A 72,089-nucleotide genomic window follows, 5' to 3' on the forward strand; every position below is an offset into this window, starting at 1 on the left:
TACTTTCATAGACTGATGTACAAGGACCCCCAGATCCCGTTGTACTTCCCCTTTTCCCAACTTGCCGCCATTTAGATAGTGATCAGCCTTCCTGTTTTTGCTACCAAAGTACATAACCTCACATTTAGCCGCATTAAAATTCATCTGGCATGCCGCATTAAACTTCATCTGCCCACTCCCCCAACTTGCCCAATTCATCCTGCATTATCATAGCATCCTCCTCACAGTTCACACTGCCACCCAGCTTTGTGTCATTGTCATCCGTGTGGCATCACAAGCTTCACAATGTAGACGAAGGAATTACATGTAACATTGCCAAATTTGCGGATGACACTAAACTGGGTGGCAGTGTGATCTGCAAGAAGGATGCTATGAGGCTGCAGGGTTACCTGGATCGGTTGAGTGGGTGGGCAGTTGCATGGAAGATGCAGTATAATGTGGATACATGTGAGAATAACCACTTTGGTGGCAAGAAGACGTCAGATAATTATCTGAATGGCCTCAGATTAGGAAAAAGGGCGGTGCAACGAGACCTGGGTATGCTTTTACATCAGTCACTGAAAGTAAGCATGCTGGTATAGAAGGCAGTGAGGAAGGCTAATGGCATTTTGGCCTTCATAGCGAGAAGATTTGGCTATTGGAGCAAGGAGGTCGTACTGCAGTTGTACAGGGCCCCACTGAGACCACACCTGGAGTATTGTGTGCAGTTTTGTTCTCCTAATTTCAGGAAGGACTTTCCTGATAATGGGGGAGTGCAGCGTAGGTTCACCGGGTTAATTCCCGGGATAGCGGAACTGGCATATGATAAAGTATTTTATCGACTTGGCTTATATTCACTGAAATTTGGAAGGATGAGAGGATATCTCAAATTTCAATGTACCTTAATTGGTACATGTGACAAAAACTGCCCTTGGCCTTGAAACCTTGATCTTATAGAAACTTAAAGTTCTTATGGGTTTGGACAGGCTGGCTGTAGGGAAAATATTCCCTATGTTGGGGGTCCGGAACCAGGATTCTCAGTTTAAGAATAAGGGGTAGGCCATATAGCAGTTAGATGAGGAAAAACGCATTCACTCAGAGAGTTGTGATTCTGTGGATTTAGTAGATCCAGTGGAGGCCAATTCACTGGATGTATTCAACAAAGATCGACGTCTCGTGGCGAACGGGATGACGGGACATGGGGGAGAAAGAAGAAACGGGGTACTAATTTTGGATCATCAAACACGATCATATTGAATGGCGGTGTTGGCTCGAAGGACCGAATGGCCTTCTCCTGCACCTGTTCTCTATGTTTCTAATCCTTGACATTTTCGCCATCTTTTACCATATTATACGCCTTCCCTTTTGCTTTTAGTCTGTCGCGCGTTCAATCCTGACTCCGGGTGCTGTCTGATGGGCGTTTGCACGTTCTCGCCTTGACCGCGTGGGGTTTCTATGACCTCTCGTCCTCGTTTCCCCTCCTCTGGAGAAGAGACTCTCTGCGTTTACCCAATCTAGTACTCTCATGATTTTATATAGCTCTATAAGGCCACACCTCATCCCCCTGCGCTACAAGGGATAGTCCCAGCCTTCTCAACCTCTTCCTAAAGCACAGACCCCCTATTGCTGGCAACATGCTCGTAAATATTCCCTGTGTCCTTTCCAACAATGCATCATGTTTCTTATAACATAATGTCTAGAACTGAATACAGTGCTAAAATGCGGCCTGACCAACGTCTTATACAAATGTAACATAACATCCCAACTCAATACTCGGACCTATAAAGGCGACTGTACCAAAAGCAATTTTCGATACCTTCATGTATACATGTCTTCAAGTGACTGAAGAGAAGATGCCGAGAGGTTATTTCTTCTGGATGGAATTCTAGACGTGGACAAATAATCTTCCGATATGTACTTGAGAACTTTGGGTTTGAATGAACAGAAATGTACTTGCATAGACTTTACGACATTGGATTGTTGTTTAGTTAAAGCCATAAATAATCAATATGACCCCAATACATTGTTGGATACTGATGTAACCATCAGGATTTGGAGCTGGATATTTTCAGGTAGGCCTGATGTTTCATTTATTACCAATCATTTGAATATTTGTTGATAGCGGACACGCCACGGCGTTCACGAGCTGCTCCCTGAACTTGGACTGAGTCACCACGTATATAAATGTGCTCGTGCAATAATTTATGTTGAGGAGCATAATCCCGACTACACCCAATGTGTACAGAGAATAGTTTTGCACGGATGGGACTGCACCGTAACAGAAATAATACAAAAAATGTACAACGTTCGTCAACCACAAGAGTATGAAGCTGCCAGATATGGAGAACAGCAGAACACTAGATCTTCTCCTGCTCTCTATTTCAGGATCAGTACAATCATCCCCCTTGTTGTGCCGCTTCAACGCCTTACGAACTTGACTAGCGACTAAAATGTGTCTAACAATCAGAGCATTGAGCAACAAGATGACAACAAACGGAATAAATGGTGTTAGCACTATGGCAAACCAGTCGAGTCCCTCCCACCCGGGATCAGTGAAGTAGCTCGGTTTTCTTACACAAAACCACGGCACGTGCCGCTCCATTAAAAAGTAGAACGGCACGTTCTTGAAGCAGATCAGACTGGCAGTGATCGACAACACCGTCGCCGCTGTGTTCTTGGTGCAGAATCTTGTGCTCAGCCTCCGCCAACAAATGGCCACAAAGCGATCGAAGGTGAACGCGACGATGAACCAGACGGAGCAGTCGGTGGCAGCGCGGACCAAGACATAGATAGTGCTGCACACAGGGGTAATGTTAAGAACACTCCAGGGGAAAAAATAGAACGCGATTTTCCTCAGAAGTACTTGGGCGATAATGTTCAGTAGATCCGCCGCTGCCATGGCCACCAGATAAAGGGTGGTGCAGGCGGAGAGACCGCACTTTCCCCGCGACAGGATCACAATTGCCACGAAATTCACTGTGGAAAGAGAAAGGAAAAGGAGGCGGGAGCTTAATAAATAACCATTCTACTTATTGAACGCACACGGGAATTCAGAAAGAATACCAAAATATTCCTGAATTGACCAAATATGTGGAGCCTCACTCTTATCCTCCATTCATTAGGGTTCTGTCTAATCTCTACCGCACGTGTCTCCAAGCCCACAATAACCCGGTCAGAGCGTCATAGAGCCATAGAGTGATACAGCGTGAAAAGAGACCATTCGGCCCAACATTTCCACACCAGCTGACATTTCGCTGCTGCACTAGTCCCACCTGCCGGCGTTTAGTCCATATCTCGGCAAATTTGACCTATCGATATACGTGCCTTATGCCCCTTTTCCACTTAGGAAATCCAAACGGAAACATCGGGAGAATTTGCGCCCCACCAAAGGTTTCCGTGCGGTTCCCGGAGGTTGCAAGTGGTTGCCGGAGGTTGCAAGTAGTGGAAGCAGGTAGGGAGACGGGCAAAAATCTCCGGGAACCGCACGGAACATTGGGTGGGGCGGAAAGTCTCCAGATATTTACGTTCACGTTTCCTAAGTGGGACAGGGGCATAACTGTTTCTTAAACGTTTGGATAGTCCCACCCTCAACCACCTCCCATAGCAGCGTGTCCCATCCACCCGCCACACTTTGTGTGAAAACTTTACCCTTCAGATTCCAATCTTATCCCCTTCATCTTGTGCCTATTTTCGGTTCCTTGATTCTTTTAATCCGGGCAAGAGACTGTGTGCATCTACCAATCTATTCTTCTCATAATTTCATACAACTGTATAATATCACCTTTCATCCTCCAGTGCTCCAAGGAATAGAGTCCCAGCCTATTCAACCGCTCCCTATTGCTCAGACCCTCCAGTCCTGGAAACATCCTCGCAAAGCAATCCTCGTAAACCCGGCATTTTGTTTAAATGATCGAACTCCTCTTTAAATGCTTCTAGTGCTCCAGCCGGGCAACTACCTGGAGCAACTAATCTCAGGGTTTCAATTCTATAGGCGAGAATCTTCCCTTCAGTTTTAAATACCCGACCGTCCACTTGCCCCCTTCGCACTGGATACGTCCATTGATGGGAGTGGTGGTGGTGGTGGTGGGGGGGGGGGGGGGTTGTACATATACCGCGTGTTCAAATAACATCTCCATCAGTCTTCCAAACTGGAAAGAATTTAGTTGTAATTTCATTATCCGTGAATGATACGACATCCGTCTTCAACACGGAATCTACTCGACCTCCAATGCTAATAACATTTATTTTGCTTCCTCGTCCATCTAATTCCCCATGTTAATATTAATTGAACACCGTTTCGCCCACTTATTCATTCCATCTACTGTATATAAAACTGAAAGCTCACAATATCCATATTTCATTATGCATCACATTTATGTTCGTGTCATAAAATCATTGCTTCACGTGATGCGGCAAAATTAGGCCATTCAACCCATCATATCTACTCCGTCATTCAATCATGGCTGATCTCCATCTCCCTCCTATCCCCAATATCAAGCGTTCTCCCCATAACCCCTGACTCGTGTACTAATCAAGTATCTACCTATCTATCTTGCAAAGAATTCAAAGAATCCATCTGACACCTGTACCAATCAAGAATCTATCTTTCTCTGGCAAATAATTCCAAAGATTCACCAATCTATGACTGAATAAATTCCTCTGCATCTCCTTCCTTAAAGTCTGAGGTTAATTCTCCCACTTGTGGAAAATTCCTCTCCACATCCATTCTATGCAAACCTTTCACTATCCTGTCATTAACAAGCATAGTTGGTTTACACATGCCCCACTCTTTAATTTAATGTTGTTGAAAGTAGGTCATTAGGACGGAACACCACAAGGTATGGGAGCAGAATTAGAAAACTCAGCCCGAGTCTATTCCTTTATGCTATCATGGCTGATCTGTGCTTTCGTCACATGCCATATGCCTGCCTTCTTGTCATTACGTTTGGCGCCATTCTTAATCAAGATCATATCCATCTCCGCCATTAAATAAAATCTAAATCAGCCACTACATCCTCAAAGCTTTCAAACGTTCCTCATCCGTTACTGCAATCCTCATTTGCATCATTCTCGTAAACCTCCTCTGGGCTTTCTCCAAAGCTAACATATCGTTCCTCAGGTATGTGGTCGTAAGCTGCTCACAATATTCCCAATGTGTCCTCACCAGCGCGTTTTAAAGCATCATAATTATACACTTGCTTTGCTGTTCTGAGGGCAAAATAAACGTTACCTGCTACATTGTTCTTGCATGCTCAAAGTTCCACGTAGTCCCTGAAACTGAAGATTCTACGAATATCGGACACTGGACCGTCTATCGTTTTGGTTCCTAATTTGAGGAAGGACATTCTTGTGATTGAGGCAATGGAGCGTAGGTTCACGAGATGTATCACTGGGATGGCGGACCTGTCATATGAGGAATGATTGAAAAGACTAGGCTTGTATTCACTGGAGTCTAGAAAGGTGAGGGGACATCTTATATAAACATATAAAATTATTAAATAACCGGACAGAATGCAGGAAAAACGTTCCCAATGTTGGTCGAGTCCAGAATCAGGGGCCACACTCCTAGAATAAAGGGGGGGGGGGTGGACATTTAAGACTGAGGTGAGAAAACACTTTTTCACCCAGAGAGTTGTGATTTTGTGGAATTCCCTGCCACAGAGGGCAGTGGCGGCCAAGTCACTGGATGGATTTAACAGAGAGTTGGATAGAGCTCTAGGGGCTAGTGGGGTCAAGGGATATGGGGAGAAGGCTGGCACGGGTTATTGATAGGGGACGATCAGCAATGATCACAATGAAGGGCGGTGCTGGCTCGAAGGGCCGAATGGCCTTCTACTGCGCCTATTTTCTATGTTTCTATGTTTCTATTGCAAGCGCAGACAAAATTGTCCGCGCATCACTGATTTTACTACCCTAATTTGCAAAACCGTTTCCATTGAATATAGAATTACAAATAAAATTATCCTTGAAATTAAATAATCTACCAGTACTAACCCCAATATTGAACAATCCTGCATTACTCCATCTCTAGTCGACACAACATATAAACAATGGGATAGACTGGGGATTAGGAAAGTAGGAGATATGTATGAATTGGGCAAATTGTTATCATTTCACCAATTAAAATCAAAATTTAAACTGAGTGATAATCAATATTTTAAATATATACAGATATGTGACTTTATGAAGAAATATATACATATATTTCAAACTATATTTTTAGACCCTTTAGAAGAAGCAATGAATATTAAGGCTGATTCAAAAAAACTAAAATCATATTTTTTAATAGTACTAGACCAAGTTCAGACCCGTTGGGTCTGTTCCCCTAACGTGCGGTAGTGGGGGTAGGCGGCATGCAGCGTCACACACTGACTACCCCCCCCCCCCCCGCACTCACGCTAATTACCCCCCTTGATATTATATTAATATTATTAATTTGCTCCTTTTACCCCATAACCACCCTATCTACTGACGCATAGCCCCCAACGCAGTCACATCTAGAAAGGTTGGGGGGGGGGGCAGGCGGAGGTGGAGAGTGAGGCCAGAGGGAGAAGGGGCAGAGAACAGAGGGAAGGAGCGGGGGAAAAGGATAGGGGGATGGAGGAGAGGTGGGGGAGAAGGTGGAGAGATCGAGAGAAAGAGGAGGATAGGGGAGATCTCTATTCTCTCTCTGCTCTCTTCGATAGAGTCTCCTCTCTCTACTTCTTCTCGCGCTCTCTCTCTCTCCTCTCTCTCTATCTTCGCTCTTCCTCTCTCTCTCTCTTCTCGCTTTTGTAGTGATTGCCTTTTTAATTAAACCAAACAGCCATTTGCAGGCAGTTGCTTTTTACTTCAAACTAACTATATTTTCATTTTCAAACCTAAATTAAGGGTATCACACAGTTGCCTGTAGACCATTTGGTTTCAGTCATTCAGATGACCAGAAGACTAATTGACAGAGCTCCAGCTTGCAGATACTAATTGAGGCACACCACTTCCTGGTTTTATAGTCCCTTCCCCTGCCTCCAGCGGGGGCAGCAGACAGAATGGGGAATTTGTAAAAACATTAATATCTCTGTCATATTTCATCGACGGGAAAAATCCTCGGCACACATACGGCGGAGGGGGGCTCTGAGCTAGGTCGCCAAAATGACGGCCGTTGGTGGCGGCGTTCTCTCTGAAACCGCCGCACAGATCGCCAAAAACAGAGTTATAGTAATATAGATATTACATAGAGAATTACCCTCAACAGAGGCACTAAGAGAAGATTGGGAACATGAACTAATGATAAAGATCCCGAAAGATAGATGGGAAAAGTATCTGATGAACACACATATATGTTCCATTAATGCAAGACATAATTTAATTCAATTTAAATTATTACATAGGCTATATTATTCAAAAACGAGGTTGAATAAATTCTACCCAAACGTCTCTCCCAGGTGCGATAAATGTTTGTTTCAAAATGCCAATATAGCACATTCATTTGTAGGATGTACAAAGTTGAATAATTTTTGGAGCGATATATACGATATATTTACAAAGCTCTTCAAGTCCTAATTCGGAATGGATTATATTTGGAATAGTAGTATAAAATAAAAGTAGAATAGAAGATATCAATTTAAACAAAAACCAAAAAGTATTCTTTAATTATGGGTTAATAATTGGAAAGACATTGATACTTAAATTTTGGAAAAATACAGCTATTAAAATGTGGATTAGGAATATGACGGACATAGCATACCTTGAAGAAATGAGACTCCGCCTAATAGATAAATATGACCAATTCTTAAGTTGGTCTCCTTTCATAAGCTTTTTGGCATCATGTGATGCAGCAGTACCGTAAGGATTACTGATTTCAGGTCAGGTCCTGGATAGATTTACGTCTCCGAACAAAGATTTGAAAATTTCTTTTTAAAGGGTATTTTCTCCTAATTCTAATTTCTACATTTTCTTTTCTTATTTACGCACTTCACGTTTTTGTATTTTCTACTATCTATTTTTCCTCTTTTTCTTCTCTCTATATTTAGTTTGTTTTACTTCCTTTTCAAAAACATAAAACTATATGTTGTCCATAGAATGTATTACGTTATGACATAGTTGGCACCTAAAATTAGGTACCACTGTATTATTTTGTACTGTATTAACTTCTAATAAAATAAACAAAAACAAACAAAAAATAATAATTGGCATTACGGCGTCAATTCTTCGAGATCATTGCTTCCCTGCTGGAAGATGCTTCAGTCAACCGTGTAAGAATCACTCCACGTTGATTTTTTTCTTGAGCTAGTGAATTGAGAAAGGTTAATTCAAAATAAAATCCTGAGAAGCGACTATTAAAGAGTCAGAGATTCATAATGTTGTCCAACACGGTAGCACGTCTTCTGCCCATCTAGCATACATTCACCATATTGAACATAGACAAAACATGCTGTAGTGACTCAGCGGGACAGGCAACTTCTCAGGAAAGAAGGATTGCGTGACGATTCGTGTCGAGACTCTTCTTCAGACTGATTCGGGGATAGGGAGATATTGAGATAAGGAAATTGTAAGATGTATAAACGAGACAAGGAGGGTGGAGATCAAGGAACATATACAATAGATCATTATTATGTAGGGAAAGTTAACAACAAAGGAAATACAGAAAACCTGTAAACGAGGACAGTCAGGCTAGTCAGAGCACTGGGAACAAGTGAGTGATCGAGAGAGCGGCTACTTGAAGATAGGCAAGTCAAGACCAAGTTACATTGTGCACTAGTCCCATGTACCTGCATTTGACCCGCAGCCGACGATAACTTTGCGATTCGTATATTAAATATATTTGAGAAGTCGAAATGGTATCCATCAATATTTCCTGAAATTCATTTAGTATACGAATACACCACCAAATGAAAAAGGAGCTGCTGAAGACTCTCTTAAACCTCTCACTTTAAGCCGACGGCACAGTTTTAGCACAATCTGCCGTTGAAAAAAAGACTGTGGCCGTCCAATAGGGCAGTACAGTATCGCAGCTGGAAGAGTTGCCGCCCCGACATTGCCAGTGGGATGTCAGTGTGAAGTTTACACGATCTATCCGTGACCATGGGGGATTACTTTGGTTTCTCCGGCGCTCAACCACACAGCAAAGAGGAATAGATGGGCCTGGCGAAGCTGGCCATCCGCGGGTAACTGCGCCAGGCACGAGAAGGCTCCAGTGTTCAAAAAGGAACTGCAGATGCTGGAATATCGAAGGTACACAAAATTGCTGGGGAAATTCAGCGGGTGCAGCAGCATCTATGGAGCGAAGGAAATAGGCGACGTTTCGGGCCGAAACCCTTCTTCAGCCCACCGAGGCCCACCGAGTCTGCAACGACCAGCGATCCCCGCACATTAACAATATCATACACGTACCCGGGCAAATTTAGAGATATACCAAACCAATCAACCTGCAAACCGGTAAGTCTTTGGAGTGTGGGAGGAAACCGAAGATATCGGAGAAATCCCAAGCGGTTACGGAGAGAACGTACAAATTCCGTATAGACAATACCCGTGGTCTGGATCGAACCCGGGACTCCGGCGCTGCAAGCGCTGTAAAGCAGGAACTGTACCGCTGCGCCACCGTGCTGCCCCGATACTTGTAATGTGGTAATGCGTTTATTTGTATAGTGTAGTTTATTGTAAATACATGATTACATTTATAATTGGTAAAACATATATATAGACATGCAGATTTGTCAGTTAATGGTCATCTTTAACATTGCTCTTTTTGTGTGTAAGGAGTGGTTGAAAACGTGGCATAACATGAAACTAGTGTAAACCGGTGACAATGGCAGGCGTGGTCTCCTTGGATGAAGGGCCCACTTCCAGGCTGTATCTCTTCTTCTTCATGCGAATGAAATCTAAACCAAAGGAATAGTTAGATCTCAAGCCGGGTGTTGAGCAGCCAGGTTGTTGGCTCTGCGTCAATGTCTTCCATACCATGAGCTCCATTTGGTGGGTGGTAGAGCGGGCATCCAGATATGACATGCTTGGCTGTCTGTTGTTCTGCTCCGCGTTCACAGGCAGGGTTCTGGTGGAGGGAGCCGCCATCTCCACATGCTGACGTTGAAACGCCCAACTCCAGTACCGAGTCTGTTGAGCTTCACACATGCTCCCCTGGGGAGGTCAGACACTGGACAGCTTTTATCTGGTGAAGAAATGTAGCTGTGTAATGTAGATGAGGTTGCCTTCCACTCCTGTGACCACTTGGTGGCTAACCAGTGTGCTTTTGTCCCAGTTCGTTGGATGGATGCTATGAGTTGTTTTCCATGTGGTGCAAAGGGGTGACGGGACGTCAGTCGAGGTGGCCTCTGCTGTCTGCTGATAGCCTGATGGAGGAGATGATCTGGGTGATGACACGGCAAGAAAGTGCTAGGGTTGCTGCTTGCCTTCGTATCCCTGCAGGCGGAATGCCTGCAAGTACAGGGAGCTGCTCGACTGGAGTAGATTGACGACACCCAGTAATGGTTCACCGGGTACTGTCCAGACTCGTGTCTACCAGGGTTACATGTCTACCTCTACTCCATACGGGTGGGCAGTGCTCAGCTGAAGCATACACAATAGCTAAGGCAGAGGTTCCTGTTCCTGCCAGGCGTAGAATGAGGCCGCTACGTGCCATGGACTTGGCGCGAAGACCAGCCAGGTGTGGACGAAATGTAGGCGACCTGTCCAGCTTTACACCGAGGTAAGTGGGTGTTTGTTGGAAGTCCAAGCGCCTGTTGTTAACGAAGACAGCTAGCTCTCGCTTACCTTCCTAGTTGTTTAGATGGAATGCTGTTGAAGCCGTTTTGCCTTCGCTCATCTTTAGACGCCAATGTTGCAGGTATACTGCCAAAGTCCCCATGGCTTGACTCAAGGAGCTTTCCATTGTCTTCAACTCTTTGTGTCTCACCAGGATGGCTGAATCGTCAGCATACTTATATTTTCCAGCGATGGTCTCTGGGAGGTCATGGATATACACGTTGAAAAACAGCGGAGCCAAGATTGGTCCCTGTAGGACGCCATTGTTCAGTCTCTGCTGTCCATCACTGGTCTTAAGCACAAAGCAGCGGTTTGATATCATCTCCATTGTGTAGCGTGCCATGCGTCTGTCTGGGAGCACCCGAAGTACCTTTGCAGTTAGTCCCGGGTGCCACACGGTGTCAAGGGCAGCTGTCAGATCTATAAGAACAGCTGCTGACTTCTCATTTGCCTCAAGGCAGTCCTCGATGTCTTGAGTGAGGAGGGTTACCTGGTCTGCAGTAGATCGACCCTAGCGGAAACTAAGCTGTTCGTGGGGTAGTTGAGGGTCTACGATGGGGTTGATACGCCAGCCGATCAGCCTCTCAAGGAGTGTGTATGGGATGCGCAGGAGCGAGATGGGCCAGTAGCTTTACCGATCATACTTTGGCTTGTTCGGCTTCGGGAGAGCGATGACTTGCACGACGTCAGATCTTTGGTATTTAACATTTCTCCATAGAGGACGACCGTTACTGTCGGATCCAGTTGGTAGCAACGTCTCAAGGTGTAGAAATTCCGGGTGTATGTTGCAGATCCGGGGGATGTCCTTCTTTCATAGAAACATAGAAAATAGGTGCAGGAGGAGGCCATTCGGCCCTTCAAGTCTGCACCGCCATTTCTTGTGATCATGGCTGATCATCCACATTCTCGCAATTCTCTGCGTGAAAAAGTGTTACCTCATCTCCGTTATAAATGGCTTACCCCTTATTCTTAATCTGTGGCCCCTGCTTCTGGACTCCTCCAGCATCGGGAAGATGTTGCCTGCCTCTAGTGTGTCTAAACCCTTAATAAACTTACATATTTCTATAAGGTCCCCTCTCGTCCACCCAGTTTATACCAGCCCAGCCGCTCCATTCTCTCATCATATGACAGTCCCGCAATCGCGTGAATTAACCTTGCACTCCCTCAATAGCAAGAATGTCCTTCCTCAAATTAGGGACCAAAACTGCACACAATACTCCGGGTGTGGTCTCACTAGGGCCCTGTACAACTGCAGAAGGACCTCTTTGCTCCTAAACGGAGCTCCTCCTATTATGAAGGCCAACATGCCATTTGTTTCCTTCACTGCCTGCTGCACATTTATTGACTGATGAACAAGGACCATTTAGATAATAATCTGCATCTGAACACTCACCCAACCTGTCCAAGTCACCCTGCATTCTCATAGCATCCGCCTCATAGTTCACACTGCCACCCAACTGTGTGTCGTCTGCAAATTGGCTAATGTTACTTTGAATCCCTTCACCTAAATCATTGTACTGTCACAGTCTGCCCTCTCCTCATTCTCGCCACTTCACCTCCCAGTACTTTTCCACCGGTCCCTCATTCTCCTCGCCTACCTGCCTGCCACTCCTCTCTCATCAGCCCAACTCTCCTCACCTGTTGCACTCAGTTGCCTCTGATCACCAATTAACCCGGTATATAGACTCTCCTCACCGTTCACACATTGCCATATTGTTCTCAGCATTCATGCAAGACTCTACCGCGATTTCCCGACTGACTACACGGATTCGAACCTGCCTGCCTCTGACCATTCCGTCCTGTCGTCTTCCCGGATATCACCTCAGCCTTCTGTCCCCGACCACGGCCTTCGTCCCGTACCTCCTGGGTTCTGTCTGCCTCTCTCCTGGGCTGTTTGGTGTATCCCTGCAACGGCTCCTCGACTTCCTGCCTGGCTTCGACTCTCCTTTCGTCTGTCCCTCGCTGGTTTGTTTGCATCGGGTGTTGGATCTCCTGGTTACCGGACCTTCCGCTACCCCGACTACGTATCCTGCCTGCCCCTCTTCGGAACCCTCGCTCAATCCTGAGCCTCTGTGTGAGTACGGTGTACCCATTCGCTGTGTTACAGTATCGTAATAAAGTTCATGACCAATTATACCTGCCTGATTCTGTGCTGCTATTGGGTCCAAGCTATAACCGTTACATGTACATAGATGCGGTCCTCGCACCGAGCCTTGTGATACCCCACCAGTCATTGCCTGTCATTCTGAAAGGGACCCGTTAATCAATACACTTTGTTTCATGTCTGCCAACCAATTTTCTATCCATGTCAGCACTCCACCCCCAATACCATGTGCACTAATTTTGCCCACTAATCTCTTATGTGGGACATTATCAAGTGCTTTCTGAAAGTCCAGGTATACTATATCCACTGCCACTCCCTTGTCCATTTTCCTAGTTACATCCTCAAAAAGTTCCTGAACATCAGTCATGCATGATTTCCCCTTCCCACGGTACGAGTTCATTCTAAGAGCTCTCCCGAGTTTAAAAAAATCGAGCTCGTGGTAAGCACGGAGAATGAACGTAGTGGGAACCATATTTATTGGCCAAATACATTCTTGCATGTTGTTACTGTACCTGCTTCAATTATGACCGCTCGAATTGTGTTCCATATACTCATAAAATCCGTCTGTTTGCACGGTCGAACGGGATGAAACGCTTGGCTAAATGGAAAGGGGGCGTGTGTGAATAAATATATTATACGGAGTATCAATAGGCACAGAGAGGGTGGTTTCACTCCATTTCGAGTTACAATAGATCTGTAACAATAGATCATCTGGACATGTTTGTATAGAAACCTGAAAAAAGAAGGGAGCAGAAAGATATAATAATTCGTTCATTAATATGATTTATGAAAGGAAAATCATGCTCGACTAATTGGATTTTTTTGAGGTGTGACAATTAAAATGGATGAAGGGGAGCCAGTGGATGTAGTGTATGTAGACTTTCTGAAAGCCTTTGATAAGATCCCGCACGGGAGACTGGTGACTAAAATTAGAGCACATGGTATTGGGGTAGGGTGTTGACGTGAATAGAACATTGGTTGGCAGACAGGAAGCAAAGAGGAGGCGAGAACGGGTCCTTTTCATGAATTGCATGCAGTGGCGAGTGGAGTGCCGCAAGGCTCGGTGTTGGGGCAGCAACTGTTTACCATATATATTAATGACTTGGAAGAGGGAATTAGGAGCAACACTAGCAGGTTTGCGGATGACACAAAGCTGGGTGGCAGTGTAAATTGTGAAGCGGTTGTTAAGTGGTTGCAGTGTGACCTGAGCAGGTTGAGTGCGTGGGCAGATGTGTGGCAGACGCAGTATAATTTAGATAAATGTGAGATTATCCACTTTGGCGGCAAAAGCAAGGGGGAAGATTATTATCTCAATATAACCATATAACCATATAACATATAACAATTACAGCACGGAAACAGGCCATCTCGGCCCTACAAGTCCGCGCCGAACAATTTTTTCCCCTTAGTCCCACCTGCCTGCACTCATACCATAACCCTCCATTCCCTTCTCATCCATATGCCTATCCAATTTATTCTTAAATGATACCATCTAACCTGCCGCCACCACTTCCACTGGAAGTTCATTCCACACCGCTACCACTCTCTGAGTAAAGAAGTTCCCCCTCATGTTACCCCTAAACTTCTGTCCCTTAATTCTGAAGTCATGTCCTCTTGTTTGAATCTTCCCTATTCTCAAAGGGAAAAGCTTGATCACATCAACTCTGTCTATCCCTCTCATCATTTTAAAGACCTCTATCAAGTCCCCCCTTAACCTTCTGCGCTCCAGAGAATAAAGACCTAACTTATTCAACCTATCTCTGTAACTTAGTTGTTGAAACCCAGGCAACATTCTAGTAAATCTCCTCTGTACTCTCTCTATTTTGTTGACATCCTTCCTATAATTGGGCGACCAAAATTGTACACCATACTCCAGATTTGGTCTCACCAATGCCTTGTACAATTTTAACATTACATCCCAGCTTCTATACTCAATGCTCTGATTTATAAAGGCTAGCATCCCAAAAGCTTTCTTTACCACCCTATCTATATGAGATTCCACCTTCAAGGAACTATGCACGGTTATTCCCAGATCCCTCTGTTCAACTGTATTCTTCAATTCCCTACCATTTATCATGTACGTCCTATTTTGATTTGTCCTGCCAAGGTGTAACACCTCACATTTATCAGCATTAAACTCCATCTGCCATCTTTCAGCCCATTTTTCCAAATGGCCTAAATCACTCTGTAGACTTTGGAAATCCTCTTCATTATCCACAACACCCCCTATCTTGGTATCATCTGCATACTTATTAATCCAATTTACCACCCCTTCATCCAGTACATGACAAACAACAAAGGACCCAACACAGATCCCTGAGGCACCCCACTAGTCACCTGCCTCCAACCCGACAAACAGCCATCCACCATTACCCTCTGGCTTCTCCCATTCAGCCACTGCTGAATCCATCTTGCTATTCCTGCATTTATACCCAACAGTTTAACCTTCTTAACCAACCTTCCATGAGGAACCTTGTCAAAGGCCTTACTAAAGTCCATATAGACAACATCCACTGCTTTACCCTCATCAATTTCCCTAGTAACCTCTTCAAAAAATTCAAGAAGATTAGTCAAACATGACCTTCCAGGCACAAATCCATGTTGACTGTTCCTAATCAGACCCTGTTTATCCAGATGCTTATATATATTATCTCGAAGTATCTTTTCCATTAATTTGCCCACCACTGAAGTCAAACTAACAGGTCTATAATTGCTAGGTTTACTCTTAGAACCCTTTTTAAACAATGGAACAACATGCGCAGTACGCCAATCCTCGGGGACTATTCCCGTTTCTAATGACATTTGGAATATTTCTGTCATAGCCCCGGCTATTTCTACACTAACTTCCCTCAATGTCCTAGGGAATATCCTGTCAGGACCTGGAGACTTATCCACTTTTATATTTTTCAAAAGTGTCAGTACTTCTTTTACTTTGAAACTCATAGTATCCATAACTACTCTACTCGTTTCCCTTACCTCACATAATTCAATATCCTTCTCCTTGGTGAATACCGAAGAAAAGAAATTGTTCAATATCTCCCCCATCTCTTTTGGCTCTGCAGATAGCTGCCCACTCTGTTTCTCCAATGGACCAATTTTATCCCTCGTTATCCTTTTGCTATTAATATAGCTGTAGAAACCCTTTGGATTTACTTTCACCTTACTTGCCAAAGCAACCTCATATCTTCTTTTAGCTTTTCTAATTTCTTTCTTAAGATTCTTTTTACATTCCTTATACTCCACAAGCACCTCATTTACTTCATGCTGCCTATAATTATTGTAGATCTCCCTCTTTTTCCGAACAAGATGTCCAATTTCCCTTGAAAACCAGGGCTCTTTCCAATTTTTACTGTTTCCTTTCAACCGAACAGGAACATAAAGATTCTGTACTCTTAAAATTTCCCCTTTAAATGTCCACCATTTCTCTTCTACATCTTTCCCATAAAACAAAATGTCCCAGTCCACTCCTTTTAAATCATCTCGCATCTCATCAAAGTTAGCCTTTCTCCAATCAAAAATCTCAACCCTAGGTCCAGTTCTGACCTTCTCCATAATTATATTGAAACTAATGGTATTGTGATCACTGGACCCGAAGTGCTCCCCAACGCATACCTCCGCCACCTGTCCCGTCTCATTTCCTAACAGGAGGTCCAGCACTGCCCCTCCTCTAGTAGGTACCTCTATGTATTGCTGCAAAAAACTATCCTGCACACATTTTACAAACTCCAAACCATCCAGCCCATTTACAGAATGTGTTTCCCAGTCTATGTGTGGAAAGTTGAAATCTCCCACAATCACTACCTTGTGCTTACTACTAATATCTGCTATCTCCTTACATATTTGCTCTTCCAATTCTCGTTCCCCATTTGGCGGTCTATAATACACCCCTATAAGTGTTGCTACACCTTTCCCCCTTCTCAGTTCCACCCAAATAGCCTCCCTAGATGAGCCCTCCAATCTATCCTGCCAAAGCACTGCTGTAATATCTTCCCTGACTAGCAATGCAACACCACCACCTCTTGCCCCTCCAATTCTATCACACCTGAAGCAACGAAATCCTGGAATATTTAGTTTCCAATCACAGCTCTCCTGCAACCATGTTTCACTGATCGCCACAACATCATACTTCCAGGTGTCTATCCAGACTCTAAGCTCATCCACCTTTCTTACAATGCTCCTAGCATTAAAATATGCACATTTAAGAAACCCCCCGTCTCTTCTTCTCTGTTTATTTCCTTTTTTTTTCTTTCTCCTCTTGTGTCTTCCTTTTTCTGCTTCCTGCCTCCCATTCTGTCTACTAGCTTTCTCTATTTGAGTCCCTCGCCCCAACCATTCTAGTTTAAAGTCTCCCCAGTGACCTTTGCAAATTTCCCCGCCAGGATGTTGGTCCCCCTCGGGTTCAAGTGCAACCCATCCTTTCTGTACAGGTCCCACCTTCCCCAAAATAAGTCCCAATGATCCAGAAACTTGAATCCCTGCCCTCTGCACCAGTCGTTCAGCCACGCATTTATCCTCCACCTCGCTCCATTCCTACTCTCACTGTCGCGTGGTACAGGCAGTAATCCTGAGATTGTTACCTTTTTGGTCCTCTTCCTTAACTCTCCTCCCAACACCCTAAATCCTCCCTTCAAGACCTCTTCACTTTTTTTACCTATGTCATTTGTACCAATATGTACCACGACCTCAGGCACCTCTCCGTCTGATTTCAGGATATCTTGGATGCGTTGAGACACGTCCGAGACCTTGACACCAGGGAGGCAGACCACCATCCTGGTCTCCCGACTGCGTCCACAGAAACGCCTATCCGACCCCCTAACAATAGAGTCCCCAATTACTATTGCCCTCTTCTTTTTTTCCCTACCTTTCGGAGCAACAGGGCCGGTCTCTGTGCTGGAGGCCCGTCCGATGTTGCTACCCCCGGGTAGGCTGTCATCCTCATCCGTACTCAAACAGGAGTACTTATTTGCAAGGTGTACCGACATTGGAGTACTCCCTCGTCCCTGCCTCTGCCCCTTGCCCTTCCTTAGCGTGACCCACATGTCTCTCTCCTGTGGTTTTGGAGTGACCACCACCCTATAACTCCCCTCTATGACCTCGTCACTCTCCCTGACCAGACAGAGGTCATCGAGCTGCTGCTCCAGGAATCTAATACGGTCCCTTAGGAGCCCCATCTCTCTGCACCTGGTGCAGATGTGGACGTCTGGAGGGCCATCCGACACCATGACCTCCCACATCTGACATCCAGAACAATACACTGATCTGACTGTCATTCTCTAGCCTTACCCTGGATCCGATACCAGTATAATACAATAGAAACTGCTGGGAGAAATCAGCAGGTATCTGACACAAACAGCTGCTCCCTCTTGCCCTGTAAACGGTACCTGAGGTTGCACCCAATCAGCTGCTTCCTCTAGTCTGCTTCCACCAATCAGCGGCTTCCACCAGAAACCCTCCCTGTGGAGTGTGGCACGTTACAGACTTTGGTAAGCCCTGACCCTCCTCCGCTTTCTCCAACGGTCCCGGACCTCTGTGAAAACAAGCCCCGTGCCCGATTTAAGTACTCACCGCCCTGACCCTCCTCCGCTGTCTCCAATGTGGTTAGGTTAGGTAAGGGGGAGGTACAGCGAGAACTGGGTGTCCTTGTACACGGGTCACTGAACGTTGGCGGGCAGGTACAACAGGCAGTGAAGAAAGCCAATGGAATGTTGGCCTTTATAACAAGAGGATATCAGTATAGGAGTAAATAGGTTCTTCTGCAGTTGTACAGGGCTCCGGTAAGACCACATCTGGAGTATCGTGTACAGTTGTGGTCTCCTAATTTGAGGAAGGACATTCTTGTGATTGAGGCAGTGCAGCGTAGGTTCACGAGATTGATCCCTAGGATGGCGGGACTGTCAGATGAGGTAAGATTGAAACGTCTAGGCTTGTACTCACTTGAGATTAGAAGGATGAGGGGGATATCTTATAGAAACTTATAACATTGTAAAAGGACTGGTCAAGCTAGATGCACGAAAAATGTTCCCAATGTTGGGTGAGTCCAGAACCAGGGGCCAAAGTCTTAGAATAAAGGGGAGGTCATTTAAGACGGCGAGAAAAAACGTTTTCGCCCAGAGAGTTGTGAATTTATGGAATTCCCTGCCACAGAGGGCATTGGAGGAGGCCAAGTCACTGGATGGATTTAAGAGAGAGTTAGATAGAGCTCTAGGGGTTAGTGGAGTCATGGGATATGGGGAGAAGGCAGGCACGGGTTATTGATAGGGGACGATTAGCCATGATCACAGTGAATGGCGGTGCTGGCTCGAAGGGCCGAATGGCCTCCTAGCACCTATTTTCTATGTGTCTATGAGACCATAATGTAGTTTGCTCAAAGATTGAATGACATTTATTCATTGGAAACACCTTGATGAACACAGTGCCAACCAGAGCAGAGAATTAAAAAAATATTAATTGCCTTGTAGCACAGCTCCAACAGTCAAGTAAATAGTTGGAATTTATTTCACGAATGTGGAACGTTTCAATCCGAAGGTCAGTTTTGTGGTTTGAGCTACATTTCCTGAATCGGAAGGATTGTTCTCGTACAGCAAGCTAATTTCACGTCAGTGTTCAGACAGGAGGCGGGATATCAAGGAGCTGTTTTAATTTAGTGGTTACCTCGCCGTGCTATTCTGCTTACCGCGTAAGATTCGAAAAGTCATTGCCGACATGACGCCAGCGTTCGTTCACACATTCACACATTCATAATTGCAACACAAATCTTTGCCTGAGATAATATTTTACACTGCGACACGAGGTTAACTCGAAGGCAACGTTAGGATGGATTAAATACTGTATCGCAATGTAAAAGCAGTGTGCAGCAAAACCACCATTGTCTAAACTGTTGAAGGTGCTCTGTGCAGGAAGGAACAACAGATACTGGTTTCAGCCGAAGATGGACAGTGCTGGAGTAACTCAGCTGGTCAGGAGGCACGACTTCTCTGGAGAAAAGGAATAGGTGACGATTCAGGTCGAAACCTTTCTTCAGATCTGAGAGTCAATGGAAAGGGGAACGAGAGATATAGACGGTGATATAGAGATAATAAGAAATAATGAAGATATGCAAAAAAGAACGGTAACAATTCATCCTAATAAATAATAATAAAATGATGATAAGGACCCGAAACGTCACACATCTCTCCAGAGATGCTGCCTGTCCCGCTGAGTTACTTAAGCATTTTGTGTCTACGTTCGATTTAAAACAACATCCGCAGTTCTTTCCTACACACGATGATAAAGCAAGCAGCTCATTGTTAAGGGTCTGTCCCACGAGCATGCGACTCCATGCGGCAAGCGCGATCCAACGTGGTCACTTGAGCCGTACGGCCTCGCGATCGCCGGAGCCGTATGGAGTTGTGCGGAGCTGGTCCCGACATCGCGCGGGGCTCCGAAAAACTGACACTGTTTAATAATTCCGCGCGGCAACGGCCTGCCGGCCCGCAGCCGCTTCGACAACGTAGACACCGCCTCAACGGTCGTACGCAGCGTCTCGACGCCGTACGCAGCGTCTTGACGCCGTACGTCACGCGCGAACTTCCCGCGGACTTCGCTCGAACTTCATGTCACTCACTCGACCACCGCGCGGCCCCCACTTCTGGTTTGGTCGCGCTTGCCGCATGCAGTCGCATGTTCGTGGGACAGGCCCTTTAGGTAGCGCTTGCCACGTGGAGTCGCATACGCGTGGGACAGTCATTCGTTAGGTGAGAACGTGTAGACAATGACTCAACAAAACGCGTTTAAAGCTGGTGCGACGTGGGTGGGGAGGTATGGAGTAAAAAGGGAATTGAGGGGTTACTTGAGATTAGAGAAATCAATATTTATTCCACTGATTTGTAAGATGAGGAACTCAGCGGGTTCGGCAGCATCCCAGGAGGGAATGGTCAGGCGACATTTCGGGTCACAACCTCCTTTCCCTCCACATATACCGCCAGAGCCGCCCGGTTCCTCCAGTACTTAGTGCTTTCATCAAGGTACCAGAATCTACAGATTCTTGCGTACACATATGTGTGCCAGGCAGCAAATGCCGGCATCGCTGGTTTGAACAAGATGAAGACGATGAGTTTAAGTGAATGTCGACTCACCGAGAATACCAATAGCTGCCAGAACAGGATAGTAAATGGCCATTATTTGATTCCCATTTTGCGCAAAAGTGACGATTCCGCGCTTGATGTGACATTGCAGCTTAGTGGTAAACCTGTGATGAGATGTCCACACATCTCTTAATATAGATGACAGACGCCCTGAGCGACGCCAGTCACCTGATAATTGATTTAAGTTACATTTAATGAACAAAAAAGTTACGTCAAATGCTCCCGGGATAATTGGGATCAGCAATTTACAGTAACACGTTAAACAACGGAATGCCATTTTTACATTGCAGACAGTGAAGGTTCAAAGGTCACTTCAGGGCAAGAGCAAGTTATCCACTTTGGTGGCAAGAACAAGATGGCAGATTGTTATCTGAATGTTGTCAGATTCGGAAATGGGGGGGGGGGGGGGGGGGGGGGGAGGGTGCAATGAGACCTGGATGTTCATGTGCATCAGTCACTGGAAGAAAGCATGCAGGTAGAGTAGAAAGTGAAGAAAGCAAATGGCACGTCGGCTATAGCGACTGGATTTAAGTATTGGAGCATGGAGGACTACTAGTTGTAGAGGGCCCCGTGAGACCATACCTGCGGTATTGTGTGTAGTTTTGGTCGCTTCATTCGAGGAAGGCCATTCTTGCTATTCAGGGAGTGCAGCGTTGGTTCCTCAGATGAATTCCCTGAAAGACGGGACAGACATATGTTGAAATAATGGATCGACTGGAAGTTTGCAGTGCGAGAGAGGATTTTAAAGAAACAAATCAAATTCTGAAAGGGATTGGACAGGCTAGATGCAGGAAAAATGTTCCCGATGTCGGGGAGTCCAGAACCAGAGGTCACAATTTAAGAATACGGAGTAGTCCTTTACGGACTGAGATGACGAAAAACGTTTTGAGCCAGAGCGTTGTGAGTCGCTGGAATTCTCTGTGGAGGCCAGTGCACTGGATGTATTCAAGAGATAGGTAGATGTATCACTGGAGGCCTAACGGAATTAAGGGACATGTGGAGAAAGCAGGAACGGGGTACTAATTTTGGAGGATCAACCATTGTCATATTGAATGGCGTTGCTGGTTCGAAGTGCCGAATGGCCTACAACTGCCCCTATTTACCATGTTTATGAGAGTAGAAATCAACGAGGGCACTCACGAGTTAATGTTAGAGTATCTGATCAGTAGCCCGATCTTGCCAGGGGCAACTATGAGTACTGCTGTGACAGAAAGACGATGTAGTCAAAACTGTTTAATTATCATATGTCCCATTTCGAACAATGAATCTCTTACTTGCAGCAGCACGACAGAATATGTAAACATAGTACACGGTATATACATACGTATGTACACACACACACGCACACACACACACACACACACACACACACACACACACACACACACACACACACACACACACACACACACACATACACACACACACACACATACGCACACACACACACACACACACACACACACACACACACACACACTCACACACACATACACACACACACACACACACACACACACACACACACACACACACACACACACACACACACACACACACGTATACACAAAATACAAACGATAATTGTGCAATAACATCACAACAAGTCCATGTAGTTCTGAGCCTATCTGAGCTTATAGTGTTTACGTGTAGTGTAGTATAGTGTTTCCGGATGGCTGCCGGGAAGAAGCTGTTCCTGAACATGGACGTTACAGTTTTCCGGCTCCTCTCCCTTCTTCACGATGGCAGCGTTGAAATGAGTGTATGGCCAGGGTTATGTGAGTCTCTGATGATGCTGGCCGCCTTTTGTGGCAGCGTCTCCGGTAAATGTCTTCGATGGTAGCGAGGTCAGAGCCGGTGATTAATGGATGCCGTCCCGTGGCCTTGATATTTAGAACTACGAAGCGGTTTAAGGGGTTGGATATGGCACACGATAACTCCAGCCGATCAGCTACAATCCCAGTGGCAAATGGTAGACATGCTCCTTTACAACGCCAGAGATCCGTGTTTGATCCTGACTACAGTTGCAGACTGCATAGAGTATGCTCATTCTCCCTGTGGACGCATGGGTACCCTCAGTGTGCTGTGGTTTCCTCCCACACTCTGCAAACGGGCAGTTTTATATGTTAAAAGGCTTCGGTAGTTGTAAAATGGACCCGAGTGTGTGCAGGATAGTGTGAAGGCTGATTGCTAGTCGGTGCGGACTTGATGGGCTCAAGGGCCTGTTTCGGCGCTGTATCTCTATGGTATAAGTCACATCAGCGTTGATTCACTGCTGCCTGCCTACCGTCACAACATGACGGTAGACACAACAGGTGTATGAAGGATTCCACCCCCTGGCCCTGCACTCATCTTTGGAACACCTGGATAAGAAGGGCATCTACGCCAGACACTTATTCGTGGACTAAATCTCAGCATTGAATACCATTATTCCAACCAAGGTCATCTCCAAACTCGTGGAACCTGAAGACAGCACTACCCGCTGCAACTGGATCATCGATTTTCCGATCAGCAGACCACAACCATTGAAGATAGGCGAAAAGTCTTCCTCTACTGTAATAACCTGACGAACCAGAGTCCAGAAGCGGAGCTACTCAGTGGAAGAGGTGACATATTGGACAGTAGAACTGCTGCAATGGAGTTGCGGGCCTTCCCCTACCCAGAAAACGTGTTTCATTCCAATGAACCCATCTGATTCCCAGCTCAGTATCCGTTCAGACGTGATAAGGGGCGTTCAGTGTTGGTTCGGGTGGCATTGCGAGACCCCCCCCCCCCCCCCCCCCCCCACGGCCCAGAACACGTGTTTCTTTCCTACTAACCCATATGGATGCCTGGCCTGTGCCCACTCAGACAAGATGAGGGACATTCAATGTTGGTTGGGAACACAAAGAACCCCGGCGTAAGCAGCTGAAGGCGCGCACGATCTTCCAAGCAATCACCTATCCACCCACAGTGGTCAAATCCTCACGTACGTTTCAATTGATTCTCTCGCTCCTGATCTTAGTGGCGACAGAACCAATAACCCAGCACAATACAACGAGTCTGCCCAAATGCACTATCTATATTGTGTTTGAAGTGTGCATTGAAAATAAAAATAATTTGTATATTTGTCTATCTATATTGTGTTTGAAGTGTGCATTGAACATGAAAATCATTTGTATATTTGTCTATCTATATTGTGTTTGAAGTGTGTATTGAACATGAAAAGCATTTGTTATTGTTATAAAGGGTTTGCAAAGTTGTTTCTGTTGGGTTTTAAAATGGTTGCACCCGTTTTCAGGTGACTAAAGCATGATGTCTTTGAAATGTTCATGTAAATTGAAATGCATTTGTTGCAACGTTTTCAGGCGAGTAATGCACGAATACAGCTTTATATTTGGACCAGAACTGTGTTTAAATTTCCGTTTTCAGGTGACTAAAGCATGATGACTTTGAAATGTTCATGTAAATTGAAATGCATTTGTTGCAACGTTTTCAGGCGAGTAATGCACGAATAAAGCTTTATATTTGGATTTTAAAATGGTTGTACCCGTTTTCAGGTGACTAAAGCATGATGTCTTTGAAATGTTCATGTAAATTGAAATGCATTTGTTGCAACGTTTTCAGGCGAGTAATGCACGAATAAAGCTTTATATTTGGACCACAACTGTTTAAATTTCCGTTTTCAGGTGACTAAAGCATGATGTCTTAGAAATGTTCATGTAAATTGAAATGCATTTGTTGCAACGTTTTCAGGCGAGTAATGCACGAATAAAGCTATATATTTGGACCAGAACTGTGTTTAAATTTAAAATTGGCGCTCATTTTCTGATGTTGGCGGTTGCAAGATGGCGGCAATTACGTCATTTCCGGCGATCGATAAACATAGAAACATAGATAGAAAGTAGGTGCGAGAGTAGACCACCAGGTCCGTCGAGCCCGCACCGCCATTCGCTCATGGCTGAACACTAAACAGACACACTTACCCACAAACAGTAGACACAAGACACAGAACACAAGACACTACCCTCCCCTTTATACCGCTATCACCCCTCTCCACCCCAAGAACCTCGTGATCTCCTGGGGGAGGCAAAAAACCGGATAAAAACCCAGGTCCAATTCGGGAAAAAAATCCGGGAAATTCCTCTCCGACCCCAATCCAGGCGATCGACACTTGTCCAGGAGATCACTCAGGTCTTACTATACTAACCATACCTAGGTCCATATCCCTGCCCTCTCCCCGTAGCCCCTTATCCCCTTGGCAGCTAAAAAACCATCTATTTTAGTCTTAAATATATTTAAAGTTTCTGCTTCCACTGCTCCCTGGGGCAGTGAATTCCATAAATTAACCACCCTCTGGGTGAAGAAGTTCTTCCTCATCTCAGTTTTAAAAGAGCCCCCCCTTATTCTGCAACTATGTCCTCTAGTTCTAGTATGATTACTAATCATCCTGACGTAATCCTGCGGCGATTACGTCATTTCCGGGCGGGTAGAAGATGGCGGATATGACGTCATTTCCGGTCGGAGGCTTATAAGGCGGCGATTACGTCATTTCCGGTCGGAGGCAAGATGGCGCTGCCTGCAGAAGACGGAGTGCACGGGGTGTTGCATAATTCTACAGGACTGGTAAATGTTTGTGTGCTTGTTGCTGCAAAAGCTGCATTGTGTTTCAGCCACAGACTACAACAGGATTTGAAAATTCGTTCATATATTCGGCTGCTTTCTCTATGGTAAGTCTGTGTTTGTTGGACGTTATTTAAAAGCAGCATTTTGTTTCAGCAAAAGACTCTACAGCAGGATTTGAATATTCGTTTTGCACAGTGTATTTTAGTGTTGTGTGTGTGAATGTGTGTGTGTGTGTGTGTGTGTGTGTGTGTGTGTGTGTGTGTGTGTGTGAATATATATGTGTTTGAATATATATATATATATATATATATATATATATATATATATATATATATATATATATATATGTGTGTGTGTGTATGAATATATGTGTGTGAATATATATATACTAAACTAAGTGGGACCCGTTGGGTCCCAGCATCACACGGGAGGGTTGGACACCCAACACAATATTCCACCTCTGCAGCAATTCCAATATTGCTGACCAGTGGGAGGGGGGCTTTCTGTTGCGCTAGTATGAGTGTTGTGGGCCGAAGTTACTGATTTCCAGAGGGCTAGTATGGACTTTGTGGGCCGAATGGATATTTGGGATGGCAGCTCAATCACTGAAGCCTGGCAGTACAATCACTCGGACCTGGTACCCCCTACCTTCACCCCCCCCCCACTCTGCTCCTTGCCATTCCCCTCCCACCCACACATTCAGTACGTCTCCAAACAACCTCCCCTTCCCCATGTACTCTTAGTGGCTCTCCCACAGAGTAGCCATTCCTGCCTATTAGGTTCCATTGTGATGAAGAACACAGAGCATTAAAAGTGCAAAAAGGTTTTATTAAAGTTTAAAATGTGAATGACTCTTAAAATATAAGAACAATTTACATTTTAAAGATGTAATTTATTAAGTTTTTACTTGTTGTGTCTTGTTGCGTCTTGTTGTGTTCTTCTGCTCACTGCCTCCTGATGACTATTTCCTGTTGATAAAAATACACAATTTTAATATACAGAAAGTCAGCGGTCAAATTTTAAGAAGGAAAATCTGAGAATTTATCTCAAAAGTCATCATTCAACGAAGTACGCTATTAATGACAACATTGACATATGACGATATGACAATTACAGCACGGAAACAGGCCATCTCGTCCCTACAGTCCGTGCCGAACAACTTTCTTGGGCGATGTTCCATCCTTCAGGAAACCTTTGACATTTCCCTTCATATTTCTGTTGAGCTAGTATGTTGGGCCGAAGGTACTGGTTTCCAGAGGGCTAGTATGCAATTTGTGGGCGGAATTGATTTTAGGGCTGGCAGCTCAGTCACCGAGGGCTGGCAGCTCAGCCACTGAGGCCTGCACTGGCAGAGGGGCACCAACATGCTTAGTGTTGCTGAAGACATCTGGAAGAGTTGTGTCCACAACTTCAAAGCATTCTCTCCTAATCATTGGACATTCAGCCCAAACAATAACTTTCGCGTACCTCGTGAAATGTGCCGTCTTAGAGTTCTGCTCGATGTTGCACAATGTATCCTCAGCCACTTGGATGGGTATCTTGAATCGAGAATGTGTAGTTCTTCCACCAGGCAGATATGTAGCTGCTATCCCAGAGGATATTACAGCAATAGCCACAGCACCTTCACCTCTAACATTTCCTGACATGATGTTGAAAAACCAGCCTGAAGACAATTTCAGTTGTTAATGAACACTGAAGATTTTGTGCAAAATATTTTTTTGAGGTGGGGGATGTTAGGATTGGGTGGGGGGTGGTAAACATCGTGCAGCCAAGGGAGGGGCACAGATTCAGGCGGTGGTTCTCGGGAGCTGATGAGAATGGGGGGGGGGGCTCATGCAGGGGATGAGGGCGGCTTCAGTACGGGGTGCATCCTATAGCCAGGCGGAGGGCAGCATCTTGAGGTGCGGGATGTCAGTGGAGGGCAGGGGGCAGTGAGCGATTTACTCAAGACCTGTGGACTCACTCACCGCCTTGGGATTAACTCATGTCCTTTAGACTGACTGACTCTCATGGCTTGTGGACTGACTGATGCCTGACTTCTGGAGTCACGTCCGACTTTTGTAAACTTAAAACGGTAACATCTACATTGAGGAACAGCTTCTTCCTGGCAGCCATCACGCTATTAAACTTAACAAATAAACTCTGAACTACGAAATACTATATTATTTCACACACACACACACACACATATATATATTCACAAGCACTCACACACATATGCACACACACATATATTCTTAAACACACACACACACACATTCACTCACACACATATTCGTACACACACACACATATTCAAACACACACATATTCACACATACACACACACACACATTCGCATACACATATTCACAAACAGACTCATTCACGCACACACAAACTCAATGACACACACATTCATACAAAGACCCACACACACACATAGACTCATACACACACATACACACACACACACACACACGGACTCACTCACTCACACACACACACAGACTCAATCACACACACATACACAGACTCATCCCCCACCTCAAGACGCTGCCCTATGCGTGGTAAATGTCGTGCAGCTAAGGGCAGCTTCAGGCAAGGGTTGTCGTGAACTGATGAGAAGGGGGTGGGGTGTCCTCATGCAGGGGATGTGGACTGCTTCAGTAGGGGGTGCTTCCTATAGCCAGGCGGAGGGCAGCGTCTTGAGGTGGGGGATGTTAGTGGAGGAGGGGGGCAGTGAGCGATTTACTCATGACCTGTGGACTCACTCACCGCCTTGGGATTAACTCATGGCGTTTAGACTGACTCTCACAGCTTGTGGACTGACTGATGCCTGACTTCTGGAGTCACGTCCGATTTTTGTAAACAGAAAACGGTAACATCTACATTGAGGAACAGTTTCTTCCTGACAGCCATCACGCTATTAAACTTAACAAATAAGCTCTGAACTACGAAATACTACATTATTTCACACACACACACACACACACACACACACACACACACATATATATATATATATTCACAAGCACTAACACACATATGCACACACACATATATTCATAAACACTCACACACATTCACTCACACACATATTCGTTCACACACACACATATTCACACACACACACACATACATACACATTCACACACAAATTCATACACACACATATTCACAAATACACACACACACACATTCTCATACACATATTCACAAACAGACTCATTCACGCACACACGAACTCAATGATACACACATTCACACAAAGACCCACACACACATAGATTCATACACACACACACACGGACTCACTCACTCACACACACGCACACACAGACTCAATCACACACACATACACAGACTCATTCCCCACCTCAAGACGATGCCCTATGGGTGGTAAATGTCGTGCAGCTAAGGGCAGCTTCAGGCGGGGGTTGTCGTGAACTGATGAGAATGGGGTGGGTGTTCTCATGCATGGGATGTGGACTGCTTCAGTAGGGGGGTGCAGCCTATAGCCATGCGGAGGGCCGCGTCTTGAGGCGGGGGATGTCAGTGGAGGAGGGGGGCAGTGAGCGATTTACTCATGACCTGTGGACTCACTCACTGCCTTGGGATTAACTCATGGCCTTTGGTCTGACTCTCACAACTTGTGGACTGACTGATGCCCGACTTCTGGAGTCACGTCCGACTTTTGTAAACTGAAAACTGTAACATCTACATTGAGGAACAGCTTCTTCCTGACAGCCATCACGCTATTAAACATATCAAATAAGCTCTGAACTACGAAATACTATATTATTTCCCACACACACACACACACACATATATATATTCACATGCACTCACACAGATAAGCACACACAGACATATTCACACACACACACACATGTATATATTTTCACATGCACTCACACACATATACACACACACACATATTCACACACACACATACATATAGAGACACGCACATATTCACACACACACATACATATAGAGACACGCACATATTCACACACACGCATATTCACTCACACACATATTCAGACACACACCTACACACATACATATACACACACACATATTCACACACACATACATATATTCACACACACACACACACATATATTCACACGCACACACACACACATATAGGGAGGTTTCACGGCAGTCGGTTCACGCTACACCAAATGGATTACACGCGATGTACTGCTGGTAGGCACTTACCATTGTTTCCAACTCCATCTTCCAGGCAGATGCTTAGCGAACATTGGCCGTTTGCTCACTGCATTTCATCAACACTAAAGCATTATTTGTGGGGTTTTTTATTCATTTGGCAACTAAAAAGTTTCAGAAGTAATAAATCTGGTTGTATTTTTTTTTTTTAATTGCCCATGGTTCTCAAGTAGGTTTTTACGTACAAAACGAAAATGCATCTGAAGAAAAATTTACAGCCAGATTTATCACTTCTGAGAATTTTTAGATACCAAAGGAATCAAGAAAAAACACGAATAATGCCTTACTGTTGATGAAATGAAGTGAGAAAACACGATAATTCCAATATTTTCAATTACGATATCTGCACAGCCAATGTTTACCAAGCACTTTAGCTACTGTTGTCCCTTCAATTCTCGCTTCTCTTTACCTTCATTTCTTTTCACGTTTGGAATTCTAATGTTTGGTACATGTCTCTCACACTTACCCCAACTTCCACAATTTTTTTCAGAGCACAAATTCAACATTTTGGCGGTTTTAACAGATAGGAAAGTACGCGTTTCTTGCATTAATAACATATACTGGAAGTGACGGATGTCTTCCAGATGGATTGAGCGGCTCCGTGCGTCAAGTCCTATGCCATTGTGACCTTACGTGCAACCCCCTATTCACACACACACACATTCCTATATATGCACACACATATACATATATATTCACACACACACACACACATATATATATGCACAAATATATATATTCACACTCATCTATCCACGCACACACACACATATATATTCACACACACATATATATTCACACACGCATATTCATACACACACACACATATATTCACACACACACACATATTCACACACACACATATATTCGCACACACTCACATATATATATTCACACACACACACACACACATATATATATTCACACACACACACATATATATATTCACACACGCATATATATATATATATATTCACACACGTATATTCACACACACACACATACACATATATTCACACACACACATATATTCATACACACACATATACATTCACACACACTCATATTCACACACACACACACACACATATATTCGCACACACTCACATATATATATATTCACACACACACACACACACATATATATATTCACACACACTCATACATATTCACACACATATATTCATGCACACACACACATATTCACACACGCACGTATTCACGCACACACACATATTCGCACACACTCACACATATATATATTCAAACACACAGACAAATATATATTCACACACACACACTCATATATATATTCACACACATATATATATTCACACACACACATATTCACACACACACACATATATATATATTCACACACATATATATATTCACACACACACACATATATTCACACATACACACACACACACATCTATGTTCACACACACACATATATTCACACACACATATATATATATATTCACACACATATATATATATTCACACACACACATTCACATACACAACACTAAAATACACTGTGCAAAACGAATATTCAAATCCTGCTGTAGAGTCTTTTGCTGAAACAAAATGCTGCTTTTAAACAACGTCCAACAAACACAGACTTACCATAGAGAAAGCAGCCGAATATTTGCACGAATTTTCAAATCCTGTTGTAGTATGTGGCTGAAACACAATGCAGCTTTTGCTGCAACACACAAACCAGTTATGTAGAATTATTCAACACCTCGTGCACTCCGTCTTCGGCAGGCAGCGCCATCTTGCCCACGACCGGAAATGACGTCATCGCCGCCATTTGCCTCCGTCCGGAAATGACGGCATCGTCGCCAGCTCGCCTCCGACCGGAAATGACGTCATCGTCGCCATCTTGCCTCCGGTCGTAAATTACGTCATCGCCGCTGGCTTACCGGTCACCGGAAATGACGTCATCGCCGCCATCTTGCAACCGCCAAAATCACAAAATGAGCGCCAATTTTAAATTTAAACACAGTTCTGGTCCAAATATAAAGCTTTATTCGTGCATTACTCGCCAGAAAACGTTGCAACAAATGCATTTCAATTTACATGAACATTTCAAAGACATCATGCTTTAGTCACCTGGAAACGGAAATTTAAACAGTTGTGGTCCAAATATAAAGCTTTATTCGTGCATTACTCGCCTGAAAACGTTGCAACAAATGCATTTCAATTCACATGAACATTTCAAAGACATCATGCTTTGGTCACCTGAAAACGGGTGCAACCATTTTAAAACCCAAGAGAAACAAATTTGCAAACGCTTTATAACAATAACAAATGCATTTCATGTTCAATACACACTTCAAAGACAATATAGATAGACAAATATACAAATGATTTTCATGTTCAATGCACACTTTAAACACAATATAGATAGACAAATATACAAATGATTTTTATTTTCAATGCACACTTCAAACACAATATGGATAGACAAATTTAGAAACTCTTACCAACACAATGCCAAGAAACTTCTGACCATGGTGAATGGTGAACAACACACATATCAATTGGATGAAAAAACATATGCAGGGGTCTCACCTTGGAGTAGAGCTGCAGCTCAGAGAGCCGTGACCCTTTCACTTCGCGGTCTGGCAGAAAGTGATAGAAGCGGGACACATCCGGGTTTGTATAGCCCCTCCTCCCCTGCTGCCAGCGGGGGCAGTAGAGAGAATGGGGAATGAAGTAAAAACATTAATATCTCGGTCATTATTCATCGACGGAAAAAATGCTCGGTGGATATCCGGCAGAGGGGGGGGGCTCTGAGCGAGGTGGCCAAAAATGAAGGCCGTAGGTGGCGGCGTTCTCTCGGAAATCGCAGCACATATCGGCAAAAGATGTCAAGAACAGAGTTTTAGTAATATAGATGTGTGTGAATATATATATGTGTGTGTGTGTGAATGTGTGTGTGTGTGTGTGTGTGTGTGTGTGTGTGTGTGTGTGTGTGTGTGTGTGTGTGTGTGGTGGTGGCAGGCGTGTGTGAGTGGTGAGTGTGTGTGTGTGTGTGTGTGTGTGCGTGTGTGTGTGTGTGTGTGTGTGTGTGTGTGTGAGTGTGTGTGTGTGTGTGTGTGTGTGCGTGTGTGTGTGTGTGTGTGTGTGTGTGTGTATGTGTGTGTGTGTGTGTGTGTGTGTGTGTGAATATATGTGTGTGTGTGAATATATGTGTGTATGTGTGTGTGTGTGTGTGTGTGTGTGAATATATGCGTGTGTGTGAGTATATGTGTGTATGAGTGTGTGTGTGTGTGTGTGTGTGTGTGTGTGTGTGTGTGTGTGTGTGAATATGTGTGTGTGTGAATATATGTGTGTGTGAATATATGTGTGTGTGTGAATATATGTGTGTGTGTGTGTGCGTGGATAGATTGTGTGAATGTATATATGTGTGCATATATATATGTGTGTGTGTGTGTGTGAATATATATCAATGTGTGTGTGAATATATATGTATGTGTGTGTGAATATATATGTATGTGTGCGTGAATGTGTGTGTGTGTGTGAATAGGGGGTTGCACGTAAGGTCACAAGGTCATAGGACTTGACGCACGGAGCCGCTCAATCCATCTGGAAGACATCCATCACTTCCAGTATATGTTATTAATGCTAGAAACGCGTACTTTCCTATCTGTTAAAAACCGCCAAAATGTTGAATTTGTGCTCTGAAAAAAATTGTGGAAGTTGGGGTAAGTGTGAGAGACATGTACCCAACATTAGAATTCCAAACGTGAAATGAAATGTAGGTAAAGAGAAGCGAGAATTGAAGGGACAACATCAGTTAAAGTGCTTGGTAAACATTGGCTGTGCAGATATCGTAATTGAAAATATTGGAATTATCGTGTTTGCTCACTGAATTTCATCAACAGTAAGGCATTATTCGTGTTTTTTCTTGATTCCTTTGGTATCTAAAAATTCTCAGAAGTGATAAAACTGGCTGTAAATTTTTCATCGTATGCGTTTTCATTTTGTGCGTAAAAATCTACTTGAGAACCATGGGCAATTTAAAAAAAAATTTTTAAAAATACAGTCAGATTTATTATTTCTGAAACTTTTTAGTTGCCAAAGGAATCAAGAAAAAACACAAATAATGCTTAAGTGTTGATGAAATGCAGTGAGCAAACGGCCAATGTTCGCTAAGCATCTCCCTGAAGATGGAGTTGGAAACAATGGTAAGTGCCTACCAGCAGTACATCGCGTGTAATCCATTTGGTGTAGCGTGACCCGACTGCCGTGAAACCTCCCTATATGTGTGTGTGTGTGTGTGCGTGTGAATATATATATGTGTGTGTGTGTGTGTGTGTGTGTGTGTGTGTGTGTGTGTGTGTGTGTGTGTGTGTGTGTGTGTGTGTGTGTGTGTGTGTGTGTGTGTGTGTGTGTGTGTGTGTGTGTGTGTGTGTGTGTGTGTGTGTGTATGTGTGTGTGTGAATACATGTATGTGTGTGTGTGAATATGTATGTGTGTGTGAATATGTATGTGTGTGTGAATATGTGTGTGTGTGGGTGTGTGTCTGAATATGTGTGTGAGTGAAAATGCGTGTGTGTGAATATGTGCGTGTCTATATATGTGTGTGTGTGTGAGTAAATATGTGTGTGTGAATATGTGTGTGTGTGTGTGTATATGTGTGTGAGTGTACGTGTGTGTGTGCATGATTATATGTGTGTGTGAATATGAGTGTTGGTGTGTGTGCATATGTCTGTGAGTGCATGTGAATATATATATATGTGTGTGTGTGTGTGAAATAATATAGTATTTCATAGTTCAGAGCTTATTTGATATGTTTAATAGCATGATGGCTGTCAGGAAGAAGCTGTTCCTCAATGTAGATGTTACAGTTTTCAGTTTACAAAAGTCGGGCGTGACTCCGGAAGTCGGGCATCAGTCAGTCCACAAGCTGTGAGAGTCAGTCCAAAGGCCATGAGTTATCCCAAGGCAGTGAGTGAGTCCACATGTCATGAGTAAATCGCTCACTGCCCCACTCCTCCACTGACATCCCCCACCTCAAGACGCTGCCCTCCGCCTGGCTATAGGATGCACCCCCTACTGAAGCCGTCCACATCCCTTGCATGTGTGTGTGTGTGTGTGTGTGTGTGTGTCTGTGTGTGTGTGAAATATTATAGTATATCGTAGATCAGAGCTTATTTGTTAAGTTTAATAGCTTGATGGCTGTCAGGAAGAAGCTGTTCCTCAATGTGGATGTTACCGTTTTCAGTTTACATAAGTCTGACGTGACTCCAGAAATCAGGCATCAGTCATTCCACAAGCCGTGAGAGTCAGTCAGTCTAAAGGACATGAGTTAAACCCAAGGCGGTGAGTGAGTCCACAGGTATTGAGTAAATCGCTCACTGCCCCCTCTCCTCCACTGACGCCCGCACCTCAAGATGCTGCCCTCCGCCTGGCTATAGGATGCACCCCCTACTGAAGCCGTCCACATCCCTTGCATGTGGACACCCCACCCCCTTCTCATCAGTTCACGACAACCCCCGCCTGAAGCTGCCCTTAGCTGCACGACATTTACCACCCATAGGGCAGCGTCTTGAGGTGGGGGATGAGTCTGTGTATGTGTGTGTGATTGAGTGTGTTTGCGTGTGTGTGAGTGAGTGAGTCCGTGTGTGTGAATATGTGTGTGTATGAATATGTGTGTGTGAATGTGTGTGTGAATATGTGCGTGTGTTTGTGTGTGTGTGAATATGTGTGTGTGTGAATATGTGTGTGTGTGTGTACGAACATGTGTGTGAGTGAATATGAGTGTGTGTGTGTAAATATGTGTGCGTGTGTGTTTATGAATATATGTGTGTGTGCAAATGTGTGTGAGTGCTTGTGAATATATATATGTGTGTGTGTGTGTGTGTGTGTGTGTGTGCGTGTCTGTGGTGTGTGAAATAATATAGTATATCGTAGTTCAGAGCTTATTTGTTAAGTTTAATAGCTTGATGGCTGTCAGGAAGAAGCTGTTCCTCAATGTAGATGTTACCGTTTTCAGTTTACATAAGTCTGACGTGACTCCAGAAGTCAGGCATCAGTCATTCCACAAGCCGTGAGTGTCAGTCAGTCTAAAGGACATGAGTTAAACCCAAGGCGGTGAGTGAGTCCACAGGTATTGAGTAAATCGCTCACTGCCCCCTCTCCTCCACTGACGCCCGCACCTCAAGATGCTGCCCTCCGCCTGGCTATAGGATGCACCCCGTACTGAAGCCACCCTCATCCCCTGCATGAGCCCCCCACCCCTTCTCATCAGCTCACGAAAACCCACGCCTGAAGCTGTGCCCCTCCCTTGGCTGCACGATGTTTACCACCCCCACCCCACCCTGACAGCCCCCACCTCAAAAAAAAATTTTGCACAAAATCTTCAGTGTTCATTAACAACTGAGACGGCACATTTCACGGGGCAAGTAAAAGTCACTGTTTGGGATGAATGTCCAATGATTAGGAAATAATGATTTGAAGTTGTGGACAGAACTCTTCCAGATGTCTTCAGCAACTCTAAGCATTCTGGTGCCCCTCTGCCAGTACAGGCGTCAGTGACTGAGCTATCAGCCAAAAAATCCATTCCGCGCACAAACTCCATACTAGCCCTCTGGAAACCACTACCTTCGGCCCAACATACCAGCTCAACAGAAATGTGAAGGGAAATGTCAAAGGTTTCCTGAAGGATGGAACATCGCCCAAGAATGTTGTCATTAATAGCGTGCTTCGTTGAATGATGACTTCTGAGATAAATTCTCAGATTTTCCTTCTTAAAATTTGACAGCTGACATTCTGTGTATTAAAATTGTGTATTTTTATCAACAGGAAATAGTCATCAGGAGGCAGTGAGCAGAAGAACAAAACAAGACGCAACAAGACACAACAAGTAAAAACTAAATAAATTACATATTTAAAATTTAAATTGTTCTTATATTTTAAGAGTCATTCACATTTTAAACTTTAAAAAAACCTTTTTGCACTTTTAATGCTCTGTGTCCTTCATCACAATAGAACCCAATAGGCAGGAATGGCTGCTCTGTGTGAGAGCCACTAAGAGTGCATGGGGGGGTTGTTTGGAGACGCACTGAATGTGTGGGTGGGAGGGGAATGACAAGGAGCAGAGTGGGGGGGAGGGTGAAGGTAGGTGGGATGACAGAGTGAACTGCCAGCGTACCAGGCGTGAGTGACTGCACTGCCAGTCCACGAGCCGTGAGTTAGTGAACTGCCAGCCCAATAATCCATTATGTCCACACTCTCCCGCTTCTCTCTCTTACTGTCTGTCACCTGTTTTGGGCACAATTTCTGGCAGTTTCTCAGCCGCCAGCCAGCCAGGTCCGAGTGATTGTACTGCCAGGCCTCGGTGATTGAGCTGCCAGCCCAAAAATCCATTCGGCAAACAAACTCCATACTAGCCCTCTGGAAATCAGTACCTTCGGCCCACAACACTCATAATAGCGCAACAGAAAGCCCCCCTCCCACTGGCCAGCAATATTGGAATTGCTGCAGAGGTGGAATATTGTGTTGGGTGTCCAGCCCTCCCGTGTGATGCTGGGACCCAACGGGTCCCACTTAGTCCAGTCTATATTACTAAAACTCTGTTCTTGACCGGTTTTGGCGATCTGTGCTGCGATCTCCGAGAGAACGCCGCCACCTACGGCCGTCATTTTCGCCAACTCGCTCAGAGACCCCCTCCGCCGTATGTGTGCCGAGGATTTTTCCCGTCGATGAAATATGACAGAGATATTAATGATTTTACAACATTTCCCATTCTCTCTGCTGCCCCCGCTGGCGGCAGGGAGTTTGGGTTGAAGTAACCCCCCTCTCTCCTCTCCCCCCTCTCTCCTCTCCCCCCCTCTCTCCTCTCCCCCCATTTTCCTCTCCTCACCTTCTCCTCTCCCCCTTCTCCTCTCCCCCCTCCCCCCCCCCCCCTCTCCTCTACCCCCCTCTCCTCTCTCCCCCTCCCATCTTCATTGGATGTCTGAGTTCAAAGGTACTCTCTATCTCTCCCCTCCTCTCTCCCCATTTGCAGGCAGTGCTTTTTTACTTCAAACTAACCATATTTTCATTTTCAAACCACATTAAGTGTACTCACAGCTGTGTAGACATTTGTTCAGAGTCATTCAGAGCTCCATCTTGCAGAGACTGATTGAGGCACACTACTTCCTGGTTTTATAGTCCCTCCACCTCCCTCCAGCAGGGGCAGCAGAGAGAATGGTGAATTGTTTTGTTAACATTACTTTCCCTCTGATATTTCATCGATGGGAAAAATACCCTGGTCCAGGAAGACAGACGTGGGTTCTGTTCGAGGTGGCCAAAACTGACTACTTAAAAATGTCTTAATGTAATGAGGAATGGATTAGGGAATGTAAAAGTGAAATCGCTAGCGTGTGGTTTTGGCGGGTAAGGAATCAAAGGCTATACGTCGAATCTGAAAAAAAATATCTGAAAATCGAATCTGACATACATCCGCAAACACACACACACACACACACACACACACACACACACACACACACACACACACACACACACACACACACACACACACACACACACACACACACACACACACACGCGCGCGCGCGCGTACGCAGACACACACACATACAGACACACACACACACACACACACACACACACACACACACACAAACACACACACACACACACACACACACACACGCGCACACACACACACATACACACACACACACACACACACACACACACACACACATATATGTATACATATTTATCCTTTTAATTATTTCGAGTATTTTAGATTAACGCCCCTTGATTAGTGATTTGGTTGTCATTCCCACCTGCAGATAAACTTGCCTTAGTAAAATTAAAGTAGTGATGTCTAATACGTACAGGCAGATATGTAGTTTAACGTACCATCATTGTCTTCCAAATGGTCTTGTGTCAATATAAATCAGGCGTCACCGAAAGACACAGCAGTAAACACAGCTCAATCCCAAATACAATGATCATTGGGAGATTGTTCAAAGAACAAAGCATTCATCTACTCCGAATGCACAGAATTTTCATTTGATGTTTTCTTTATTGCAAAAGGCACGTTAGAACTTTTCCTTCTTCCAAATAGTCTCCGAAGAAAATATACACCATGCACCACCGAAAGACAGAGCCTATTTCCTCACCATTACAGATAAGCAAAGGTCCTGTAAGCCTTTCGACTTTATTTTATATTTTCACGATTGCCCTTTGTCCCTTGGCAACAGGGAACGGCATCTGACTGTAGAAGACGAAAGTGAGTATCATTTCCACATGCTCAGTTGCATTTTTCTTTAAAACACAGAATTATAATAAGAGATGAAGAGGGCTTAACCATTTTTAAGCAATTTACCTATCCCCATCCCTTGCTGTCTTCTTGACGCTTTGCAATTCATCATTGCACCGCAAGGGATACGGATAAGGATAGGTAGATTGCTCCTTCTTCTTGCGTGTGAGACAGCAGAAGTCTGGAGCAGGATGCTGCCACCCGCTTCAAAACCCGTCAGTGGCCGCCTTAAACGGGCGCATGATCCGGGTTGGCGCCAAGCTGTCTCTGTTCGTTGTCGTTCGCCCGGCTGAGATAAGTTGACAAGGCTCACCACGGGGAGGTCGACAACATTAGTCCCCGGTAGATTGCTGAAAACGATTAAAGTCCTCTTCATATGATATTATAATATTGTGCTTTAAATAATGTTGAGACTGTGTATGTGGAATCCCCCACCCCCCGAATTCCCGCACTATCCTCTCATGCCCCATCCCTTTGCCACACCCTTGCCTCACCCACCTCCCCCCCCCATAGATTTGCACAACCCCCTCGCCCTTCCCCCTATGCCCCCATCCTTCGGTTTCCCACCACCTCCTATTAGTCTGCAGAGCCAAAAGAGGTGGGGGAGATACTGAACAATTTATTTTCTTCGGTATTCACCAAGGAGAATGATTTCGAATTATGTGAGGTAAGGGAAACAAGCAGATTAGCTATGGAAACTATGAGATTCAAAGAAGAAGAAGAAGGACTGACACATTGGAATCAATTAAAAGTGGATAATTCTCCAGGTCCTGCCAGGATATTCCCTAGGACATTGAGGGAAGTTAGTGTAGAAATAGCAGGGGCTATTACAGAAATATTTCAAATGCCAATAGAAACGGGAATAGTTCCGGAGGATTGGCGTATTGCGAATGTTGTTCCATTGTTTAAAAAGGGTTCTAAGAGTAAACCTAGCAGTTATAGACCTGTTAGTTTGATTTCAGTGCTGGGCAAATTAATGGAAAGGATACTGAGAGATAAAATATATAAGCATCTGGATAAACATGGTTTGATTAGGAACAGTCAACATGGATTTGTGCCTGGAAGGTCATGTTTGAGTAATCTTCTTGAATTTTATCAAAAGGTTACTAGTGGAATTGACGAGGGTAAAGCAGTGGATGTTGTCTATATGTACTTTAGTAAGGCCTTTGACAAGGTTCCTCGTGGAAGATTGGTTAAGAAGGTTCAATTGTTGGGTATTAATGCAGGAGTACCAAGATGAATTCAACAGTGGCTGAATGGGAGATGCCAGAGAGTAATGGTGGATGGCTGTTTGTCAGGTTGGAGGCCAGTGACTAGTGGGGTGCCTCAGGGATCTGTGCTGGGACCAGTGTTGTTTGTCATGTACATCAAGGATCTGGATGATGGTTTATGCATATGATTATAAGATAATAATAATAATAATGGATGGGATTTATATAGCGCCTTTCTAATACTCGAGGCGCTTATAGGCGGTGTTGTGGATAATGAAGTAGATTGTCAAAGTCTACAGAGAGATTTAGGCCATTTGGAAGATTGGGCTGAAAGATGGCTGATGGAGTTTAATGCTGATAAGTGTGAGGTGCTACATCTTGGCAGGACAAACCGAAATAGGACGTACATGGTAAATGGTAGCGATTTGAGGAATGCAGTTGAACAGAGGGATCTAGAAATAACTGTGCATAGTTCCCTGAATGTGGAATCTCATGTAGATAGGGTGGTACATACAGCTTTTGGTGTGCTAGCCTTGAGAAAGAGCATTGAGTATAGCGGTTGGGATGTAATGTTAAAATTGTACAAGGCATTGGTGAGACCAATTCTGGATCATGGTGTACAATTTTGATCGCTAAATTATAGGAAGATGTCAACAAAATAGATAGCCTTCAGACGAGATTTACTAGAATGTTGCCTGGGTTTCAGCAACTAAGTTACAGAGAAAGGTTGAATGTTAGGTCTTTATTCTTTGGAGTGCAGAAGGTTAAGGGGTACTTGATAGAGGTCTTTCAAATGATGAGAGGGATAGACAGAGTTGACGTGTATACGTTTTTCCCAATGAGAGTAGGGAAGCTTCAAACAAGAGGACATGACTTCAGAATTAAGGGACTGAAGTTTAGGGGTAACATGCGGGGGAACTTCTTTATTCAGAGAGTGGTAGCTGTGTGGAATGAGCTTCCAGTGGAGGTGGTGGAGGTAGGTTCGATTTTATCATTTAAAAATAAATTGGATAGGTATATGGATGGGAAAGGAATGGAGGGTTATGTTCTGTGTGCAGGTAGATGGGACTAAGGGAAATAAGTGTTCGGCATGGACTTGTATGACCTAGATGGCCTGTTTCCGTGCTGAATTTGTTATATGGTTTTTATGGTTATATGGTTTATATTAGTCAGTTCGCTCTGATATGACCGCCTCATGCTAGACATTTCTGTGGCAATCGTTCTTCTGCCGCCAGCCAGCGTCTCTCATTCCCATATGGAGAAAATGTCCTCGGGATTTTCCAAAGACTAGCAGATAGACTTCCACATGGATTTTTTTTTTCAAATAAATTTATTTTCGAAATTACGCTGTCTTATTAAACCTACATTTTAAATCTAAAGTTGCTCTATCGCATAAAACTGGCATTTGATTAAACATTTTAATTTTAAAATATTGCGTCTACTCCTCTCATTCATCCTCTGCCCTTTCGAGTTCGGTGGAATCCAGGGCCACCTCTTGTTAGTCCTTCTCCAGCGACGCCATGTCCTCCCTCGCGTCCTGTAACTCCCTTTCCTCCAGCCCCTCTCCCACGTACCAGTGAACAAAGGCCCGCTTCGCGTACATCTTGTCGAACTTCAGGTCCAGGCAGGTCCAGGCCATGGCGATGGCGGTGGTGTTGCTCAGCATGCAGAGGGCGCGTTGCATCTTGGCCAGGTCGCCCCCAGGCACCACCGTCGGGGGTTGGTAGTTGATGCCCACCTGCGGGGGTAGGGAAAGTGCGGATATTGAATTTCTCTTCCTTGGCCCATGTGAACAAGCGAGCTCCTCCCAACCCATCCGGAAATGGCGGCGCTGTTAACAGCTGCGGCTCGCCTGCAGTCCGTCTGTCTTTACTTTTTTCTGTAGTTTTTTGGGGGTCTTCTTTTGTTTACGTTCTAGTTTGTTGGGTTGTGTTAGAGGGGGGGCATGTTCTCTGTCTCTTCCCTCGGGGGAATGCGCTGGCGGCCTCCAGCCTGCGACTGACCCCGAGGCTCCGCAGGCAGAGCCAGCCAGGACTCACCAACGAGAAGCTGGCCGGCTTCGGGGCTGAGGCAGCGTTGGCCCGACTTGCTGGTGCGGCGTTCTGGCTTTCGGCGGCGGCCTGGAGCTGATGCAGCGGGACTCGGGGCTGAGACTGCGGGACCCGGAGCTGGGGCAGCGGCCCGGAGCGGAGACTGCGGGACTCGGAGCTGGGGCAGCGGTCCGGGGCGGAGACTGCGGGACCCGGAGCTGGGGCAGCGGGCCGGGGCGGAGACTGCGGGACCCGGAGCTGGGGCAGCGGCCTGGATCGGAGACTGCGGGACCCGGAGCTGGGGCGGCGGCCTGGAGCTGTGGCGGCTGCCTGGAGCTGATGCTGTGGCGGGCCGTCTCGGAGCGGAGACGGCGTTCCGGCTTTCGGCGGCGGCGACATCACCACGGAGGTCTGCTGGACTGGAGGGCGGCATCTCCGGCCTGGATCGATCGCCTCAGCGCAGAGGGAGAACAAGGAGGGAAGAGACGGAGACTAAGACTTTTCATCCATCACAGTGAGGATGTGCTTGGTGAACTCACTGTGGTATATGTTTAATTTGTGTTTATTGTATGTTTTGTTTTTATTGGTTCTGTGTATGACTGCAGGCAACATAATTTCGTTCAGACCGAAAGGTCTGAATGACAATAAAGGAATCTAGTCTAATCTAACCTAATCTTCGCAGTGAACCCCGTGGTTTGGGGTGAACTGCAAAGCCTCTGTTCCCCGGGCGAGCGCGCTGGAAAGAGAAATGTCAATTAAGAGATTATACAAATTATTTACTTCTTCCCCTATCAGAAGGTCAATGTTACCTGGATTACTTTTACAGACCGATTACCGATAGCAAGAGATACTTCGGCCCACTGTCTCCAGGCACATGCATTCCTACAAATCTACCGACTCTCTTCCATCCCCTGCGCATTAGGACAGGGTGTGTCCTGCGATTGTTAGGACCCGGTGAGAACGTCCCCATTGGATGTGTTGGGGTGTTGAGTAGTGAGGGCACAGTGGTGAAAGAGGGGGAGGTCCTTGTTCAATTATTGTCGATGAATACAGTGACATCTACTTAACCTTTCTAGATGTGCCGTTTACCTGAGGTATCTTACAAACGTAGCCAATGCCCCTCCTCCACCTGCGATACATGATTTTGTCTCAAACCCTTCAGTTACCTTGAACCCGGTTGGACACCATTCCACGAACTGGATGCTGCGCTTGCTCTTGATGGTGGCGATGGCGGCGTTGACGTCCTTGGGCACCACGTCCCCACGGTACAACATGCAGCACGCCATGTACTTGCCCTGGCGAGGGTCGCACTTCACCATCTGGTTGGCCGGCTCGAAGCAGGCGTTGGTGATTTCGGGGACCGACATTTGCTCATGGTAAGCCTTCTCGGCCGAGATCAGGGGCGCGTAGGTGGCGAGCGGGAAGTGGATGCGCGGGTAGGGGACCAGGTTGGTTTGGAACTCAGTCAGGTCCACGTTCAGAGCGCCGTCAAAGCCCAGCGACGCGGTGATGAACGACACTGTCTGCGCGATCAGGCGGTTGAGGTTGGTGTAGGTGGTGCGCTCGATGTCCAGGTTCCGCCGACATACGTCGTAAATTGCCTCGTTCTCCACCGTGAAGGCGCAGTCGGAGTGCTCCAGAGTGCAGTGGGTGACCAGCACCGCGTTGTAGGGCTCGACCACGGCGGTGGAGATCTGCGGCTCCGGGTAGACGGAAAACTCCAGCTTACAATTCTTGCCGTAGTCGACGGAGAGTCTCTCCATGAGGAGGGACATAGAAACATAGAAACATAGAAAATAGGTGCAGGAGTAGGCCATTCGGCCCTTCGAGCCTGCACCGCCATTCAATATGATCATGGCTGATCATCCAACTCAGTATCCTGCACCTGCCTTCTCTCCATGCCCCCTGATCCCTTTAGCCACAAGGGCCACATCTAACTCCCTTTTACGTGAAGCCCGAGACGGTGCCGCCGCCAAAACTGTGGAAGATAAGGAACCCCTGCAGTCCGGTGCATTGGTCAGCCTGTGGGGGGGGGAAAGCAAGAAGTGTTAAAAAGAACACACTAAATCACAATACGAATTTAACACCAACATCCACCACAGCATTCATCACTGTGGTGGCAGGCACAAAATTTGGCCAGTCCTCCTCCACTTCCCCCCATGGTCGGGACCTCAACCCTCCGCAGCCGTCGCTGCGGGCGACTAGATGAATGAAAGTCAAGGTAAGTCCTGAATCGGTGCCTCCCCCAACGGAGACCGCGGTTTCAGGTTGGTGTACGCCGCACGCCAGCGGTCGGTGATTTAATGTTCGCGCCGCAGCCAGAAGCACCGCAGACCGCAGGGCCGGCAGTCGAAGTCGAAGCTCCCCTCCAGGGATCCCCAGCGAGGTACTTCGCTCCCGATGGTAAGTCCATGCCACGCCCGCGGTAGAAGTTGACCGCGGGCCGGTAGTTGAAGTGGAAGCTTCTTCCGCTCCCTGGTCCCCAGCGAGGGATCCCAGGCTGCAGACGTCGCGATGGCCGGAACTCTGCAGACCGCGGCACCAAGCTGCCGCGGGCCAGTGAACGGAGCGCTCCCTTCCGGCGAGCCCCAGTGAGGGCTTGCCCGCTTCACGCCGAGAATCCGCGCTGTGCCCGCAGCTGAAGCCCCGGTTGAAAGAAACGGACATGCTGCTAACAAGGCTGCCGACACTAACATTACATTACTAACACTATTCGCTCTCCGGCATAGCCCCGCTTGACAGCAGAAGAGCAGGATCCAGCATGAAGGAGCACTAGCGGCAGACAACAGATGAACGACATCCAATGCTTGGCCTGACACAATTTCCGGGCCGACTAGTATCGAGGTAAAGTGGTCTTCACTGTGCGACGCCGCTTGAGGCTGGCATTACAACAAGTTAAGCACGAGTCTCCATATGGGGTGATAGAATATCCACTCTAGCTCCCTCAAATACCATGGGACTAACGGCAAGTGAGTAACTCCCGCCTGGTGCACACACAAGTTGGGCCAGATGGAAATGCCTCAATCGAATGAGAACTGGTGTTGGCAGTGCCTAAGTGCCTCTGAACAAGTAGGAGTTTAACTCCAACTATGTCACCTCCGAATGTGCTATTGAACCGCAAAGAACGGAAAACCTACTGAAATGGCCTCAACTGGATAACCAATACACAGCTGCCGATCTCGCTGCATGTAACGAAGATGCCGAGAAGTGTGTTCATCTCTGACTGAACAATATCTAATCTTGTGATGTGGACTGGATAAGAAGAAGTTCTCATGAGAGGTCGGACAAATGTGGACTATGTTCTCTGAAACATGCACGGTCGAGGGGGGGTGAGATAGAACTCCATAAAAAATATGAAAGGCAGGGGTAGGAAACGTTTTTTTCAGAACCAATTTCCCATGTTGGAAATGTCAAGGTAGAAGGGTCATGGTTTCAAGGTATGGTTAGAGCACAATAGAAATACTCAGGGTGCTCCCGGATAGGAAGCTCCCTGGTGTGCGGTGATAATGAAGGAATTATGTGAGATTCTATTGCGAATCAACTTACCACCTTCCGGATACGATTCAGGACTAAGTCCACGATCTCCTTGCCGATGGAGCAGTGGCCTCTGGCGTAGTTATTAGCCGCGTCCTCATTGCCGGTGATGAGCTGCTCCGGGTGGAAGAGCTGCCGGTAGGTGCCGGACCGCACCTCATCTGTAGGGGGACGGGAGCAGAAAATAGTGAATTAACCTGCGCTACACATACCGCCCTCCACGAATGTCAGGATAGGATTTGTGATAATGCAGAACCTATCAGTATTCATTTCCTGCGGCCTGACCAATCACCGTGGGACGTGCTTGCCCGCCCCCGTCTCGCTGAAGAAGGTGTTGAAGGAGTCGTCGCCGCCTCCGATGGTCTTGTCGCTGGGCATATGTCCATCCGGCTCGATCCCGTGCTCCAGGCAATACAGCTCCCAGCAAGAGTTGCCGATCTGGCACCCGGCCTGGCCGATGTGGATTAAAATACATTCTCGCTGGAGACGAAGAGAAATAAAAAACGATAATATTTACAAATACAGATTATTGACACCAGATGGACAGGGGCCGTAATAGATGACGGATCACTTATCCCTTCCCAATTGTAATAGATATTTTCGGAGATCTGTTACAATTGACACCCCGTCCGCCAATAAATGCACACGTATAAACAACAAAACACACGATGAATTATTATGGAAGACGCCATCGACTAGGGCAAGGTACAGCTGTGGATGAGGAACTAATGTGTCCTTGTTATACTTTGATGTTATCTCGGTTAGCGACACCTCCGCCCAATATATGAATGGAACATCCGGTCAACAGATAGTACCGGACGTGAAATGTGTTTGGTGAGCGCTCTGCTATGTAGCCATCGCCTCCCACCAATCGGATGCCAGGCTCGATGGAACGCGGCGGTGTTGGTGGTTCTGTCACGTGGGCTCACCATCCTCTCTCTCTGTTGTCGCGGCGGTCGATGGCGGATGTCGCCACTCGCCCAACTTATACCGCGGCCCGGCTCAGCAAGAACGGTCTCTGATTGGCCTCGCGGGACAATTGACCCGCGGTTGCTCGGAGACATTGTAGTAAACAAAACTCTGCGGATTGTCCGCGGTAATGTTCGTCACAAGTGAGCTGAAATGTCGTTCAGACCGAAAGGTCTGAATGACAAATAAATTCAATTCAATTCCTAGGAATACCACTTAGCAACGAGCAGATGAGGTTTGTGTACCTCCCATCAGCGAACATCTGCCAGCCACCAACCCCTCTCCCAACACGCCCATCTGCATCCAAAGCAGAGGGTGTGATTACATGGCACAGTAACGGGCCTTTTGTCCCGCCCCTCTTATCCTGACGATCGCACCCACGCTATTCCCATGCGCGCGCATTCCCACTTCTTCCCTCTAACGTCGGGCAGAAGATATTAAACCTTGAAAGCCCGTACGACCAGATTCGGAGCAGATTTCTCCCCGCTGTTATCAGCCACTTGACCTCTTATAAGATAAAGGATTTATACCCGATCGACAACCTATATTGTTGCGGACCTTGCATCTTGTTATCTGCACTTACTCAGCAGCTGTAACATTAAGATCTGCACCATGTACTCATGTACAGGATGACCTGTTGTACTCATGGACAGTAGACTTTAATCTGCATGGTGGCCGATTAGGAAAAGGGGATCACGACACTTTCAGTTATTTATTATCAAATTCAAATTCTGCAGAATTGGGTGTCTCTCACTATCGCCCCCTAGAGACACCCCGAGGATGGGGATGCTCTCTATTTGTATTCATTTCAGTTCACAATTGTCACACCCTCATCCCTCCCCTTTGGGCTCCTTCCAATCAGAGCACTAAGGTTTACATTCCCACGAGAACGTCCCGAAACGCCTCCCGACCTCAAAGTTACCTCCCACAACATGCATCGCATGTGCATTTAAATGAAGCATCTTGTCATAGTGGGCGTTGCTTCATATTCATGTTCCTCATCACGTCTGCGCATTAGAGCGTTACCTCGTGTCCTTTTCCACTCTGCCTTAGTTCACTTAAAGGCTTCAGCTGAAGTTTTTATCTGTTAATTCACAGCATTGAAAGTCTCTGCCTGTTCTTTTATTGTTACTATCTAGCCTAGCGCTTTTCTGGTGTCTATGCTACAAGCTCACTAATATTCTATCAGCTATTTTTCAGAGTTCTAGTCTAAATCAACAATCCCTATTAACCCTTTCGTCACAGGGAGATGCAACGAGACCCCGGCGTCATGGTACACCAGTCATTGAAAGTAGGCATGCATGTGCAGCAGCCAGTGAAGAAAGCGAATGGTATGTTAGCATGCATAGCAAAAGGATTTGCGTATAAGAGCAGGGGGGTTCTACTGCAGTTGTACAGGGTCTTGGTGAGACCACACCTGACGTATTGCGTACAGTTTTGGTCTCATAATCTGGGGAAAGACATTCTCGCCATAGAGGGAGTACAGAGAAGGTTCACTAGACTGATGCCTGAGATGGCAGGACTTTCATATGGAGAAAGACTGGATAGACTCGGCTTGTACTCGCCAGAATTTAGAAGATTGAGGGGGGATATTATAGAAACTTGCAAACTTCTTAATGGGTTGGACAGGCTAGAGAAGGAAGATTATTCCCGCTGTTAGGGAAGTCCAGAACAAGGGGTCACAGTTAAAGTACAAGGGGGAAGACTTTTAGGACCGAGATGAGAAAAAAACATTTTTCACACAGAGAGTAGTGAATCTGTGGAATTCTCTGCCACAGAAGGTAGTTGAGGCCACTTCATTGGCTATATTTAAGAGGATGTTAGATGTGGCCCTTGTGGCGAAATGGATCAGGGGGTATGGAGAGAAGGCAGGTACAGGATACTGAGTTGTATGATCAGCCATGATCATATTGAATGACGGTGCAGGCTCGAAGGGCCGAATGACCTACTCCTGTACCTATTTCTATGTTTCTATGTTTCTATGATCGGATCCGGTATGGTATGGTACTTTATTGGTGACATGTACCGAGGTACAATTAAATTGATGTCTGTATCCAGTTCAGTACATGTATCACAAGATCAAGGAAAGCCTGCAAACCAAAGCTTTTCATTGTATCTCGGTGCACGTGTCCATATCAAATCATTGCCACTACGATGCGGTACAATTCTTATTATCAACGCTGTCTCCGCCTCTTGTCATGTGTCAACCGCTATCGTCTTCCCCCCTTAACTTCCTGCGCTCCGTGGACAGCAAACTCAGTCTTTCCGGTCTTTCCCCCTCACTAAAATATTCCATTCCAGGCAACATCCTGCCGAATCTTCTCTACATCCTCTCCAGTGCAGGCACGTCCTCCCTATCACGTGGATACCATAATCTTAAACCCGCTGGAGAACCCACACATGAGACATCCAGACACGATACCCCGGCAATCAGGCCCCACGTGTCACGTCCCTAAGGAGTGGGAGAAGCAGGGACTGTAATGCTCCTATCCCACTTAGGAAACCTGAACGGAAACCTCTCGAGATTTTACGCCCCACACAAGGTTTCCGTGCGGTTCCCGGAGGTTGCAGGTGGTTGCCGTACGTTGCAGGTAGTGTAAGCAGGTAGGGAGACTGACAAAAACCTCCGGGAACCTACCGGAACCGCACAGAAACATTGGATGGGGCTCAAAGTCTCCAGAGGTTTCCGTTCAGGTTTCCTAAGTGGGACAGAGACATTGCATAATTTAGGAAGTGTGAGATCGAGCAATCGATTAGCCGGGTCAGAGAAGGCAACTGAACGACTTCGTAGAGCCGTACAACCGTACAGCACGCAAACACGCTCTTCGGCCAACCTTGTCCATGCCGATCAGGTTATATTACTGGGCTAGTCCCACCTGCCTGTATTTAGCCCATATCCCTCGTAACTTTACCAGTTCATATATCTGTCCAAATGTTCAAAAACTATCGTACCTCCACCCGCTCCATTCGCTTCTTCCGGCAGCTCGTTCCGGACTCGCAGTCCCTTTTAAGTGAGAAAATGTCCTTCACTAAACTCGCTCCTCTAACCGGAAGACTATTCCCTCTAATTTGTGAGTCCTCTATCCTGAAGAAACGATGGGTCACTTTATCCATATCCACCGTAATCTAATACACAACAATAATGCCATTCATTAAATAGGATAAACCTCCCAGACTATCTCATATCTTGCTTTAACCGAGGAGCGCAAATCCGAATCACAGACGTGGCTGGAAGTGGGATTAGCAAATTACCCGACTACTGGCGGACTGGCTTGTGATGCGATTAGGGCTGTTGAGCCAAAACCAAAAAGGCCTAAGGCAGGCAACGCCATTGTAGTGGGAGACTCCACTGTGAGAGGTACAGACAGGGGTTTCTGCGGCAACAGACGGGATGCGAGGATGGTGTGCTGCTTTCCTGGTGCCAGGATCCAGGATGTCACGGACAGAGTGCAGAAAATCCTCAAGGGCGAAGGTGAACATCAGGAAGTGGTAGTGCATGTCGGCACAAACGATGTCGGAAAGAAGGGGATGAATATTCTGCAGCGTGACTTTAAAAAGCTCGGAAAAATGCTGAAAAGCAGGACCTCCAGATTTGTTATCACCGGTGTGTTTCCAGTTCCTCGTGCTGGCGAGAGCAGGAACAGGGAGATACGGGACCTGAACGTGTGGCTGAGGAACTGGTGCACGGGGCAGGGATTTCGATTCTTAGATCACTGGGATCTATTTTGGGGTAAGGGGGAACTGTACAAAAGGGACGGATTGCATCTTAGCAGGTGTGGGACCAGCATTCTGGCAGGCAGGTTTGCCACTGCTACACGGCTGGTTTTAAACTGAATAATGGGGGTGGGGTGTCGAATGGGATAGTGGAGGATGGAGTTAAAGGGAAAGGGTTTCTTAAATGTGTGAGCGTAGAGACAGAGGGGTGTAAAATGAGGGTAGAAGCAATATGTAGCAAGGTGAAAAGTAAAAGTGGCAGGCAGACAAAACCAGGGCAAAAATCAAAAAGTGCCACTTTTCAACATAATTGTATAAGGGGTAAGAGTGTTGTAAAACAAGCCTGAAGGCTTTGTGTCTCAATGCAAGGAGCATTCGTAATAAGGTGGACGAGTTGAATGTGCAGATAGCTATTAATGACTATGATATAGTTGGGATCACGGAGACATGGCTCCAGGGTGACCAAGGCTGGGAGCTGAACATCCAGGGATATTCAATATTCAGGAGGGATAGAGAGAAAGGAAAAGGAGGTGGGGTAGCGTTGCTGGTTAGAGAGGAGATTAACGCAATGGAAAGGAATGACATTAGTTTCGAGGATGTGGAATCGGTATGGGTAGAGCTGCGAAACACTAAGGGGCAGAAAACGCTGGTGGGTGTTGTGTACAGGCCACCTAACAGTAGTAGTGAAATTGGAGATGGTATCAAACAGGAAATTAGAAATGCGTGCGGCAAAGGCAAACCCGTTATAATGGGTGACTTCAATCTACATATAGATTGGGTGAATCAAATTGGCAGGGGTGCTGAGGAAGAGGATTTCTTGGAATGTATGCGGGATAGTTATCTAAATCAACATGTAGAGGAACCAACGAGAGAGCAGGCTATTTTAGACTGGGTATTGAGTAATGAGGAAGGGTTAGTTAGCAATCTTGTTGTACGTGCCCCCTTAGGGCAAGAGTGACCATAATATGGTTGAGTTATTCATTAGGATGGAGAGTGACATTGTTAATTCAGAAACAATGGTTCTGAACATAAAGAAAGGTAACTTTGAGGGTATGAGACGTGAATTGGCCAAGATTGACTGGCAATTAATTCTAAAAGGGTTGACGGTGGATATGCAATGGAAGACATTTAAAGACTGCATGGATGAACTACAAAAATTGTTCATCCCAGTTTGGCAAAAGAATAAATCAGGGAAGGTAGTGCATCCGTGGATAACAAGGGAAATCAGGGATAGTATCAAAGCGAAGGATGATGCGTACAAATTAGCCAGAAAAAGCAGCATACCGGAGGACTGGGAGAAATTCAGAGACCAGCAGAGGAGGACAAAGGGCTTAATTAGGAAAGGAAAAATAGATTATGAAAGAAAACTGGCAGGGAACATAAAAACTGACTGCAAAAGTTTTTATAGATATGTGAAAAGAAAGAGATTAGTTAAAACAAATGTAGGTCCCTTGCAGTCAGAAACAGGTGAGTTGATCATGGGGAACAAGGATATGGCGGACCAATTGAATAACTACTTTGGTTCCGTCTTCACTAAGGAAGACATAAATAATCTGCCGGAAATAGCAGGGGACCGCGGGTCAAAGGAGTTGGAGGAATTGAGTGAAATCCAGGTTAGCCGGGAAGTGGTGTTGGGTAAATTGAATGGATTAAAGGCCGATAAATCCCCAGGGCCAGATAGGCTGCATCCCAGAGTACTTAAGGAAGTAGCTCCAGAAATAGTGGATGCATTAGTAATAATCTTTCAAAACTCTTTAGATTCTGGAGTAGTTCCTGAGGATTGGCGGGTAGCAAACGTAACCCCACTTTTTAAGAAGGGAGGGAGAGAGAAAACGGGGAATTACAGACCAGTTAGTCTAACATCGGTAGTGGGGAAACTGCTAGAGTCAGTTATTAAAGATGGGATAGCAGCACATTTGGAAAGTGGTGAAATCATTGGACAAAGTCAGCATGGATTTACAAAAGGTAAATCATGTCTGACGAATCTTATAGAATTTTTCGAGGATGTAACTAGTAGCGTGGATAGGGGAGAACCAGTGGATGTGGTGTATCTGGACTTCCAGAAGGCTTTCGACAAGGTCCCACATAAGAGATTAGTATACAAACTTAAAGCACACGGCATTGGGGGTTCAGTATTGATGTGGATAGAGAACTGGCTGGCAAACAGGAAGCAAAGAGTAGGAGTAAACGGGTCCTTTTCACAATGGCAGGCAGTGACTAGTGGGGTACCGCAAGGCTCAGTGCTGGGACCCCAGCTATTTACAATATATATTAATGATCTGGATGAGGGAATTGAAGGCAATATCTCCAAGTTTGCGGATGACACTAAGCTGGGGGGCAGTGTTAGCTGTGAGGAGGATGCTAGGAGACTGCAAGGTGACTTGGATAGGCTGGGTGAGTGGGCAAATGTTTGACAGATGCAGTATAATGTGGATAAATGTGAGGTTATCCATTTTGGTGGCAAAAACAGGAAAGCAGACTATTATCTAAATGGTGGCCGACTAGGAAAAGGGGAGATGCAGCGAGACCTGGATGTCATGGTACACCAGTCATTGAAAGTAGGCATGCAGGTGCAGCTGCAGTGAAGAAAGCGAATGGTATGTTAGCTTTCATAGCAAAAGGATTACAGGAGCAGGGAGGTTCTACTGCAGTTGTACAGGGTCTTGGTGAGACCGCACCTGGAGTATTGCGTACAGTTTTGGTCTCCAAATCTGAGGAAGGACATTATTGCCATAGAGGGAGTGCAGAGAAGGTTCACCAGACTGATTCCTGCGATGTCAGGACTGTCTTATGAAGAAAGACTGGATAGATTTGGTTTATCCTCTCTAGAATTTAGGAGATTGAGAGGGGATCTAATAGAAACTTATAAAATTCTTAAGCGGTTGCACAGACTAGATGCAGTAAGATTGCTCCCGATGTTGGGGAAGTCCAGGACAAGGGGTCACAATTTAAGGATAAGGGGGAATCCTTTAAAACCGAGATGAGAATAACTTTTTTCACACAGAGAGTGGTGAATCTCTGGAACGCTCTGCCACAGAGGGTAGTCGAGGCCAGTTCATTGGCTATATTTAAGAGGGAGTTAGATGTGGCCCTTGTGGCTAAGGGGATCAGAGGGTATGGAGAGAAGTCAGGTACGGGATACTGAGTTGGATGATCAGCCATGATCATATTGAATGGCGGTGCAGGCCCGAAGGGCCGAATGGCCTATTCCTGCACCTAATTTCTATCTTTCTATGTTTCTATGTTTCACGCGCGGCTTGGACACAATGTGTTCGATAACTCGCTGAGGCCGGATTTTTTAATCAAACGATTCACCCCTTATTGGCATGTTGTTTCCCATGTCAATAAGGGATGACCTCTATTCCTAGACTGCCACACTAGTGGAAACGTCCTTTCCACATCGACCTTCTACAAGCCTTTCACTATTCTGCATGTTTCAATGAGGTCCCCCCCCCCCTCATGTTTCTCCGCAGATGCTACCTTGCCCATAGACTTCCCCCAGCACTTTGTGTTTCGCTGAAGATTTTAACACCGACTAGACAGTTGGTATATTTCAGTGCGCAAAGGTTAATGACAAAAATACTCAAATAATGTGTTTTAAGGCAGAGATAGATAAATTACTGATTAGTACCGGTGACAGGGGTTACGAAATGCTGTTTATACTTATATTTTCGTGTTTGCGTTAACCGACCCGTTAGGCTGCAGCAAGGGATCATTTAATTGTTCCGTTGCCCGTGCATTGCACCATTAAACACACTTGGTTCGTGTTCTACAACTTTTATCGTCCCCCCCCCACCTGGATCGTGCTATTGCATTGATATTTCTTAAACACCACCTAGTCAGTCGCATCTCTAGAAAGGCCTAAAAACATCAATGACCAGATGACGAGAAAGTAGGACGCAAAAAGTATGTCGACTCGTCCAATTTAGCGCCATTATCAGCATACAGTATTTGGTAACTTCTATCTACACAAGCTTCAGAAAATATGGCTGGTAGAATATGTACCAAAGCAGGATCTTGCAGCAATCAATGGAAGACTCTTTAGGGAGTCAGCAGTATCCAGCGATCTTCCCTCTCCACTCTCATTTGTGAAGCAGAGCATCGACTCAAAATATCAACAATTACATTTCCTCGGTTATGCTGCTCAATCTGCTGAATTCCTCCAGCCGTTTGAGCAAGGACATTCTTGCTATTGAGGGACGGAACGTAGGTTTACAAAGTTAATTCCCTGTATGGCGGGACTATCATGCGCAGAGAAACTGGAGCGGCTGGGCTTGTATACACTGGAATTCAGAAGGATGAAAGGGTTTGTTTTTGAAACATTTAAGATTATTAAGTGTTTGGACACGCTAGAGGCAGGAAACATGTTCCCGATGTTGGGGGAGGCCACACCAGGAGCCGCAGTTTAAGAATAAGGTGTGTGGGATATAAATGTGAGTGCTCACAATCACCATGCCAGAGACAAATTCAGAGAAACAAGTCTTTTATTCGCAACTCTGCAGAATTCGTGTCTCTCTCCCTTGAGACACACCGTGGATGGGAAAGTATCTTTCTTTTATCCACATCAGTTTACAATTGTCACACCTTTAACTCTTCCCCTTCGGGCTCCTTCCAATCAGAGCACTGAGGTTCACACTCTCACCAGAACGTCCCGTAACGTCCACGGCACCTCCCAGGTCATTCATCGCATGTGCATTTAAATGAGACATCTTGTCATGATGGGTGTTGTCGTAATATTCATGTATCTTATTAAGCATGTGCGGTACAGTGTAGTTCCTGCCCTTTCCCCTAGTTCTCGCAAAGGTTCCTGCCGGGCTGCTTATATTTTAATTTCCAGCCTTGAGATGTCACCACCTGTTCTTCTCCTGTTACTATCTAGCCTAGCGCAGTCGGGTGTTTGTGCTGAAAGCTCACTATTATCCTACTAGGAGTCTAGAAACCCGGTCCAGGATGTGTCTACTCCAGAGTTCTCGGACAATTCGATAGACAGGGAGGTGAGACCTGCTAGGCTCTTGACACTGACCCATCCGGAGCAGTGTTGTTGGGGATGAAGGTGCAACATTGTTCCCCAAACATTACACACACCCCTCCCTTCTCAGCCAGTAGCATGTCCAAGGCCATGCGATTTTGCCAGGCCACTAGGCTGGTAGCTGTCAGTTGTTCCGCTAATCCTTCAACTGCATCTCGAGTGTAATTTATAAAGCGTTGTTGATTGTAGTATAAGTAGTTGATCCAGTCCACATGTTTTATTAATCGTGGACCACCAGAAGAGTATGGACTCAAAGCCCGCAGCTATCTGGCTTCTGGCTTTGAATTCATCGGGTACCCCTCTTGGCACCCCTATCGCATCTATATAGATGTGTGTGTCGAATCATCCTTTCAGCTTTCTCTTTTGTCGTCGGCTTCCTTCATTGAGTTATACAGCATGTTCTACCGCTATGGTGAAGGGCATCATCAGTTGTATGATGGTACAGGTTCCCGTCCATGACTCCGGTAACCGGGGCCACAGGGTATTCTCCCCGCACCACCACCAGACATCGGCTCTACTGACTAACTGCTTTCTCAGCCAGGAGCTATTGAACAGTGGCCCCTGTTCCTCAGCCATTATGTTATACGTCTGATTGCAGTTGAGTACCTCCCCCATTTCCTGGCCATCTGGGTTATCTCTTGTATAGCACTCAAATCCCTCCTCCCCAGGAGGAATGGTAAATGGAGGAGGTCGAGGGTCTTTCCTTCGGCCCTTCGTATTGTTGTTGCTGGCCGGGAATAGGTAATGCTAACCCTGGCATATCGCATTCTTTGGTAGGATGGGATTCGTGAATAGCTGTAGTATACAAGACATAGCCCCAGGTGTTCTATCCCAATTCAGGGGAAATGGTACTGGGACCAGCTGAGGCCTAGTTCCGGCGCAGGCGTAGCAATTGGCATGTTGCATACTTCTGGCCGTGTACATCATCCAGGCATGCCAGGTGTTGGCTCATTTTCCCCCTGTCGGTATTTCCTTGTCATACAATTGCCTTAATCATGTTTCTCCTGCTACTATCTTTATCTTCAATCCTTAGACTCATTTTCCGTGGTGACATTGCTGACTACTAGCGGTGCTTGTGCTGCCCCGGGACCCCTATTCTGACTGTCATCTATCTGGAACACTTTCCCCCTATCCTCGTATTTTACCATATCTCCATCCCGCTTCACTTCTATTTCAAACTTCAGACATGCGTCCTTCCCTGTTTTATCTGCACATATCCAATACCTACCACTTTCCTGCATTTGAACACTGTGTATGCTTACATATACGCGTCCTGGCAATCTCTTGTTCGGGTTTTGATATACTTTCCACCTATCAGTTTGATAGGTGGTCCGATGCCACCCATATCTTGATGAAGTGAACACCGCGTGCCAATCTTTACAGGGATGGGTACATACATACATCCTATAGCCACACCACGATTTTCCTATACATACATCAAATGGGATGGTGGTGGACCTTCTATTCTGTGGTATAGTGATTGTTATGCATGTTACATTACTCACAAGTTGGGTAACCACCCAACTCACGATCCAGCACCACGAAATCTTCATTTTCCGTGCGGGGTCTTGGTGAATACTTAAGCCAATGGTTCCTTCCCTTCGCGCACAGTCCACGGGCTGTAAATTGTCTGGTGGGGCCTCCACATGACCCTTAAATCGACTTGCGTGTGTCCACCCTTTTTCTTTTGTTCGTACTGCTGTCTCGGTGTTTAATAACACCAGGTAGGGTCCAGTCCACCTAGGTTGCTACTTTTCTTCTTTCCACGTTTTTTTATTAATACCCAGTCTCCAGCCCTGACTGAGTGAATCGGAAAGTCCAGTGGCGGGCTCTGGGCCAGTAATCCTTTAGTCTTTATTTCTGCAAGAGATTGGGATACTGATATTAAATAGTTCCTTAGGAATACATCGTTCCCTCGTATTGTTGGGACCCCTTCTATCTTTCCTAAGTATGGGAGCCCGAATAACATTTCATATGGTGATACCCTATGTCTTTCCGAGGTGTCGTTCGGATTCTCAACAAGGCTATAGGAAGGCACTTAATCCAGGGGAGTCTCCCTTCCTCTATCAACTTGGTGATTTGGGTCTTCACGAGGAGGAGGAGCCATCTTGGGGAACGGCTGCTAACCAGCAGCTGTCCGTTCAATTCACTTTTTTTAGTTTTTAGTGAATTTTGTCCTATGTTTGTTGGGGAATTTGACTTTTTTTATGTGGGTGGTCGGCGGGCAGCTCATTCTCCGGGCAGCCTCACCGTCGACCTGTCCTTGCGGCCTACCAGCGGGAGTGAAGCGGCGTTTTCCTGGCCGGGACCGCCCAGCACCTTCAGCTTCGGTGGCGGCACAGCGCTGGAGCGCTATCGTGGAGCGGAGCGGGCGATGCCTTGCCTGGGTCGCCGCGCTGGGTCGCCGCGCTGGAGCTCTGGTATGCTGAGACCGCCCTGATCAACACCGTCGAGCTGAGGGACTGTGGAGCGTCCAGCCGCGGGCAGCGGCGCCGACATTAACATCGGGAGCCTCGGAGCACTAAACTCGGCTTCGGAAGCCACGGACTCCTGTAGGCCTGACTATGGGAGAACTGGGGATGGGGACTGGACATTGTGCCTCCCCCCATTGTGGGGGGGTGTTTTTTTTGTATGTAAATGATTATTTGATTCTGTGTTCAAGATGGCTGCCGGAAGGGAGAGTGTACGCTGGCGTGCTTTAGCTGCCGCTGCTCTCTCTTCATATTGTGTTTTTGATTTTTGTCTTTGGATTGAATTATGTCTTTAATTTGTGTACTGGTGATGTCTTTACTATTTATGTCATTCCGCTTACATGTTTTTATTCTATTTGCTAAATTTTGTAAGGTGTCCTTGAGACTCTTGGAAGGCGCCCATAAATAAATAAAATTTATTATTCAAGGTGCCATTCATTCTTTCCACCTTTCCTGAGCTCTAGGGTTGCAATGGTGTATGCCATTTCCATTCAATTCCTAGTGCTTCACATATCATGTTATGCGTTTTGGAGGCAAAATGGGTCCCTCTATCCAAGTCAGTTGTTTCCACAATCCCATATCTGCGTATAATTTGATCCAATTATACCTTGGCTACCGACTGTGAGGTGGCCGTTGCCGTGGGGAATGCCTCTACCCATCTGGTGAAATGGTCGACTACCACTTACAGGTACTTCCATCTTTGTACCGGGGGCAACTCGGTGAAATCTATCTGTATTCTTTGGAAGGGCCTAACTGCCAATGGTTGTCCTCCTCCCGGGACTGCTCTCATGATTTTATTGTTAATTCGCTGACATATCACACAGCCCCCTATGATTTGTTTGGCCATGGTATACATCCCACGGCAAGCGTAGGTTCTGAGGAGGGTGTCACAGAGGGTTGGGTTCCCCAATGGCTTTGCCCGTGCAGCCTCCCTAATAACTCCCTTATTATTTCTTTGTTCAATAACTGCTTTCCATCCGGTGTCCACCATTTCGCATTTGGGGTACGCCGGGCTCCCATTTCTCTCATGTGTTCCTGCTCTTTCTCACTAAAGATAGGTATCTTTTCCACTAGTTCCCTTAAAGGTATTAGTGACATCATTTCTACCGTCTGATCTGTGGTTGCTCTTTTTGCAACCTCATCGACTGCCCTATTTCCTCGGGCTTCCAGGGTGTTACCCTTCTGATGCCCTGCCACATATGCTATGGTTATTCGTTCTGGTTTCTGCAAGGCCTCCAGTGTCTGTCCTATCAATTGCTCATGCGCTAATTCCTTCTCTCGAGCTGTTATCATTCCTCGCTCTTTCCAGATGTTCCCAAAGGTGTGTACTACCCGAAAGGCGTATTTTGAATTGTATGCACTGTTCCTTCCTTCAATAGCTCCAAAGCTCTCATTAATGCATATAATTCACAAGATTGGGCTGACCAACTACCAGGCAGCCTGCCGCTTTCAATTTCCTCCATCGTTTCCCCGTTCACTATACCGTACCCACCATGTATTTTTCCATCTATACACCTGGAGGACCCATCTATAAACCACCGGCTGCCCTCAGCAAGAGGTTGCTCTTTCAAGTCTTCTCTACTTTTTGTCTGTAAATCTATTATTTCACTACAGCAGTGTACTGGGTCCTCTTGCTCGTCGCCCTGTTTTTCTGCTGGATATGGGAATTGGGACCGGTTAAGGTTCTTATCCGTAATTATAGTCAAATCGTCTTTTCCATCAGGATGGCTACGTTCTTTAAAATTCTAGAGTCCGTTAACCATCCGTTGGATTTCTGAGTGAGTATGGTTCTCACCGTGTGTGGCGGAGAAATAACCAGAGCTCCTCCAAAGGTTAATTTTCTTCTCGCTTCCACCAATATTGCCGTGGCTGCTACCGCTTGTATGCATCCCGGCCACCTCCTGGAGACTGGATCTAATATTTTTGAGAGGAAGGCCACTGGCTGTCGGTTTCCCCCTCTTTTCTGGTTGAGTACCCCTAGTGACATCCCTGGTCTGAATTTACGAACAGGTGGAAAGGTTGTTCCACCGTGGGTAGGGCCAACACGGGAGCAGTAATGAGACTGTTCTTTAATTTCCCAAATTCCACCTCCTGTTCTGGGGTCCACTGAACTTTCTCCTTTTCTTCTCCCAATTTATCATACAGGAATTTCACTTGTCTGGAGTAATCATCTATCCACAGTCGACAGTATCCCATCAACCCCGGGAATTTTCGGGTCTCTTTCTTAGTCCTCGGTAGTGGTACTCCCGTGATTACAGCTATCCTTTTGGGGTTTATTCGTCTCTTTCCTCCGCTTATCAGGTGTCCCAGATATTTTACCGCTTGTTCCACAAATCGAAGCTTGTTACGGGACACCCTTAACCCCTTCCTCCACAAGAAGTTTAACAGAACTATCGTGGCGTCCCTTACTTCCTCTTCATCTCTCCTGAGAAGAGAAGGTCATCCACGTACTGTAATAGTTGCGTTTCCCCTTGACCTGGGAAATCCTCCAGTACCTGCTCTAAAATTTGGCCGAATAAATTTGGTGATTCTGTAAAACCTTGAGGGAGCACCGCGCACCGGAATTGTTGCTTCCGCCCGGTGTTAGGGTTTACCCACTCAAAGGCGAACAAGTATCTACTCTCTGTTGCCAGCGAACAGCTCCAGAAAGCGTCCTTTAAATCTACCACACTAAACCATTTGTGGCTTGGGGGTATCAGTCCCATGATGGTGTAAGGGTTAGGCACTACCGGGTGTCGGGCTCGGACTACATTGTTCAGTTCCCTCAGGACCTGTACGAGTCTAAACGTCCCGTCGGTCTTTCTGACTGGTAGGATCGGAGTATTGTAGGGGGACATACATGGTACCAATAACCCGTCATTCAATAAATTCTCAATGATTGGTTGTAGGCCTTTTCGTCCCTCGGTCGAAATGGGGTATTGTCTTACACGTACTTTGTCTGCACCGTCCTCTAATGCTATCTGTAGAGGGGGTATTTGCAAACCTCCTCTGTTTCCTTCCTTGGCCCATACTTGGTCATTAATTCTTTGCTCGTCCGCCTCTCTTAGAGTATACAGCTGAACCACTATCCTTCCCTCTACCGGTGCTGTGCCTATCCCCAATTGTATTTGTAAATCTCTGCCCATTAAATTTACACCAGCCTGAGGTACTAAGATCAGGTCATCTACTGCCTCCCGGTGTCCATACCTTACATTTACTCCTCCTATCTCGGGAGCTACCATCACAGTTCTCCCTATCCCGGTAATTTTTATTCTCCCTTGTCCTGCCTCCATACCTGCTGGTACTTTGGTTACACATGATCGCTCCGCTCCTGAATCTACCTTGAACACCGTATCTTCTCCCTGCGGTCCTATTTTTAAATTTACCAGAGGCTCCCTTCTATAGTCCCCCGACCCCAGGGACGAGAACCCCTGACACCCCTATTCATTCTCCATCATACTGTACGTGCGGGACTCCGCTACAAGCTCAGGGCACTCCCTTTTGAATTGTCCTTCCTTATCACAAATATTAACATCTTGAAGGTCCCGTCCTCCAACCTTGTCCCGTACTCGTGTTTCCCCGGCCCCTGCCGTATCCTTCCCCCCGGCCCCTGCCGTATACTTCTTCGCATCCCCCTCTTCCGCGGCCTCTACCGCCTCCTCTACCTCTACCTCGGGAGCAACTCTCCCGCCATCCTGTACCTCCCTGTTCCTTGTCTACTACTCGCTTTAATGCCTGCAACATAATATTTCTCTTTCCCTTCTGTTTCTCCTCATCTCTCCGCACGTACACTTGCTGGGCCTCCGTAAGCAACTGAGGTAGTGGTTTCTCATTCCAATCATCCATCTTTTCTAACTTCTTCCTCACATCAGGCCAGGATTTGGTCACGAAATTGGCCCTAAGCAGTTGTTGTCCTGCCTCTGTGTCCGGATCTATTCCGGAATACTGTTGCATGTTCTACCTGAGTCCTTGAAGGAACACTGTCGGGGCCTCGTGTTTTTGCTGTCCATTTTCAAATGCTCGTTCGAAATTCTGTCGTTTGGGTACTGCCTCTCTTTTCCCTTTTATAATTATATCCCGCAGGTCCTTCATATTCCCTCGCCCTGCTGCTGTTCCCTTGTCCCAATCTAGCTCTTGTACTGGGGATGTATCTGTTGCCGCCGCATTTTGCAGCCCTGGCGGGTTCTCCTGTTCCCACTTTTTCATTGCCGCTGCCCTAATCATTTGCCTCTCCTCTGATGTGAAAATATTACCCATAATGACCATCAACTCATCCCAAGTATAAGCGTTTGGCACAAGGAATTGATCTAACTGTTTCGCCATACCTAAATGATCTTCAAGGAGCCTTTTCATATCCTTCTTGAAGTTCCTTACCTCGGTACTGGTCCCGGGTTCAAAGCCCGGACGAGCCCCCAAGCTTGTGAGATATAAATGTGAATGCTCACAATCACAATGCTAGAGACAAATTCAGAGAAACAAGTATTTTATTTGCAACTCTGGAGAATTGGGTGTCTCTTTCCCTTGAGACACACCGATAACATGGGAAAGTCTCTTTCTTTTATCCACATCAGTTTACAATTGTCACACATTTAACTCCTCCCCTTCGGGCTCCTTCCAATCAGAGCACTGAGGTGCACATTCTCACCAGAACGCCCTGTAACGCCCTTCGACGTCCAGGGCACCTCCTAGTCATACATCGCATGTGCATTTAAATGATACATCTTGCCATGATGGGTGTTGCGTAATATTCGTGTATCTTATTAAGCATGCACTGTACAGAGTAGTTCCTGCCCTTTCCCCTAGTTCTCACAAAGGTTCCTCACGGACTGCTTATCTTTTAATTCCCAGCATTGAGATGTCACCACCTGTTCTTCTGCTGTTACTGTCCAGCCTAGCGCAGTCGGGTGTTTGTGCTGAAAGCTCACTATTACCCTACCTCTGCTATTTCTCTGATTCCTAGTCTAAATCAACTATCCCTATTAACCCTTTCCTCACAAGGGACAAGTCATTTAGAACGGAGACGAGGAAACACCTTTTCACTCAGAGAGTTATGAGTCTGTGGAATTCTCTGCCTCGGTGGAGGCCGGTTCTCTGGATACTTTCAAGAGAGAGCTAAATAGTGATCTTACAGATAGCGGAGTCAGGGGATATGGGGAGAAGGCAGGAACGGGGTACTAATTGGGCATGATCAGCCATGATCACATTGAATGGAGGTGTTGGCTCGAAGGGCCGAATGGCCTACTGAAATCCCTTGCTGCCATGTACTATGTGTGATGTATATAGTCAGTAGTAGTATACCTTGTATTAGTAGTTCTCGGTAGTTTTGTATTTCGCTTTTAATTCTTTAAGGGGAGATGTACATTAGTGTCACTCAGAATGTGGCTCTGTCTCTTACAATGCTCTCTCTCTCTCTCTCTCTCTCTCTCCCCCCCCCTCTCTCTCTCTCACCCCACTCTCTCTCTCTCTCTCTCTCTCTCTCTCTCTCTCTCTCTCTCTCTGTCTCTCTCTCTCTCTCTCTCTCCTCCTCTCTCTCTCTCTCTCTCCACTCTCTCTCTCTCTCTCCCTCGCTCTCTCTCTCTCTCTCTCTCTCTCTCTCTCTCTCTCTCTCTCTCTCTCTCTCTCTCTCTCTCTCTCTCTCTCTCTCGCAATAAGTATGTTTATAGAACAACGTTTTTCTCTTGCCTATGGGTACTAATCACCATGTGTGAGTGTGGCCATTCTTTCAACACCCCCTGCTTCTATTAGTCAGTTTCGCAGTGATATGACCGCCTCCTGCTGGTAATTTCTGTCGCAACCGTCGTTCTGCCGCCAGCGAGCACCTCTCCGTCCCATACGGTGAAAATGTCCTCTGGATTTTCAAAGGTCAAGCGGATAGACTTCAAAATGCATTCTTTTGTCAAAAACATTTACTTTCGGCATTACAATGCTTTTTTATTAAATCTACTTTCCAAATCTAACGTTGCTCTGTCGCGTAAATGTGATATTTGATTAAACATTTTAATTTTAACCGATAGCGTCAACTCCTCTCCTTCCTCCTCTGCTCTTGCAAGGTCGGTGGAATCCAGGGCCAACACTTGATAGCCCTTTTCCAGCGACGCCATGTCCTCCCGCGCGTCCTAGAACTCCCCTTCCTCCAGCCCATCTCCCACGTACCAGTGGACAAAGGCCCGCTTGGCGTACATCTTGTCGAACTTCAGGTCCAGGCGGGTCCAGGTCATGGCGATGGCGGTTGTGTTGCTCAGCATGCACCTTGGTCAGGTCGCCCCCCGGCACCACCGTCGGGGGCTGGTAGTTGATGCCCACCTTCGGGGGTAGGGAAAGTGCAGACATTGGATATCCTTTCCTGGAACATGCGAGCTCGTCCCAACCCCTTCGAAGTGTAAACCCTCTGTTCTGTGTGAATTGAAGAGCTCCTGTTCCGCGGTCGAGGGCGCTGGAAAGGGGAACGTGGCAATTAAGTGGTGAACCCAAATCTTTACGTCCGCCCCTATCGAAGCTCAATGTTCCCTGCAGTCTTTTTACTGACCCATTACCCGGAAGAAAGTGGTACCACGGCCCATCGTCTCCATGCTCGTGAATAACTTCAAATCCAACCACTCTCCTCCATCCCGACGGCCCGCATCAGGACAGGATGTCTCCTGCAAATGTTGGGACAGGGTAAGAATATTCCCATGGGGAATGACTACATAGCCTTGGAGTGATGAGTAGGGAGGGCACAGTGGTGAGAGGGGGGGGGGTACTTGTGCAAGTATTGTCGATGAATACAGTGAACTACTTACCATTTCTAGATGCGCCGCTTACCTGAGGTAGCGGAGATATACAGCCATGTACTTGCCCTGGCGGGGGTCGCACTTCACCAACTGGTTGGCCGGCTCGAAGCAGGAGTTGGTGATTTCGGCGACCGATAATTGCTCGTGTTAAGTCTTCTCGGCCGATATCAGGGGCGCGTAGGTAGCGAGCGGGAAGTGGATGCGCGGGTAGGGGACCAGGTTGGGTTGGAACTCAATCAGGTAGGTCCACGTTGAGGGCGCCGTCGAAGCGCAGCGAGGCGGTGATGGACGACACTATCTGCGCGATCAGGCTTTTGAGGTTGGTATAGGTGGGCGCTCGATATCCAGGTTCCGCCGACACACGTCGTGAATGGCCTCGTTGTCCACGATGAAGGCGCAGTCGGAGTGCTCCAGGGTGCAGTGGGTGACCAGCACCGAATTGTAGGGCTCGACCCCGGCGGTGGTGATCTGCGGCGCCGGGTAAACGGAAAACTCCAGCTTGGGTTTCTTGCCGTAGTCGACGGAGAGTCTCTCCATGAGGAGGGAGGTGAAGCCCGAGCCGGTGCCGCCGCCGAAACTGTGGAAGATGAGGAACCCCTGCAGTCTGGTGCACTGGTCGGCCTAGGGTGGAAGTCAAGCGGAAATCATCAATAGAAGATCGGATGTGACGTTACTGATGAACGCTATCAAGCTACATCTGAGGTTTAGCGCACAAAGATAGGACTCGCGCGACATGGTTTATTCATAACCTATCCCTGCACCTAAACGCTAATCTGGTTGGCAATCAGGGCTGGGAGGGTGTGTCTATATTGAGTCGCCAGACGCGTGAACACTTCCCATCCACATTTCTGTCAAAATCACTTCCGAAATTCGGAACGTTCATCGGCCTCCGACGTGTTACAGCAAGGGACACCTGAGCTAAATTTGGATTGACATGTCAATAAAGATATACAGCTCAGGAAACTCTATGTTGAGATCATTACGTGCTGTTCCGGTTGCTCCATTTCTGGCAGGACGTGCAGACTTAGATGAGGGCGCAGATGAGTTTCTCTCGAATCATGCCCATATTTGAGGCTTTTAGCAAAACAAAAAACTGGATTGTTTTTGTTGTCGGAGACTTGCTAGATATTTATTCAAATAATGTAATTCATGGAATCATGTAGTGATACTATATGGAAACAGGAATAGAGGATTTATGCGGATTGCTTGGCCAAATCTGGATGATTCATTTCGGAGGCCTGATAGATATTTATGGAAATACGATATATATACGTAGGGTACATTTTGAGAACCCTTTTCCTGAGGTGTGGAAATATTACAGTGGATTGGGCAAGGCGTTAAAGTATGCTAAGTGCACAGGGAACCCAGTTCTCAGATGGCGCTTGGGACAGGAACACACTCGGAAGTTCCGTGAAAATACAAGAATTCTGGGAAGCTCCATTGAATGTCCACCGTATGCCTTCCGTGTGCGACCCAGCACCAGGTCCCCGATCTCCTTGCCGACCGAGCAGTGTCCCCGGGCTTCGCTATTTGCTTTGTCCTCCTTTCCGGTGATGAGCTGGTCGGGGTGGAAGAGCTGCCGGTAGGTACCGGTCCACACCGCGTCTGCAGAGGAGGGAAGAGGGAACAGATGATTAATCAGCACCACACACGCCCTTACTATCCCGATGCGGGGAGGTTTTGAGACATTCCCAGACACATGAGCCCTCGCCCGCCACTCCAAATTACCTATCAACGTGGGCTCCAAGTCGACGAACACCGCAACACAGCCCGGGGTACGTGCTTGCCCGCCCCCGTCTCGCTGAAGAAGGTGTTGAAGGAATCGTCACCGGCCCGGATGGTCTTGTCGCCGGGCATCTGTCCATCCGGCCGGATCCCGTGCTCTAGGCAATACAGCTTCCAGCAAGCGTTGCCGATCTGGCACCCGGCCTGGCCAAGGTGAACTGAAATACACTCGCGGTGGCGATGGGGGGGGGGGGGGGGGCACGGGATTAGTATCGGATGTGGATACGATTTGAGAGACGGAGAAAATGGGGTGGTGCTTAAAGTCACCCGGCGTGTCCCATCCATTCTCGCTTGATGTTTCTTCCTATGCTCGAAGTATAACCCCTCCCCCTCCGCCTCTCCCGATCCCGTCACAAGAAACCCACCCCCGTCTGTGTACACGTCCCGTTGTCAACCGGGTCTCCCGGCGATAACAGGATTCTCTGAGCACCGCTCTCATTTCTCCGATTGATGCACGCCGCCCACAGAGGGCTCCCGTTCACCAATCAGCTGCCTGTCTCCATGGAACGCGGCGGTCCTCAGAATTCTTCCTCGTCACCCACCATAATGTCCGGTGATCACCGCAGCCCTCGACAATGACTGGCTGACGCCGCCGGTCGCGCTATTTATACCCCGTCATTATGGGGGAGGCCCGTCGTCTGGTTGGTCGGCCGGGAAAATGGTTGCTACGTGCCATGTAAACAAAGTCAGTGGCGGACGGGCGATGATTGGCCGCTTAGAGTAAAGGGCGTGGTCAAATGTTGTCCACAATAGATAATGGATAATGCATCTAGCCTGCCACCTTCTGTGGCAGAGAATTCCAGAGATTCACCACTCTCTGAGTGGGAAATATTTTTCTCATCTCAGTCCTAACATATTTCCCCTTTATCCTTAACTGTGACCCCTTGTTCAGGACTTTCCCAACATCGGGAGCAATCTTTCTGCATCTAGCCTGTCGAACCCCTTAAGAATTTAGTAAGTTGTTATAAGATCCCCCCTCAATCTTCTAAATTCTAGCGAGTACAAGGCGAGTCTATCCAGCCTTTCTTCATATGAAAGTCCTGACATCCCAGGAATCAGTCTGGTGAACCTTCTCTGTACCCCCTCTATGGCAAGAATGTCCTTCCTTAGATTAGGAGACGAAAACTGTAAGATACATCCAAGTTACTCCCGACTCGTTCCTCCAATCTTCTTCGAACTCCAACTTTAGACATTAGAAACCCCCTCATGTCTCCGTAACACTGGCATGGTGGAACAAGGACATGGCAGACCAATTGAATAACTACTTTGGTTCTGTCTTCACTAAGGAACACATAAATAATCTGCCGGAAATAGCAAGGGACCGGGGGTTAATATGAGATGGAGGAACTGAGTGAAATCCAGGTTAGCCGGGAAGTGGTGTTAGGTAAATTGAATGGATTAAAGGCCGATAAATCCCCATGGGCCAGATAGGCTGCATCCCAGTGTACTTAAGGAAGTAGTCGCAGAAATAGTGGATGCATTAGTGATAATTTTTCAAAACTCGTCATATTCTGGAGTAGTTCCTGAGGACTGGAGGGTAGCTAATGCAACCCCACTTTTTAAAAAGGGAGGGAGAGAGAAAACGGGGAATTACAAACTAGATAGTCTAACATCGGTGGTGGGGAAATTCTTGAGTCAGTTATTAAAGATGGGACAGCAGCACATTTGGAAAGTGGTGAATTCATTGGACAAAGTCAGCATGGATTTATGAAAGGTAAATGATGTCTGACAAATCTTATAGAATTTTTCGAGGATGTAACTAATAGAGTGGATAAGGGAAACCAGTGGATGTGTTATATCTGGACTTTCAGAAGGCTTGCGACATGGTCCCACATAAGAGATTAGTATATAAACATACTGTTAATTGGAGAACAAACTGTTAATTAAGTAGTTCCCCGTGATTCGATTCAGTATCACGGCGGAGACGATAACCAGTAGATCCCCCACCGCCATGGCCACGAGATAATAAGTAACGCACTTGGAAAGTCCACACCTCACTCGCGATAGGATGACAACGGCCGCCATGTTCCCTTTTAAGGGAAACAACGATAAGGGTAAATGAGTAACGATAAAAATAATGCTTGATGCAGAATGGAGATGATTGTCGACTTCAGGAGGTCGCAGCCCAAACACACACCCCTCAACATCAGTGACATGTGACGGTGGAGAGAGTGGATAACACAAAGTTCATCGGAGTGCAAATCACAGACAGTCTCACCTGGTCCAGGAACAACACTGGGATTGTCAAACGGGCCCATCAGCGACTGCACTACCTGAGGAAACTCAAACAGGCCTCTCTCCCCACCAACATCCTCAGGACTATTTTCAGGGGCACGGTGGAGTCTGTACTCACGTACTGCATGAACACGTGGTACTCCAACTGTAACTGCTCAGACAGGAAGGCTCTGCAGAGGGTAGTGAGGGGAGCACAGAGGATCATTGGCGTCTACCTACCCTCGGTACAAGAACTGTTTCAGAGCCGCTTCCTGAAAAAACCCAACACTGAGCACAGACTGCACCCCTCCACATACATCTGGATCTCAAGCCATCAGGCAAGAGATACGGTAGCATCAAAGCCCGGACAACCAGACTGCCAAACACCATCCTTCCACAGGCTGCGAGGCTGATGAACAGTCACTCCACCTGATGCTGCTGCTTTTGCACTGACAATGTAATAACTCTGGCATTGGCCGCTTAATTCAGCTGACCTGGACAATTTATGACTGTTTTTGCTCCGGTATTCCCTGGGAAATGTCTTCTCATTTTGCACTGTACAACTGTTGCTTTGCAAGATAACAATAAAGATTAATTGATTGACTGATTGTATAACAGTGTGTAGTTGACCAAAAACTGCTCAAAGTCGACGTGCAGGGGAGTGTGTAACGAATAGTGGGGCGGGGGGGGGATGTTTTTGATGACATTCAGAATCTAGATTCAAGTCATTTGATACAAGACAACCCATTGGAACCATGACCTGGACAAATGTCATCCCACAAAGTGCGATGAACGACTGCAGCAGAAAGCAGTGGAACCCATGTCATTGCACATATTCTGGGGAGGTGGTGTTTTTCTCAATGGTGAAATAATATCAAAATGCATGATCACCCATGCTACCGGTGAACCATAGAGCAGCTGACGGGCCGCTTAATTTACCCTTGCTCCTATTTGATTTGTTTATCCGTCGCTGGAAGAATGCAGAAGACGTGGTTTGGTTCCATTGTTGAAATCAGATTCAGATGCAATCTTTATTGTCATTGTGCAGTTTACAGTACAGAGACAACGAAATCAGCAATTTCCATGTGAAATTACCAACCCGACAATCGACAACAGACAATAGACAATAGATGCAAGAGAAAACCATTCGGCCCTTCGAGCCAGCACCGACATTCACAGTGATCATGGCTGAACATCCACAACCAGTACCCCATTCCTGCCTTCTCCCCATATCCCCCGACTCCGTTATCTTTAAGAGGTCTATTTAACTTTTTCTTGAGGGCATCCAGTGAATTGGTCTCTACTGCCTTCTGAGGCAGAGAACTCCACTGATTCACAACTCTCTGTGTGAAGGAGTGTTTCCTCATCTCCGTTCTAAGTGGCTTACCCCTTATTCTTAAACTGCGGCCCCTGGTTTTGGACTCCACCGACATCGGGAACATGTTTCGTGTCTCTAGTGTGTCCAAACATTGAAACTGATGTTGCAATAAGATACTCTCTCATCCTTCTAAACAAATGACAACCCGCCTTCCCGGTAATTCACCTGCGCTGCACTCCCTCAATAGCAGGAATGTCCTTCCTCAAATTTTGAAACTAAAACTGCATACAATAGTCCAGGTGTGGTCTCACTAGGGCCCTGCACAACAGCAGCAGGACCTCGTTGCTCCTATACTCAACTCCTCTTTTTATGAAGGCCAATATGACATTTGCTTTCTTCACTGCCTGCTGTACCTGCATGCTTACTTTCAATGACTGATGAACAAGGACCCGCAGATCTCGTTGAACTCTCCTTTTCCCAACCTGACACCGTTGAGGATAAAAATCCGATCAGATAATAATCTTGTTTTTGCCAACAAAGTAGGTAACCTCACATTTATCCACATTAAACTGTATCTACCATGTACCTGCGCACTCACCGAACCTGTCCAAGTCACCCTGCATCCTCATAGCATCATTCTCACAGGTCACACTGCCACCCAGCTTTCTGTCATCTGCAAATTTGCTAATGTTACTTTTAATCCCTCCATCCAAATCATTGATGTATATTGTAAATATCTGCGGTCCCAGCACCGAGTCTTGCGGCACCCCACTAGTCACTGCCTGCCATTTTGAAAGGGTACGTTAATCCCTACTCTTTGTTTCCTGTCTATCAACCACTTATCTATCCATGTCAGCACTCTATCGCCATTTCCACGTGCTTTAATTTTTCCCACTGAACTCCTATGTGGGACCTTATCAAGTGTTTTCTGAAAGTCCAGGTACATTACATCCTCTGGCTCTCCCTTGTCCATTTTCCCAGCTACAACTTCGAAAAAATCCGGAAGACTAATCAAGCATGATGTCCCCTTCGTAAATCCATGTTCACTCGACCCGATCCTGTTACTGCTATCCAAATCTGCCGCTATTTCATCTTTTAAAATTGATTCCAACATCTGCCCAAAAACGGATTCGGGCTAACTGATCTATAATTCCCTGTTTCCACTGTTCCTGCCTTTCTTACCTACCTTCCAATCTACAGGAACTGTTCCTGAATCTATAGAACATTGGGAAATGACCACCAATTCGTCCACGATTTCTAGGGTCATTTCCGTAAGTACCCTGGAATGCAGACCACCAGGCCCTGGGGATTTATCAGCCATCAGTCCCATACTCTGCCCAACACCATTTCCTGCCTAATGTGAATTTCCTTCAGTACCTCCCTCACCCGAGATCCTCTAGCCACTATTACATCAGGGAGATTGTTTGTGTCTTCCTTAGTTAAGACGGATCCAAAGTACCTGTTCAACTCGTCTGCCATTTCCTTGTTCCCGATAATATTTACCTGTTTCAGTCTTCAAAGGTCCAGCTTTGGTCTAAACCATAGTTTTCCTCTTCATATACCTAAATAAGTTCTTCCGATGTCCAATGCTTCCCGCTTTCTTCTGCCCATTTGGGGCGATAAGCAAAGTCAGCGGAGTTGGAATGGGAGAGACTCCGGGTCAGACAGTTCAGTGAAATGCAAGGTTCAACGTCAGTGATATCAGCGAGATGCAAGGTTGAAAAACGGACAATATATTTTATTCATTGTGGGGAAGATCAGACTGCGACTATTGAAGGCATGTTCAGTTTCACCCTAGTTGTAGAAAAACTGGGGGAAATTGCAGGATGTTGAAGTCTTGGAAAAGGAAATTTCGACTTTGTATACTTGGTTACAATTAATTGGGATACAGCCATTTCTTTTCTGGAATCGTTGCTGTTCTGAGATTGAGACCAATGCTGTGCATCACAATGGGTCTCTTCTGTATCGCGCTGTGCACGAGTCTCTTCGATGTCACGCAAC

The 72,089-nt window shown here is 46.2% G+C and overlaps 2 pseudogenes; both read right to left on the reverse strand.

Moving 5' to 3' along the window:
- Positions 1–41,773: 41,773 nt before the first annotated feature.
- Positions 41,774–46,903, reverse strand: LOC116969117 (annotated as a pseudogene).
- Positions 46,904–62,394: 15,491 nt separating this feature from the next.
- On the reverse strand, positions 62,395–66,841 carry LOC116969118 (annotated as a pseudogene).
- Between the last annotated feature and the right edge of the window lie 5,248 nt (positions 66,842–72,089).

This window comes from Amblyraja radiata, unplaced genomic scaffold, assembly GCF_010909765.2.
Source record: "Amblyraja radiata isolate CabotCenter1 unplaced genomic scaffold, sAmbRad1.1.pri S107, whole genome shotgun sequence".
NCBI lineage: Eukaryota > Metazoa > Chordata > Chondrichthyes > Rajiformes > Rajidae > Amblyraja > Amblyraja radiata.